Source organism: Aphelocoma coerulescens (assembly GCF_041296385.1).
Source record: "Aphelocoma coerulescens isolate FSJ_1873_10779 chromosome Z unlocalized genomic scaffold, UR_Acoe_1.0 ChrZ, whole genome shotgun sequence".
Taxonomy (NCBI): Eukaryota; Metazoa; Chordata; class Aves; order Passeriformes; family Corvidae; genus Aphelocoma; species Aphelocoma coerulescens.
The window spans coordinates 39,477,183-39,538,130 of NW_027184085.1; the positions used below are offsets into that span (position 1 = coordinate 39,477,183).

The following is a 60,948-nucleotide window of genomic DNA, read 5'->3' on the forward strand; positions in this document are numbered from 1 at the left end:
TTTTTTGTGGCCTTTATTGAAGACCAACTTCAAGGTAACTCAGGCCACCAACACTATGGCATCACACATGGGTGACTATGCACATGCACACACACTGGGAAAAGCAGGGCAATGTAACCATTTTGAGTGTGAAAGAAAGTCAGATCCTTTAAATATTTTGCTTTGTGCACTACACTGTATTTCTGACCCAATTTCTTTTTTCCACAGGTCCAGTGCTCCTCCTTCTATCTCTCTTCTGCTCTGTCATTGCTCCGAAAAACAGGCTAGGTTTAGTTCCTTGCAGAAAAATCAGGAAACAAACCCTCTTTGGGAACAGCTGTAGCTACAGCACACTCTTGGAGGGCCTGTGCCTGTCACTTAATGCTTTTGCAGTGCCATTAGCTGGGTGATTGTCTTACATGGTGATTGTCTTGGATCCCCAACAAAATTGTGGCTCAACATCCGTGGCACCCAGCCCATAAGGAAGATGGCCATGGCCAAAGGCCTTCTTTCATGGAAGTGCCAGATCTGAGGGGAACTGGAACTGATGGTGGTCTTCCTGGTGGCCTACCCCCATTGCAATACAATGGAGTTTTCAAGATATTTTCTAGTGCATGACACTGGTTGGGGCCAAAATCGGCATACTGTATGTAGACAGTTGTTGAAGCAACCCTAAGACACAGAAGATGGCCAAATGGAGTTCTTCTTCTGGCTGAAGAGATCACAAAATTTCCCAGGATCCTGTCACTTGGGACCAGTACAGGTCAGTGATATAGGGAAAGGGATCAAGTGCATCCACAGCAAGTGTGTGGATTGCACCAAGCTGAGGGGTACAGTCCACACACTTGAAGGAAGGGACTCTGACAGGCTTTGGTGGGCAAATGGGAACCTCAAGAAGTGCAACAATGTGGCTGCTACGAAGCACTGGCAGAGGAATTTTCCCATGCAACTTTTCCTTCTCATGAGAGGGCAGCTAGAGAAATCCAGCTTCTCACAGCTTCTCTGTGAAAGCTTTCGCTCTCATGCGAACTGGATGGACAACAGTTTGAGAGAATGTAAACCATTTTTACACCTGCAGGTTGTTATGAGAACTGTGAAAATTATTTTCCTTCTTTAAGAATAATATTTGGAAATGGGCGTCTTACTGCTCAACCTATCACCTTGAGAAGTGGTGGGTCAATAGGCCAATCATGTAATTTCTCTTTTGCCAACCTTGCTATAAAGGTATGGGTGATTAAACGAGGTCGCTTCGGCCATACCTTACAACCTGGACTTACGTCATGATTTGCGTTGTCTCTCTGGGGATAACAGTGACACAACAAGGCCAAGTACAGGGTCCTGTACCTAGGTTTGGGCAATTTCCCGTATAGGGAAGATAAACATATTGAGAACAGCCCTGTGAAGGACTTGGAGATACTAGAAGATAAAAAGAATTACCTATGAGCTGGCAATGTCTTCTTGCATCCCAGAAAGCCAACCATACCCTGGGCAGCATCAAAAGAAGCATGAACAGCAGGGTGAGGGAGGGGATTCTCATGAGAACAGAGGAGTAGTGCACCCAGAGTGCTGCATCCAGCTCTGGAGTCTCCAGCTGGAGAAAGACATGGACCTGTTGGAGCAGGTCCTGAGAAGGGCCATAGTAATAGTCAGAGGGCTGGAGCACGTCTCCTAAGAAGACAGGGTTAGAGAGTTGGGTTGTTCAGTCTGGAGAAAAGAAGGCTTCAGGGAAACCTCATTGTATCCTTCCAATAGATAAAGGACTCTAATAAGAGAGAGACTTTTTATCAGTATCCATAGTGAAAGGACAAAGGGCACTGGTTTTAAACTGAAAGAGGGTAGACTAACATTGTATATAAAGAATAGTTTCTTCACTGTGGGGTTGGTGAAACACTGGAACAGGTTGCCCAGAGAAGCAGTGGATGTCCCAACCCTGAAAGTTTTTCAGGCCGGGCTGGATGGGGTCCCGAGCAACTTATTCTAGTTGAAGGTGCCTCTGTCCATGGCAGAGGTGTTGGAGTAGATGATCTTTGAAGTTTTTTCCGAGTTGAAACCATTCTGTAATTCCCTGATTCAGTGACCCTGGGAAAAGGAGGCATAACCCTCCATTAAGGCATGGATGGCAGCTTTTCATCAGACTCCCAGGTGGAGTCAGGATATAAGCACATAAGCACAACAAAGTTTGGCTCTAGGTGGATACCCATTATTTTTGTTACATAATTTGAAGACACTTTCTGAGGTGTGGGTCTCCTTAGAAGGCACAGGCTCCTTGGAGGATGGGGCTGAGGAGAGGTGAACAACCCTCTGCAGTGCTACAGGCTGGGGACAGAGTGACTGGACTGTGCCCAGGCAGGAAGGGACCTGGGGGTACTGGTCAACAGCCAATTGGACATGAGCCAGGGTGTGCCCAGGTGGCCAAGAAGGCCAACGGCATCCTGGCCTGTATCAGCAATAGTGTGGCCAGCAGGACCAGGGAAGTGATTCTTCCCCTGTACTCAGCACTGGTGAGGCTGCACATTGAGTGCTGTGTCCAGTTCTGGGCCCCCCAGTTTAGGAAGGATGTAGAGATGTTCGAACACATCCAGAGAAGGGCAACAATGGTGGTGAAGGGCTTGGAACACAAACCTGATGAAGAACGTCTGAGGGAGATGGGGTTGTTTAGCCTGGAGAAAAGGAGACTCAGAGGTGACCTTATCACTCTCTACAGCTGCCTGAAAGGTGGTTGTAGTTAGGTGGGGGTCAGCTGCTTCTCCCAGGCAACTACTGATAGAATGTGAGGATACAGTCTTAAGCTGTGCCAAGGGAAGTTGAAGTTAGACATCAGAAGAAATTCTTCACTGAAAGGGTGATTGGGCACTGGAATCATCTGCCCAGGAATGTGGTGGAGCCACCATCCCTGGATGTGTTTAGAAAAGAATGGATGTGGCACTCAGTGCCATGGTTTAGTTGATGAAGAGGTGTTAGGTCATAGGTTGGACTAGATGATCTTAAAGGTCATTTCCAACCTAGTTCATTCTGTGATTCTGTGAACAGTGTTTGTTTTGAGGTGATCCTCCTTCCTCTGGGTGGCTTGGGGCAGGTGGTTTACCCCTCTTCACCTCTTCTTCCCACTCCATAAACAGGGATAATACTGAATCCTTCCACAAAGGGCTGCTGCTCCAGTGTGCAGACATGTTATTAGCAATGTTTTATCACAAAAGAGGAAATCCCATGCTATGGGTTCTATGGGAAAAGCAGAGTGTCTGACTTGCTCGTCTGCTCCTCCACCTTCTCCCTAGGTAGGAAGTACTGGGAAGAACTCCCATTTTCCCTTCTGTTTCCATTTCCCCATCAACCAGGTCCAAGTTTAGCAGCAAGAGAAGATAATATAATTTTTGAGTTGTTTGTTCAGCACTCCGAGAGAACACGTGGCCTACAAAATGAAGAGGAAGGTATGATTGCTCCTCCTCCAAGCTCATATACTCTTGGCTAATCCACTCACTAACTTCTCTGAAAAGTCAGTGGAGGAGAAACCTCTTTTTGAAGACTTAGGTTAATTTATCATTAGAGAGAGCACTTCTAATTTATCATTAGAAGATTGGAAGTCAGCAAGATCTAGCCTAATATTGTGCAAATAGAATTATAGAATCCTAGAATATGCTGAGTTGGACAGGACTGATGAGAATTATTGAGTCCAGCTCCTGGCCCTGCACAGGACACCCCATGAATCACACCATGTGCCTGAGCCAAAAGGTCAAACATAGATGTGTTACAGACTGACCATGAAGGAGCAGCAAATAATAATACCCTTCTGCTCATCAAGAGAAACAAATTGACTCCAAGCTGATTGTTCAGCTCAACAGCCTGCAAGACCCATGCAGAATGCACAACCATAAACCAATGTGGGACAAGAAATATGGAATTGTCATTTGTCACAGATTACAGAACTTGCAAACCTTGGAAACTAAGTCTCTTACTCACTAACCTCTGCCTGTGCCAGTGGTACTTCTGTGATACTAGGTTCCCTGTATGTCAGATAAATATTCGTTTCCAGAGACAAAAAATTGTCATTGCAGGAAGAGTGAAAACATGTCCTTTAACATGAGTTAGGTAACTCATGTGAAAATCAGAGAGAAAATAAGGGGATTTGTAGCTATATGGTTGGGATCGTGATGAACAGCAGGCAAGGGAGTCCTCAGGTTTTTTGCTGCTGTGACTGAATCCCTAAGTGACCCACATTGACTCAAGCAGAGTAGGAGCAGTCACTGCTCTGTAGGGGTTACTTCAGCCTGCAGGGACTGCTAATACATGTAAATCAAACATGCAGAGAGCTGTCTGCCGACAAGGACTCAGTATGTGTTTAGGAGTGGATGAACTGGGAAAGAGACGTACAGCATTTCATGCTGTATCTGAGAACGCATTGACTGAGCCCATACATACATGGTGAAATAGGCACTCCTGCTAATGACAAATACAAACCCTACATTTCACACTTGGGCCTCCTATTCAATGTGTATTTCCCCCAGGAACTTCAACAGCTTTTGGTGTACATGTAATATGTAACATATCTTGTATTCTGTATTTATTTGCTGCACAGCTGCACAAATATCACACTTAGAAGAATATAGTTTAATCACTTGAAAACGTACTCTTTATAGAGTGATGAACAAACCATTTCTATTCCTTGCTTTTCAAACCAGCAATGCTGAAATGCCCAGCAGAGATGTCTCATTTTTATTTCCAGATGTTTTCTACATCGAGTGATAATATTCAAGTAGTAGTTCTACTTCAATTCTGACATGAAAGAGTGTAAGTGTATTAGCAGCTTCATTGAGTTCAATGGCAGAACCAACTCATAGGAGCCCATGTGAGTAAAGTGATTTTTAGTGACTGCTTGCAGATCTGGATCAAATCTTACTATACTGCAGGAAAGATACATATCATTTTATGTATTGCAATTTTCATTTTTTCAGTTCAGAGATCTCAGCTCAATCCTCACTTGTTCTTTTGAGACTTGTAACAACAAGTATAGAAGACATGTGCAGAAACCTGGGATGTAAATGGTGCTATAATACAACTCTATGGTGTGCTGTCCATAGATGTCATTAGCTTCAATGCAGCAGACAGGAACTTCTGGAGGCAGCAGGATACATTTTGTGGTTTCTCTTTCTTCTGTGTGGCAAAGATTACAGAGACCCTCCCCCACATTTGGCAAAAAAATCTCAATAATTTATTAATAAGGTCCTTGCTATCGTCATGCTGTTTTACAAACACTTTTTGAAATGCTGAAGTTAAGTAAACATGCAAAATTAAAAGATACATGAAAATTACTGATTTTTAATGAACAGAAATGCATCTGATTAAATAGCACAGATGAGCCTAGCCTAAGATACAATAGTTCAGGTGGAAAGGACTTACAGAGATAATTTAGTTTAGCTGCCTGACCACTTCAGGGCTGACTAGGAGTTAAGGGCAATTATGAAGGGCTTTGGCCAGATGCACTGACAGGCATGGGGCGTCAACCACCTTTCTAGGAAGTCTGTGAGCGTTTCGTCATTCTCGCAGTAGAGAAATGCTTCCGAATATCCAGACCAGAGAGAAGAGGTGAACACCTCCCTCTGCACATCCCCCCTAAGGAAGCTGTACAGAGCAATGAGGTCACCATTTCAGCTCAGCCTCCTTCTCTCCAAACTAGACAAACCCAGAGCCCTCAGCTGCTCCTCACAGCATCTGCCTTCCAGCCCTTCCACCAGCTCTGCCGTCCTTCTCTGCACCATTTAAGGACCTTCCCGTCCTTCTCAAACTGTGGGGCCCTGCACAGCACACAGGACTCAGGGTGAGGCCGCACCACGGCTGCATCCAGCAGGATGATCCCGATCCCAGCTGGTGCTGCCGTGTCTGATGCAGCCGGGATGGGGTTTACCCTCCTGGCTGCCCGGGCACACACTGCTGGCTCACACTGAGCTGCTGCCCACCAGCACCCCCAGATCCCTTGCTGCAGGGCTGCTCTCCCCACACTCCTCTCCCAGCTTATAGTTGTGCCCAGCTTTCCTGCATCCCAGGGGCAGAATCTGTAATTGTTCTTGGTAACCTTCATGCCACTGATAATTACCCAGTGCTCCAATCTATTTGCATCCCTCTGGAAGGTCTCTTGTCTCTGCAGTCAAAGAGCATCTCCTAGTTTAGTGTTGTCAGTAAACGGTGCATTCCACTCCTGCAGCCAGATCATTGATAAACTTGTGCAACAGAACTGGTCCAGAATGAAGCCCTGAGGAATACCATTGATGACGGCTCACCAGGCAGATGTAGCCTCACACACTACAGCCCCTGGAGCCCTGACATTCAGCCAGTTCTTCTTCCAGCACACTGTGCACCTGCTCATCAGAACTGCTTGTCCAGAAGGACATTGTGAGGGACAGTATTCAAAATCTTACTAAAATCTTACTAAATATTACTAAAATCAAGAAAAGTCACAGCTACCACCTTCCCTTCATCCACTAGGCAAGCAACCTTACTGTAGAACGGTATTAAATTAATTAGGCAGGACTTTCCATTTATGAACCCACAATAACTGCCTGGTGATTGCATTGTCCTTGAAATACCTTTTAATAACACCCAATTTGATTTCACAGGCATCCAGTCAAAATATAGATTCATTCAGCAGTGTAGAATTACTGTGCATCCTTTTCCTATGTTGCTGCTTTTTACATCCCATATCAGATATTGCTGAGTCATTCACAGGCTCTGGATAGAAATACATTTTTTTATCATTATAGACTTCCCAAAGCCCAGTGTGTACTTTACATTCTGGCAGATTTCTTTTTCCTTCTTGCAAATTTCCTTGACTTTTCCGAAGAAACCAAAGACACAAAACACCCACTGAAAGCATGAAAATATACAGTGAACAAGTTGGAAATAAAGCAAATTATTCATAAACATCAAACAAGCGTAATTACTTGTGACCTCCAAGAGTATGTTATAATAGTAATATAAATTTCTTAGAGCCTATATAAGGCTCACAAAAGTCACTGGAATAGCTTTAGCAAATTTTATATTCTTTGGGAAGAGACCGGAATTAATTTACTTAAAAGATTCATTGTATCAAGTCACATTACTTGATAGGTCACTCAAATGGATTTATGGCTCCAACTCATTTGAATCACACATAGAGAGACTCTGTAAAGTGCATCTTGCTGGGTTTTCCCGGAACACATCTTCTGATAAGAATGACTCTGTTAGGGGTTTCTGCACCCATGCCTCAGATAGCCAGTAAATGCATGTAGGACTGCTTCTGGAAGTCTGTCTCTGTGGAATACCATAAAGGAACAAACTGCAGGATACAAACCTTCAGAATAACCAAGCAAAAACACCACAAAGGCAAAAGGTTATAGAAAATTCCCAAAAGAGATTAGCTGACTAAAAGGCCAGAAAGGCCATAGCATTAAATGCAAAAGCTTTTACTTCAGGCTTTCAGTAACTACATTTCTCTTACAGGAAAATGTTAATTCCTCTGTTTTCAGCAAATCTGTTCCCTCCCTTATACTTGCATGTAATGCTTATCATTAACAGCTGCCGTGTATAAATATTTATGTTATTTTGTTAGCATGGTATCCAAGGAAATGATGTTTCTGTGATAGTTACATTCTGGTTTTATGTCCTTCCTCTCCCCCACTAATAACTTTTGAAATTGCTGGCCAATTTTTGTGAAGGAGTAGAGGTCTTGGAAAATTCCTTAACAGGGTCATGAAAACAGGCAGCTGGAGAGAGGGTAAAGACTAACCAGATACCAAACTGAGCTCAGCTCAAGTCTCGTAAGCAGACAAAACTGTCCTGTGCTGTTACCACTACACTATACTTGTGTATTTCTCTCTTCATATTTTACTGGTGCCATATTAGCTTTAACAACCTATTCTCTCTTTCTCATTTGATGTCCAAGGTCTATGAAAACAGAGAGAACAGGCTGAGCACAGACAGACTTGGCTGAAGTCTTTGGAACTCATTTACACACAGCCAAATTCAATGAGAATTTCATGGGCTAAATAGCCAAAAATCTCATCTCCAAAGGTGACATACTCCAGTGATTCAGTAACAAACTCTTCTTCTGTCTTCGTAATAACACCAGAGTTTTGGTACATTGTCATTGGAGCAGAAGCACCATAGGAATCACTACCTAAAATAATAAATAATAATAATAAAAACAGTGTAATGACATCTAATACTTACATAAGGCACTCTGCGGAATCCCACAGCATCTGACACATTTTAACAGATATTTGCAATGGATTAGGGCACTGTGTGGAATAAGTGATAGTACTATGGTGAAATAAGGAAAAAAGCTGCCTAGAGGGAGAAGACAGAACTTTGGCAGAACCACTCAGCAGTTCACTGAGGACAGCTACATGACACAGGTTTAGGCATCTCAAATATTCTTGAAGAATTTGCTAAAATGAAGGCTAATATGGCAAGATACAGCACCACCTGTATGATAATTACTTTTACCTTATACTTTGCTTGTAGTGGTTATAAAAGTGCTTATAAAAGCCTGGAACATAATCAAACCAAGCCAAACAAACCATTAGCATAGGAAACTAAGTACTTTCACTAAATTGTTACAAATAATTAACCAAAGCAAAACCTGAGCCAAAACAAAAGAAACCCCAAAGTTAAATATACCTGAGAATGAAAAAAGACAACACAAGGTAATACTACCAATGTACCATATCATTCTGAAATAATGTTAAGTAAACATTTTTAAGGATCTAAAACTGTCTGGTTTGAATGTAGTTCAAATTTGGAGGAATTTATATTAAAAAGAGAAAAAGGAAATAGAAAACTAAACTTTCTTACCAACAATAGGTCTTTTTTTTTACCAATCTAAACTTTAGCTATGTTCAAGCAAATATTGTTAGAATTTTTCATTTGAAGGAAACCTGAGCCAATCAAGTTGCTTATGGAGTTTTACTCAAAATCATTCATTCCTCATTTTTATAAGTTCCAGGATTCAAGTTCAGAGCAAAATTTTAAGGTGAAATCTGTGAAATCAGGCAACTCACCTCCCACCTACCAGAAATGTTATTCTTCGTTCCATAAGCAAAACCTAGCACTTTTGTGCATCTACATATTAAGTAAACTAGCCAAGGGAGTCTAGTAAAATTCATCACTTCCCAGAATGAGGACAGATTGTGAGCACTGGTGTAATACTATTCAATCAAAGGCAAAAGTATTGCAGGGGTCAGACATATCCTGAGCTGGATTTCATTTACATAGTTTTACAGATTCTTAGTTCTCAGCTAGTGCTAATTTACATTACTTCATTATTTCAGTGGAGCAACATAATTTGTATACTGATCATTTGTTATCCTGATACAATGCTTTGGTAAACACTTAATAGGGATTTCTTCATAAAGCAATGAGAGAGGTTTACCTTAGTAGCTGAGTATATTGTATATAATGGACAAGGGAAATGACTCAGACCAGAGGACAGGTTCAGAATTAGACCTTTCTGTCTGAAATTTAGTTTAAACAGTTACATTCAGTTTACACTTTACAGGATTACAGTAACAGGCTGCATGAGCGGAAAACTCTTTTTTCCTCAGAAGGCATAGCTCTCCTATTATACTATCAATTACACTTTCAAAAGATCCCCTTTTTACAGATTAGCTTGGTCTAGACCAGCTAGGAATAATGTCATAAGTGAAATTTAAATGCCTACAGCAATCACAACCATGGGAACATTGTATATGTAATTGTACCTCTAACAGAGAAAAAATCAGTGTCAGAGGAAAGTTTTTATTCTCCTAAGTAATTGGTAGATCCCCTTTGTGCTTTGGCCAGCACATCCTTTTTCCTGCTCCATGGATCTGTTGTTATAGCTTCCTCATTCACATCTCCCTGTACACATCACTAAAACCCAATGCCTTTAGCAACAACCAGGAAAAAACAAAACAAAGCAAAATAAAAATTAAACAGTAAGAGGTAAATTTTTTGCCAAAACTAAAAGCATGTACTGACCTCTAGAATGCAGTATTTAATAGTGTTTTCTGGAAAATTCATCCAAAGGTCCTAACTTCTAGTTTAAGGATCCCATTAGGGTTAATATACATAACATACATATACCTACATACATACATATACATTTTAATATACATAGTATTAAAAGGAGAACAGGGATCCTTAATTGCATAGATGAATTCGTATCTCTGATTAGTAATATGGGTATTTCTAAAGCTTGAAAAGCATTATTGCAAGTCCAGCTACCACTCTTAGAAGAATAAGATAATACATTCAAATGCTGTTTCTTGCCTGATTAGGCCCATCACATCCCATTTTATTTCTACCACGTTTTTAACTGGACACAGACATATATTTGATGTTTTCTGCCTTGTTCTACAATTGACTGACAGCTTGTGGCAGTTCCTATACATATACTCATACAGCACTAACACCAGTAGAAGAAACCTTACTGATTGATAGACTGTAAAGTCCAGAAGTTAATAATGTAAAAGCATAACTACCACTAAAGATACTGAAGGTAGAAGCTAAAAGCAATTTGATGTTCTAGAAAAAATACCCTGGTTGCTTCTTTTCAAAATTATTTTTGTCACCTTTAAGAAAACTATTTTAAGAATTTTTCCATCCCCCATCTTCCTGATAGCATTTTTCAACCAATTTTATTTTAATCATGAATTTTTCCACTTGATCAAGCCATACACATACAACTCAAATAGCTAAAATATGGCACATTCAACATTTTGGAAAATATTTTAGAAATGCTAGTGGCCTGAAACTCATATGAATTGTCAAAAAATCCCAAAGGTTAGTCTTGTAAGCAGTGAGAGTCTTATGTTTATCCAAAGCTTTTAAACAGTTTCTGAATTTCATCATTCTTCAATATGGAATCATAACTGCAAGGAGAAAGTCAGCTCCACCATGTTCTTTTTGCAGTTTCACTTTTGCCTACAGCTGGATCAGAAATTACAGAAAATCATGAAGAGACATAATTTGTTTTCTGCTACCAGAAAGAGCTTTAGGATCTTTTTTGATGCTATTTTTTTTTTCATTCTTATTTCAGTAATAGATTTAATCATGCATCTGATTTTTAAAGTGAAATTAAATGCATTTTTTTAGGTCAGAAATCTGCTTTTCTTTGTGCCTTTTAAGAGTATTATTGATAGTAAGCCTAAGTACCAAGGAGAAATCAGACTTACATTATGAATCATCTCAGGACAGGAGTGTGACCTAACTTGTACAGGGCAGTAGTGAAAAGTAGTGCAAATTAATGGTGAAATTTAATTGAATACTTGTTATTTCCTGATTGTTTTTCAATAGTGTCATTGTGCTCAGGAGGATAGTAGGAGCAGTGTGGGGTTCACAAAGCATGACAACACCTGTCGGTCACATCAGCTTGGGTGAAGAGGAATTTTGAAATAAAGTGTAAAACATGAGAAAAGGTCCTTCTTTTGCATTGCGGAAAATCCCACTGATGTCTGTGGGAGGCAGGATACCTGGATCTCAGGCATTAAACTGCAAGAAATGGTGAACAGGATCTTAGCAGGAATCCAGACAGGGAGGAGAAAGGAAAACCCAAAAAGATTTAAAGATTATATGGACCTAACCATGAGGAATGCTGGTTAGGAGAATGCCTTCTTCTTTGTAATTTGGAGGAAAGTGAATATTCGTGAAAGACTGAAAAGGATGTGATTGCCGCAGTGGGGAAAGGGATCCCCAGGCACTGCAAAAACAAAAGAGTTTGATTCTGAGGTATGTGTAAGGTGGGAAATGATAAAGAGAAAGACCTTTTGTATCCACACTCTGAGAGGGTACAAAATGGCATATATATATATAATTCAGATATTGCAGATATTTCTGTTCTTTTGACATATAAGTAGAATAAATCCTAGGAGCAGAAATGTCGCAAATCTACTTACAGAATTTTCTTCAATTGATTGCTAATATGTGATTTATTATCTTAAGTCATTAGCAGGAGTAAAAATTTGGGATGTAAATTTTGCTAGCCAGAGAAAGACAAACATCTGCTGTTAATTTTCATGTCATTTTTAGAAAGACATGAAAGGCATGAAAGCCAAGGTTGAGATCTTCTGCTCATGTTCATGTTAACATGCTGCTTGCAAACAGCAGAGCAATACAAATCTTAATCAGAGTTGAAAAGCATGAAATACTAAATGTTCTTGGAAGGGAAGTAGCCAACCAAAATTAGCACCAAGGGGTAACAATACAGAATTGAGAGGCAGTTCCTGGAGGTTCTGTCCTGCATTGATACAAAAACATTTTGGCAGAAGAGAATTGTGACAAAAAATGCAAGTACAGTGCTAAAATTCAAACTGATTTACCTGTCTTGAAAACTTTAATTCTGTAGCAAATCTCTCTGTATACCAAGACAAAAACAATTTGCAAAATGTTAAGCTGTTTCAGCTGTAGTGCAAGGATGGGTTTCATCTGAGAAATTGTGTTAAAAAGTTTCCAGTCAGCTCTGATCAAAATATTTCACAGGCACTAGAAACAGGTGGGTTCCTTAAATTAACCCTGACATTCCTGATGAAAATCACTATCTGCTGATGAACTGAATGAAAATACACAGAAAAGCTAGTTGGTCACTCTAATGTGGGACTGATTTTTTTCCAGTGAAATACATTACAGACCCAGTACGGATGGAAATGTGTCACATACCTACCTGTAATAGAAACAATGTTACAGCTGACAAGGTCCTGCAGGAAGCAACAAAACTGCAAATTCATCCTTAAGTGAGAGTTTGAGGGAAGCAGCCTGCCTGAGGCTCTCTGATTTGGAAGAGATGATGACATAAAAACTGAATGAATTCTGAGACAGGTGCTAGCAAGATACACACTTAGAAATTCCAGCTTTTTCATTGCAAGTGATAGAGGGGTAAATAACTATTAGGTAATGGAGAACTTAATCACACATCTTTAATCCTGTCATCCTATTCAACCTGTGTAAATTAATTCCCCCCACAAAGTAAACTGCGTTTAAATGATGTTTCTTTTTTCTTTCTTTTTCTTCTTTTTTTTTTTTTTAATTCGATTTGTTTGTTTGTTTCCACATATTTAAGCAATGGTGTCCCAAAGAAAATAAGTTTTAATAATACTAACAAGAACCCAGTATTTTCAGCTGTGGCTGTGAATAGACTAGCCCCATTACACTACAAGCCAGCAGGGAGTCAGGGGGGTCTACTAATCCCTGTTACAACCAGGCCAGATGTACTCTCCCCTCTATCACTGGATGCTTCCTGCAGTTTAACTGAAATCTACCATTCTTTTTCTCTTTCAAGCTCTTCCAAGCATTAAAACCAAATCAAAATATGCTTCTTCAGGCCCAGTTCATTTCCAACCCAACTGAACAGTTAATACTTGATTGTAGCAGGGGCAAAATCTGTGCCCTGTTCAATGAATTACAATTCCTCGTTGTTATATTAGATGTTGAAATCCACAGAATAATCTTACCTCTTCTATGTCTTGCCCATTAAGGAAACGACATGGAAGAGGATTATGAAGCATTCCAACATTGTTAACTAGTCAGGGAAAATACAATGTTAAGAACCAAATCTAGACAAAGTGCATAGTTCATCTAGTAAAACAAATTGCTTCTCCTCACAACCCAGAAGATTTTGAGCTGCATGTGAGGAGAAACACTATTTAGCATCAAGTCTTGTTCTCACTGAAGTCACCAATACTGATGAGTGCTGACTCTGGGGAACAGAAAAATAGACTGTTGCTAAGGTTGGTTGTGTTTTGTTGCTGTAGTTTCATTTGTTTCACTATTAAAAGGATGATTTTCTTTAAAAATAAAAAAACCTTCCAAAACCCCACCTTTTCACTGTTGCTTCATGAACAATACCAGACAATGAGCCACAGGCTCACTATGTATGCTTGGTTTAAAGCATTGGCTAATAAGTTGTTATGACACATCATTTTTACAATGGTCTGTTTAATATATTACAGCCATAAAATACTTGTCAATTAACAGACCTTAATGACTGACCCAAAACACCAATATCCAAGTCTTTCAGATCTTTTTCAATGTTCTTGTACACTGAATTTTTAGCAAAATCAGTTTGCATAACCTTCACCTTTTCATCTGTGGCCAGCTCTGTAACTAACAAAAACCCCAAAACCAAAGACAAACCAGCCAAGAAAACCTGTTTGTACCTACCAAGAAAGAGGGAGAGCTGTAATAAGTAATGAGAGAAATAACCAGTCGTCTTGCTAAGCAATGTCCACTATACAGTAAGCAATTGTTTCAACTTTCTTACTCTAAGAAATAATGCAGCACAGGCATAATATTCTCAGTCTACCTGATGGTTTTCAGGGAAATGGTCTGGCAAATATAGGATGAATTTATGCCCTGAAATCAATGGAATTTTTCTTATAAAATCTAAACAACATTTAGTCCTTCAGCAAGGTAAAACAAAACAAATTCAGAAATAAGCCACACAGGACTTCTTTCCCCAGTTATCATAATATTTATAGATGAACACTGTCAGCATACATTACATAAATGACTGTGGATGACAGATCCTGTATGTAAGCACAGCTCTGCAGAATGGTTTAAAAGACTTTTATGGATAAGATGAGCACTCTAACAAGTGGAACTTATCTTTTTACACAGGAGGAGGGGGAAGCAAGGCTGGATGTGATGCAGCATTTTCTGCATTATTTTCAAAAAATTCCTTGCCTGTTTTGACATTTACATTTCCATAGACTGAACCTTCTTTGGGATTTTGCAGCACTAACAGGCATTTTAGAGAGGCTATAGCTTAAATTTTACAAGGTCAATTAGAAGGGAAAGGGAAATGTATGTGATTTTTCCAATGTCATTGCTATGCAGGAGTGAAGCCCAGCTGTACATTTCCATTTTTCTCAGCAGTTGATTTATTGCTGTTCATATTTTCAATGAAGTTTCATGAGGAAAAGAAGTAGAAACTCTTATTTACTCATTTTTAAAGGCAAGGCTCCCCTTTAAAGGGGCCCAGTAAGGTCTCCTCTAACTAGATGTTCACATTGTAAATTTTTGCTACTAAACCTGCTTTCATGTTTTATGGGCAACCTGAAATCCAGATGAAGTTTGCTGAAAAAGTGACAGGCAAACTTGGAAATGTCAATAGAATATCGGATTGCAGGCTCTGTGCAAGCGGCAGGAATTCAGGTGCACGCACATGGCAAAAAGTGCTTATGGCTTTCGGGAAAATGTCTCTGCTGGTTTGGATTCTGATTTTATCATACAGAAGATGGAGAACATTGCCTTGAATAGGAATCAGACTTGCTGAATTATTACCCAGAAATTTTGTCTCATCCCTTGGTGCTCACTCGGTAAGAAGAGGCCTTGTGCCAGCCCCTGCAGGAGAGCAAGGATGCAGAACGATGGCTTTGGGTCCAGCAGGACAATTTGCAACAAATCAGAACCTTTGTTGGAGGATGAGACAAAGTTGTTCCTCTTTGCCCCTCAAAGCTCTTTGCAAACTGCAAGTCTTGACCATCCTGCACTACTCAAGTAATGCAGTTTGAGGAAACAGCAAGCACTCTGACTGCAGATCTGAGATGTGGGTTGCCTCTTGAGTGCAGTTTTAGAGGACATCTGTCTCCATGACAGAAGAAAGGAGGAAGGAGTGCCCTTTTTCTTGCCCTCTTTCTAAGCTGCCGTTCTGTGTATGAAAGGGACAAAACATCCTTTGAACCTTCAACCTATAAAAGCAACTCTAGTGGCAAATGACCCCGTCATGGTCCCAGGCTGGGCGAATGGTGAAACTATAAATAAAAGGACATTGTGAGTGTAAATGCAGTGAGTGGGAAAGAACAGAGCAACAGCTGGAGCAGACACCTACAGTGACCTTCTGATTGAAGAGTTCTATAAACAAAATGAGATGGTCTTAAAAAGTGTAGTGATGTTGCAGCCATCATTCTCGCGGGCAATCAGAAGGGCAGCCAAAACTAGAGCAACATGAAAATGAGGATCAAACAAGCCATTTGGACTTTCTCTGCAACTCCTTGTCTGTACAGAACTGTACTGCTGCAAACAGCACTGTCAACCAACAAACAAGTACTCCAGATGGCTTTCCTCTGTCTCTTTTATGAATAAACCAGTATCTTAAAAAACAATAAAACTCTCATGCTGACAAATGAATTATCCAGGCATAGCTCTTCAGAAAATTATAACAATTCTGCAAAGGAGAGAGCCAAAAAAAATTTCCAATGTTTCGTATGTCTCTCCCTCTCTGTGACAAAGATTTATGTTTGTCTTTGAAGACACAAGCCATTACATCTCTGTTTAAAGTCCTAAGTGTGCCAGAAGCAAAAATCCTAGCTTTTCAAACACCGGGACAGGTTATTGTCTTTTCTTCCCTCCTTTTTAAATAATGGAGTAAAAACTAATTCAAGGAAAATTAAAAGTGGAAAATTAAAAGTTGATTAATTCAATGTGTTATAAGATGTATCGCTAAGGTTTATACATCTAACTCCTTCTGACCTCAAACCACTTCGGAATCCACTTGTCAGATAGGTTAATGTGCTGCTTTTTGAAATTTACCAAAAAGATAATAAATCAGAATGAAGCATGAAGTTGTTTAGGATACAGTTGTTTAGCATTCCAGAATCACTCCCCTTCTAGAGAGTTTACAGAGCTACAAAAATGTTCTGAAAATCCAGGCAGCAGAATGAATGCCTGATTGGCACAAGAACTGATCTTTGCAGAGAGTCCCTTTTGAAGTACTACAGTAACATTTGAATATGAAGAGAGAAGCACTCATCATATTCCATGGAAATTGGCAGATAAGAGAGCAAATTGAGGAGTTTACCTTAAGGGATCAACAAGACACAACAGACATTTTTAACAGCCTTTTAGACTGCAGAAAGGATGTGCAAAATGAGTTGTTTTATGCTAGTAAGTGAACTCACTTTGTTACCTGCTTATTTCTTGGAGCAGGCAGGACAAGAGGCAGAGGACACAGCACATTGGAAACTCAGCCTACGGCAGGGAGGACAGCTGAATGAATTAGCACCTTCACAGGTCTTTGTGGGAGCAAGGTATATTCTGTTCCAGGCTGTGTGGGTTCCTTTTTTTATTCACTACTTTATTCTATGTTAGCAGGCATAATTTCTGCAGTTTCCTGCATCACCAAATCCAAATTCATTAACTGTATGCTCCACTAATTAAACTGATACAACTGTAATTTTATTGTATCTGAGGATCACACACCTTATTTTTCATTAAATAAAGATTTGTTTCTACAAAAAAAAAAAAACCAAACCCCACCAAAAAGAAAAAAAACCACCAAACAAACCACAAACCAACCCCAAAACAACCAATCAAAACAAATAAACAATAAAAATCACTATCAAACCCTACAAACCCCAACCACACTTGTGATGAGGAATTTTTTATCTTGCAGAAGTGGCTTTTATGTTTGTTTGTCTATTTGGCTTTAACAACAAAATGGTACAGATCCTGGTCATATAAATACATACTAAGGTATCATTTTGCAAACAGGACCTAGCTCTGCCTGTACAGCTTGCTTAGGAAATTTGAGCAGAAGAAATGAAACTGGACTGCAGTTAGTAGCATTCCATCATTTCTAATCCCCTGGTATTGTTGTTTGATCAATGTTTCACAACCAGAGTACTAAATGTATTAAATTAGCAGTGTACCTGGGGTAATGGTTCTGTTTGCCCGCTGTAACACCTACTTTGGTATCTTTTATCTCATTTTAAAAGAGCTTTCCAGTCTGAACGAATGGAAATCTGGTTTTCAATTCCAGTGTGTTCTTAGAGAAATGTTTTTCTTACTGCGGATTTCTGCCAGCTCCAGCTCTTAGTGCTGCTCTCAGGCACACCTGTGGCCCACAGAACTTGGAAAGCCAAACACTGAGATCTCTGTAATTACCCACAGCTTAGACTCTTTTAATTTATAGTATTCAGTATCCAAACAGATGTGGCAGTATAATTAAGCAAATAATACAATCAGTTTGAAAATGGAGCAAGTCTTTTCAATATAATGTCCAATAGACTGCAAAAAATGTGTGGTGTAAATGTTAAAAAATAAAAGGAAACAACAGTAATGTATAGAGGGCTCCCTGCTGATTTTAGTGCCTCCACATCAGATACGCTATGCTTTTCATTGCTGTATTTTTCTCTCTTTCCTTTTGTTTGTGCCATCTACTTATTGTTAGATATTCATTTCCAACCTGACACAATAAATAACAGATGACTCACTCTGGACTTCAGCCAAAACCAGCTGAAAACAATAGAAAGATCTCACTGGGATTTGCCACCAATGTCAGCAAGCTGTGAGAAAGGCTATGCCCACAACCGGGTAGAACAGTGTCAAAACCTCATCAGTGCAGCCTGACTGCTGGGGTCACACCACACACCTCCCTGCACCTTGGATTACATGGATAACACTGCTGCTGCAAGAGAAGCTTCCTCACAAGTGCAAAGCCATGGGTCTGTGCAGAAGGTGTAGGACTGTTTGCAGAGTAGGCTATCTCAGCAGTACCTTCGGAACAGGCAAGGCCTTCATTACCCTCAGCCAGGAAGGTGTCCAGTGGATGGCCTTGTAATCAGTCACAGTGTGGAGGCTTTTTTACAGCTTTCCTCATCAGACATCCCTTGGTTTCCAAGAGAAAACAAGTCTATTCAGCCCCACAAGAAAAAAGAGAGGCATGTTGGATAGAAAATGTCTGGGCCCAGTCCTTGATTTTGGCAGCTGCATGTTGAAAATTTGCAGACTTTTTCACTCAAGTCTGCCACATCCCTGATAGATGTGCTGCTCTCTCAGGTGAATATCCTGGACCTGATGTGCTGTTGGAGTCAGCTGCTAAGCCTCCTTAAAGGCAAGTTTTTCCAACTGAGGTGCAGTCTTGGAGTGACACATACTTTTAAACATGTAAATCAAGGAATCTGCTGGATAGAAGCCATGTATAGAAAAAGAGACAGTGGAAAGAATTATTTTCATTATAGCAATCTGTAAAGTTAATGGAGGATAAAAACTCATTTGACTCCTAAATAAATTCTAACTGTCAATCTTAAAGTATTTATACAAGACATTCACCAGGATTAATGGCTAATTTCCTTTGAAGAAAAGAAAGGGGACATTAATTCTAAAGGCACTCTATTTAACTGTTTCATCAAGAGCCAAATGTAAGTTGAAAACCTTAAAAAACCAGCCAACCAACCAACCAACCAACCAACAAACAAACCTGGCACTTGGATTTCATTTTTAGTCCTCCTTTGCTGTGTTCCACAAACTACTTTACAGGTAAGCTAGTTATTTGTATTTACAGATTTTAAGGGCAGATAAAGGTGGTAAAGAGCATACATTCACTTTTTTTCTAGGCCATTACACTCTTTGAAAGAAAGCATATACTTTTAGAGGGATCCATGCCTAGAAGGGCTCAAGAGACACAGTAATATAAAAAAGTTTTTAGTATTGGAGCAAGACCTGCAGGTACAGCTGGTAGCAATATCCAGCCCTCTGCTGTGCTAGATACTGTACCAAGGGAAAAGACCTGCAGATCCCTGTAAATGGGAGGAAAAGTTTTAGACAAACACCAAATTAATTTTTTCAAAAGTTCTCCTTATCATCACTATAGTTAATCCACTTCTTGCCAGATACAAGAGAGGAATATAAAAGTTGTCAGGAAACAGTAAGGTGACAAGAATCTTCCCGTTTTTTACAGTTTTTCAAAAACAGCAATAATGAATTTTTACAATTCTTTTCATTCACTTGTCACTTGCCTAATGGATAAACAAGAGATATTAAAACCAGGCCAAAAAATAATCAGTCTTCTACAGACGTCCAAAATATTTCCTTCACTCTATAATCTTGGACCCTTACAGGAAAAATATACTGGACAACAATTAAATCCCAATAATATGAACAAATATAAATAATTGGAGTCAACTTCAAATGAATGAGTGTCTTCAGGGACTGAAAACCACATGACATTTCCCAGAAACACATTTTTATTTTTATCTTTACCTTTACCTTTATTTTTATCTTTATCTTTATTTTGGAGCCTGGACTCGTTTCTGACTTTCCAGTCATTTTACAACACCACCTTCCATCATCACTTTTTTTTTTTCCTGAGGAAGTACATTAAGGCTATTGAATTGAAGGCCCAAAATCTAGAAAGCATTTGGACTTTATTAACTTTTATTTAATAAAAATAAAATCTGATGCAGGGTAGATGGAAAAATTTTAACTGGGTTTTTTTTTCATATTTTTTTAAGTAGATGCAAACTTAAAAGGTAAAAAAATAAAGAAATCAAAGAAAAAAGGTGAATTACATGCATAAATACTCAAAATAGACACACAAATATATATCCACAAAGATGTTGGCAATAGCTGGAATTTTATAGCTGCAAAAACTATTAAACAACAATCCATTTATGGTCAGTTTGGTATTACCATCTGCAGAACAAATGAAGAACAAATAGAGAATGGTTTTCTCCTGTTTTTCTGAGGCCTCCCATGCCCATCAGATTTTTAGGCAAAGCCAGAGAAAGGAACACACCCTCAGTTTTGAAATGAGGTTATCAACAAGTGGTAGCTGAGCTGAGTTGCATGTATAAAGAAAGATAAAACTAGAACTAGAAAAATGCCCATGAGAGAAAAGAGAAAGAGAGCTAAATTAGCTATCACAGAACATAAAGCTCATGTCATCTGAAAGAACCAGATTTGCTTAGAAGAAATAACTGGCAAAGGCCACCCATGGAAGATCCATTCATTTCCATAGCTGACTTTCTTCTTAAAACTATTTGAGGAAACAGTTTGTCCTGTTGGGTTCTCATGAAACAACACACAGAATGTTAAGAAATTAGGATCTTCTTTCAAAAATTTTCTCCATCAAGAGCACAAGGGGATGACTTCCTGCTAAAGGCATCAGCATCAACCATTTGCACTTTCAGCTTTTCTCACAATTCTGTACTTCTGGAGATCCTCTAACATAATTGATCAGTGCTCCAGAGATAGCTGCACAGACTTGGGTGCTTTGGGGTTTCAAAAGTCTGCTTTAAGTACTCCACTTAAAGCTCTCAAGAGGAGAACTATAGCTGCCTACATATTGGTAGACTTTCCTTTTTCTTCCAGGAGTTTGACCCAAGGCATTTTCAATCAGATATGGTCTCTGTTTCCAGGGTCACTTGCTCCTTTCTGTCATTTGGGGGTGTTTGGATAGGGATTGTTTCAATTTTTGCACCTTCAGACCCAAAAAAGTTCTGCTTCACTGGGCTTCTCAGTATCATATCAGCTTTGTCTCTGTCTTTCATTTGACAGAAAACCCCCTCCTAAAACCTAACTAAAATAGGATTCTAACCGCTAAGGTTGCATTGTATTTCAGCTAAAAGCACATGTTTAGGGCAATCTTATAAAATTGTTGCCTATCAGGTGAGAGGAATCTCTCTTGCTGCTGTGCACCAGACTAACCAGAAATATAAGGCATTTCTCAAGGCAAAGGAGGCCATACACCTGACTAGTCTGTTTTGCTTCCTCACCCACGTAGAAAAGGTGCACGCTTTTCAGAAATAGGGTTTGTAGGACATTGTAGATACCAGAAGATACAAACAGACCCTCAAGCAAACAAAAAGAACTGTGCTCAGAATTCCCTAGCCACCTGCAGGAAAGGTCAAATCTGGCCTAATATTTCAAACTACGGTAATTTTTAGTGTAGATGTCTTTAGCACAAAGAATTTTCCTAATATACAAAGACTTTGATGTTAAAGAATGGTGTTTCCCTTCACAGTAAGGAATAAGTAAGCACTGCCTCCCAGCACTGCCTAAGGTGGAGCTGCATATGTTAGGAAATCCTGACTCCCAGTGGCAAAGGACTAAAATGCTCCTTAGACTCAGTCTGCCAAAATGTAAGATCATTACTACCAACTCCAGCCATAACGAATCACGACAACCAAACATTTAGAAATACAGCTAATGATGAGGAAATTTCAAGCAGAATCAGCACTCTGGAATCCCAAAAATACATGATTAAAAAGTTTAAAACTACATTAAACGAGTATTAACTCCCTCTGCATTTTCTAGCATGTTTTTACAGCTCAGTCTGAGTTGACTTTTTAAACAATAAAGCTTCATGAAAGGCAAGCTAGGTTTTAAATTCAAACCATGCATATGACTGCTACATTTACCTTGACAAATTCATTATATTCTACATGGGTCATTAGATGTAATAATTTAAAATCCTTAATAATGCTTTGTGGAATCTGTAGCTCTCTACTGTAATTTCCTACCTCCTAGAAAAGAGATCATTCTCTCTTCTCTAGGACTGTACAGACATGGTCTGTGTGTCATGTTTTGTCTTTCTGTAACTGGGATTTGGAACGGTAGGGTCACTATGAATCAAAGACTCATTCATTTTAAGTATGATTCAAATATTTCAACCCTGGTTTTGGTCCAGCAGACCAGAACTGACATGGCAGGGCAGAATGATCTTGCAATCTTTCTGCTAGCTCTGCATGTTCTGGACACAATGCAAGGACAATAGCAGTATTTCCAGGAATAAATCCAAGATAAAGTGGAGAAAATAGAATACTTTGCAACCAGAGCAGGAAAACTCAGATCATATTTAACAGGTATTATACTGCTGTCAATAATACACAATTTCAGGAAAAGAGACAAATATTTAAGACTCGAGGAGCTGTCAAATTAACAAATGAATGAAGTCTTAAATGAATGAAGCCTGTCTCAAAATGGTCTCCTGAAACACTGCTTGAACACAAGCACTGGCCTGACTTGTAAGAGAGTGATGAACCATTAACAGTAACAAGAATGGTGACCACGTGAGCCACAACACCCTGCTTTTGCCCAGACATCACATGAGAAGAGTGAAGAGGCCAAACTATAAATCTCAGAGTATGCCATGGCCTTGTCCATAAACCCAGTATGTCTGAGGTGCTATGTCAGTAGCAGATGATAAAACACAACTGTAGTTACTACACCATAAAAGCGGAACAAACAAGACTACATCAGTACCTGAAATGCTAATCTTTGAGTAGAGATGTGACAGACTAGCAGCAGGCTCACAGATGACTTGCTTTTCTTTCTTCTTATAAGTCTGATGAGTTTAAACCCTATCAGCCCAAGAACTCACAGACCATGTAACAGAAGGGTAACAAGTGTAACAGAAGCCTGGCTTTTCAAATAAGTATAGCAAACTAGATCCAAAGTACCAGCACTCTGACATCACAACAGTCAATTAAAAGGTCAGAGTCTTCATCCTCAAGAAGGTCAGTCATTCAAAATCACTCATCTACACAAAATACAGGTAGAGCCTTCAGGGAAGCTTGGATATTCATTCAGAAGAGGATAAGCTCAAGTTCTACATGTGCTTGCCTCTCAACACAAGCTTGGGAAACTAAAGATCTGTGTCCCAGCATCAACTAAGTAGTGTTCTGAGACCTCACAGCTGCCAGGTTCTTCACACAGCTGCAGGCAGCTTTTGAGCTTAAGAGACTTCGCAGAGTCCTGCATCTAGTGATAAACCTTGGAAACAAGAGTAGTGAACCTGTAGATACTGCAATCTCTCTCTGGACCTCAGTCTGCTGAGTTTTACCCAATGAACCACCTACTGGGATCTCCACATAAAACATTAACATAGGAAACTGCATTCCACTAGCCTCCCAAAACACAAAAACTGCTCTCCTTAGAATCCTGTAGCATATGCTACGAAGTGTGGACTCCTTAAATTAGTTGTGACTCATTATCAGCCCATGACTGAGCTCAGGACATCAGAAAGAAATTCATCATGTGACCTCAGAACTAATATTCTAGAAGACTGTGCCCTCCAAACAAGGCTTGCTTTCACACCAGCACATAACACCAGAGGAACCTACACCAGAAGAACATCTGAGAATTTTGTACCCTGACATCAGAGCAGCAAGACAGCGGTGTTGAGCCAGAAATTCTGAAGGCACACAAATATTAAAACAGCAGGATCAGATTTATTTATCCACAAGCCACACACAAGTGCGTGCTTCAACCTCAGCCAGCAAGATGATGTGCCACGCTATGAGCTCATGTGGTGTGGTCTTGGGATCTGTCCCACAGAGCAGTAGCTGAGCACAGCTTCAATCAAAGGGACCACCTGGAGAGGATGGTACATCTCAGCATGGAGAAAGATGACTCTCAGTCATCCCACAAATGCCAAAAATAATGAACAAATGTTCCACAAAATCTAGCCAACTCCAGCCAAGTTTAAAAAAAAAAGGACAGTAGTTGGTTTACTCTTTTTTATGGTATAATGCAGCCATTCACGTGTTATAGCTGGCCTTTTAATGGGATTTGCTCTTGCATAACCCATATAGCACAAAGGAAGCAGGACAACGACAGAGGGTCCAATCTAGACTTTCACAGGTTCTTGCAGCCTTCACATGGATAAAATATCACCAGATGCTCACACAGAAAATTAGTTCAGCAAGCTGCATAAACAGGGGACTTTCACCCAGAGACATGGTAATAATGTTTACGCATTTCTGATGACTGCTTTCCCTGTATTGATCCCATCCCATTCCCCCTGAGCTACGTATTCATCAGACCCTTCCCATTTGCTTATTACTACAGCAAGTCAGTGAGTAGACGGGAGGTAGCATTTTCCTTTCTCTCCCACGGGATTTTTATCACAACTAGGCCAAATCTTAAACTCTAATACATGGTATTGGTCTTTGAGCTTCCTACATTCAACGTTCTTTCAAAAGTAGTTGTTGTATTGCCATTCCCAGTAATGGAAGACATAAGTTAGGTAGGTGTTTAAACAATGCACAATGAAAAGACTAGTGCAAAAAATCCTGTAAACCAATTAAAAATCAATTTGTTTTCTTCTCCTGTGAAATGTATTTTATAATCTATAAGAAGGCATCCCATCTAAACTCTTGCGTACAGGCTCTTGTAACTCTTGTTACAGGCTGTTCTTTGTTAGCCGGTCACCTCAGCTCTGAAGACAGCAACTCATGATTCATTGCTGTTTAGCTTCTAGAAAGGAATGCAGTTTAGAAAGAAGAAACTGGGGAGAAAATGTACTGCTCAGTCACAATCAGCAATAGCAAGGCTGGTACAACACAGTACAAGGCCAGCCTGCCCTGAGTGCTGACCAGCATGGGTGAATAGGAAGGTACTGCTGTAGCGACTGCATAGCAGTGCCTACAGGGACAGCACAGAGATCTTCTTTCTCCTGCAGCCTCCTAGAGGAGGCTCCTGATTTTGAATTAAACCATTAGGATTCTTTATACTTTCCATAACTTGCATCTTATATTAATTTATACAAGATTCTGCCTTTTTGGTTATTTCAGATATAACTTTCAAAATGTGTTCGCAAGTGTAAGGGCTAGAAAATTAGATTTTGTGTTTTAATACTGGACCAGCTCACTGCAGATTAGCCGTGAAACTGGGAAAAAAAGGGACAATTTAGGAGACTTCCTTCTCTGGACAGACAATAGGCCCTCTTTTGAATCACTCATTTTAGTCCCCTAGTTTGCTGAGACCACTGAGGCCTGAATGAGTTTCCTCTGAAATGCAGCACTGGGTTCCTTCCAGAATCTGATTAATGTTATTCTGGCTATACAGGAGAGAAGGATTAGCACCATGTTTGTCACACTTTGAATTCTAGAATAATTTTACTAACTTTAGGACACTGATGGAGGGATAGCAATTGCCATTTTGCTAAGATAAAATGAAGGGCAGGTGATCTATTTTGCCTGAAGGAATATGTTTTTCCCATACATCCTGCTCCTGTGAAAAAGCAAAAAGGATAGGGATTACATTTGGAGCTCTGGTTTAGCTTATTCTCTCTGAATTGTTTAATCTTCATCACCTGCATTTCTTGAATAACGCAACCTAAATATCTCCATTGAAGAATAGAATCAATCTTCTAAATTTTTTTTGCCTTGTGACCTATGAATTTCAGTTCATTCAGCACTTTCTGTCTTCAAAGCAAATCTCTCCCCAAGGTTGCCCATGTGGTACAGGAGGTAGTTATTACTCTCATTTTCAGCAGTGTCAACAACCAGCAACAAGTCAATTGTCTAAGAGCTGGCAGAATTTTCTTCCATATATGTATTTTCACAAATTCTGTTTTGCAAGATTTGTACTTATATGCTGGGGGCAGAATGGTAGGAGATAAAGACTGGTGACTGAAGCTGATAAAACAATTTCTCACACAAGATTTCTGTCTGTAAGGAAAGATCACAGCAAACTTGCCACCATCTATAAAATGCTCTTCCTTCAGAGCTGTACTACACAGTTTACTTTTGGATTTAGTCTTACTGGGAAAATAAACAAGTCCTGGCATTTGTCAAGCACTGTGAACTTTAAACACTGTGCATATAAATACCAAAGAGGAACTATAGAAAGAAAAATCCTTATCACCTTAGAAATACAGAAGAAATAAAGTAGCAAAGCACCAAAGCAGTTCCAAGGTAAACCTGGTAAGTTTTAGAGCAAATGAAAAATTAGTCATTATTAAAAAAATGTGGATTAAGGACTTCTGCATTGCCAGAGGCACAGAAAGCAAGGTGTTTTTGAACAGTTAGGTGTTGCCAACAGAAGAGCAATTACTCTCTCATTTCACAGGGAAATGAGATCCCAGTGAAGCTGCGGTGGATATTCAGCTTCCTAGCAGACCTGTAGATGAAAAGCAAAGAGTCTGCTGGGAAACAAGCTTCCACATGCCAGCTTTAATTTTCATGATTCTCAGCATCACATGACACAGAAAATTATCTGAACCTTACGAATTTTAGTGGGGCCAGAAGACTTTGTTCATAAAAACACAGCATAAAGGTCCATTAAAGGAAACAAGTGTTCCAATCTTAAGTGGAAAGAAAGATTTTACACACAAAGTTCCACATGCTGCTCCTTATCTCATACACAGTAGGGAGGTCCTTGCCTCACTTAAATCAAAATGAGACCTATGCACTGCCTTGGAAGTATCTGGTATTCAGGCAGGTCTTCGACACATGAATTGATTTAATTTATTAATCTACTATAAGATGTGGTAATTAAACATATATTTAATATTTAATTATGTTTTAATATATTTTAGAGATTTAATAAACTAATATATTTTGTCACATCAAGTCTAATGCAGGAAAAAGGAATCAAGCATAGGTCTAATATTCAGGTCACTTCTTAGCAAGAAACTGCCACCAGCATCCAAGGAACCCAGGAACAGCAGCACCTGTTCATTCCTGCTTTATACTGATCATCTAACAAGTTTAAGAAAAATATCAATGATCAATAGGAAGAAAAAGGTGCTTATTAAACTTTCTGTTATTTTATGAGAATGTATACTATCTTTAAAAAAGCACTGCCAACTTGCAGCCTTTGAAGATTTTAGATTAAAGTACATTTAGTTCATTAACGATATCATTAAGGATAGGTCAGCAATTTGGAAAAAAACACATTGGAGCAACATCACCAGGAACAAGAAAAGTTGCTTTGAAAGCTGGAGAACATATGCTAGACATAAACTAGCAGCTTCACATACCAGGAAACTGAGGATCTAGGCAATGCTATTAAAATGAAAACATTTGCAGCAGAGAGAAAAACATCAGAAGTAGCAACAGGGAGAGATTCACATCTATACACCGGGGTGTGAGCTGTTACCAGTCTGACTAGTTTTCTGTTCTCCCCAAGTACACAAAACCTTCAGGCTCCAAAGTTTTAGGAGAAAAATAAAAGGAATCAAGCAAACCATATGTAGTGGACACTGTTTCATCCTGAAGGAACAGGGTAAAGAAATGCAAGGAAAACCATTCCCAATTAGTAATTTAACAATCCACCACTCAATTACAAGTAGAAGATGAAGCAGTTTCCTTTACCTGCCCATTCTCCCACTGACCAAAAGAAAGCCTAAGGCAAAGAATTCCAGATACATGGGGAAAGGTATTTCATAAATCTGATGCATTTTACTAGAATCCAGAAACACATCAGGCCCCCAACAAGACTGAGTAGCTGATGCTGGAACACTTCCATGGCAAGTGAAGGTAGTGAGCCTGTAAGAATCAGACACTCTCTGCCTGGAAAATGCCTCTTTACAGCACACTGCTACTCTCTGAGCCTTGGCAGAGAAGTGAGAAGATTAATCAAATCACATGATTTCATTCTTCCAGGAAATGTCCAGGACTTAGATTAAAATAACATCACTACATTACACCCAGATTTGTAAACTATTGAGAAAATCCAAACTAAACAATGATTTCTGATGTTGGCCTGAGAAGAAATGTTTCACTCCTTTTCTGGAAACTACACAAATCCAAAATTGTAATTGTTTACCATTCATAGAGACCAAAGATAGGTTTAAACCAAATCTTTGAAAAAGAATACTCCAAACAGACATCAACACTACTTCTTACAGTGAAGAGTTAAATTATAGCCCAGACATTTCCAGGACAAATTCATACTGAAACCAGAAAAAAATATTTATTATGTCACATTACTGACACCTTCAGACAGAAACCCACAATTGTGCTGCTGCTTGACAAGCAAAGACAATGTCTGAATCACAAGAAAGGTAACACTAGCTTATCTGTAACAAGAAGATAAAAAATCATTACTGTTTTAGCTTAAGAACCCAGTTTCCTCACACTAAAGCTGTCTTAATTTTCCCTTTTTGCTTTACCTCATAAGTAAGCCCGGTCAAATGAAAAAAAAGGTGTAAATATTACATTTATGAAAGTATTTACAAACACTCACAAACAACCCAAAGAATCACCCACTATTCAAGGAATACTTTAAATTTGTAAAAATAATGCTCAATAGCTCCTTAAATTAATGCCCCTAAAATTTTAAAAAATCCCTTCTATTTGATGATGGAATCAAAACACAAACTTCCACAGCTGCCAGTGTTCTCTTCTGCACTTCCATGTTCTGTTTCCATTTTCTTTTCCTGTGGTTGGTAATAAATCTCAGATATGTCTACAGAACTTCAAGGGCGTAGTATGAGTAAATTAGACCAAGATTATGGGAAGAAAAATTTTAAAAATCTTAAGAATGTGAAGAATTCTTCACTGAGCCCAGTCTAAGTTTTTTTTCTGGGGTAAGTTTTTTTGCCTCTCTGACTTCCACAGGAATCACTGCAAGAACTTTACACAGTGAATGGGTAGAAAGTTCCTTGGGTGACCACATTTTCTCACTTAATCTCACTTCCCTACAGCCAGGTCACTGCTAAAAAATCCCCATAAAATTTAGAGCATGAACAGTTCAATGTACAGGACAATATTGTTTTCTGGTCCAGTAATTATTTTTCGTTGTATGTTTCCTTGTAAATACACCCCGACACCTGTAATGGTACGAATGCAATTTTTAAAACCTTAATTTCACTAATATAAAATCTGTATAAAACTAAGCAGCTGCAGCCTAACAAAAATCAGTTTTAAGTTCCTATCTTATTAACTGAAAGACACAACTACTGAGGTTCTGGATGAAACAGCCATGCAATTTCCTAAATTCTAGCATGACAGTTGTGCCTGGTTGAGCCCATATTTCCAGAGTTTTAATCAGCAAATTTAGTGGAATCAACAGCATCTCAGTAATATAGTAAGTGACTGAAGCTGAGTTTATTTGTCAAAGTATGCAAGCACTTGCAATTACTTCTAGGTAGTACTTATTTTTTGTTATTCCTGAATTTATTTTTTAAATGATTCTGAGCAACACTGTCACAAAGACTATGACTATCAGGTCTGTGTTTCAGATGAGAAACCTAAGTCTGAAGCACTTCAAAAACATTACATGAAAAATAAAGTAAATAAAATCACTTCTACTATGGTACAGAATGAACTAAAGAAACTACTTTCTTTAAAAATCTACAGCAGTTAATAATACAAAAAGCAAATATTTGTGTTGTGCATGTGCTTGGGACAATTATATGTGTCTGTCCACAGAAAAAACAACCCAAACAAAAAACCTGTTAAAACTGTAATCTGCATCTTTTTATTTATAAAAAGTACAGCAAAATATTAATGAATTTATGCATACATTAGGTGTTCCTTTGTGGGAACTACATCTTATTTAGCAGGTGCCATTGTGTGTTCATCAGAATTGCAATCAAATGACACTCATACTAATTTCATAATTAATGAAAACCTTCCAATACCTTGTCTCATGGCAGAGAGTCAAGGTTCAGTAATTTGAATTGTGGAGGTAGAGATGATCTGAAGAAAGAGGAGTCTTATAAAGGAATACACTCAAAAATATTGAAGGTTTTTTAAGCATAAAGGAAATCTTTAAAAACAGAAGATTACTCAAAAATATTTGCAGCAACACTTTCCCTCCACAGGTCTTCAGAAGATAGGAAACGAAAGTCGCATTCATAGCCAGCTGTGAGAAAATGGATAGCTCAGATTTCTCTTCTCACTTTGACTGTGCCTTTAAATGCCACTTCTAGTATTTGCAGTCACTGCTCCTCTTGCAATTCAAATCCATGCAGGCAGTGGGAAGCTCACTCACTCCCTGAAGCTTCTGGTGTGAGTTACCCAAGTGTTTCTTAGATGTAATCCAGACTGGTCATTCAGGTGCTACACACAGAGTAATGCTTTTCAGATTTTCTTAGCTGTATTTTTATTCAAGTGGGGATCAAACAAGTCATTAGACCACCCTACTTCCATGTCAAAGTCTTTCAAAATCTTCTTTTGATTTGATTATTTTCAAAAATCTTGGCTCATGCTTGCAGGGAATTGAGAACTTCAACAAGATTAATTACTCTGCTGTCTTCCATCACTTCAATGCTTCTGTCATGTTTTCAAAGGTTAACACTATCCTCAGAGATACAGGTAAGCATTATCAAGTATTTTCAAAGAAAGAAATATAGATACAGGGCATTATTGTCCCAGATGATAAGTCAGACTGTCACAATCTGGGCCTCTTAACCACTGTACCAGCTGTGCCTACTGTAGTAATCCCCAGGTTCGTTATGATTCTTTACTTAGAATTTAAAGCATAAACTAGTACCAGATAAGCTTTTACTGTATATATGACACAACAGGACACTAACCATTTCTCCTCATTTAAACACAAGTCGGTCTTCCATCTATCTATGTTTCCCTTCCCTACTATGTTTGTACATAGTAGCACCACTTCTCTTTAGCAAGGTAGTTGCAGGCAAAATGTCAGGAGGGACTGTGATATAAAAAGAAAAATGTACCTAAACAAAAATAGATTTACCTTTGTTGGCACTGGCTCACAGACACACACACACACACAAAATCCTTAAATATTCAAAAATCCCCTGTCACTTCCCTACTCTCCTTGATCTGCTGCAAAGTTATGAGGGTTCACTTTTAACTACAGTGCCAATTGCAGCAGAACACCATGGTGTGATTGAGGATGAGAAAAAACATAGAGAGAGGATGCCTACACAATATACACTGAACACACATGGACATAGCCTGACTTTTTTAGATTACACTTACACAGGGAACAATCTGGGGCCACATATTCTCTTTGTCCCACATGTTCTACATCACCTACCCAAGAGCAAATACACGTGTGAAATCAATCTGAACTGCTAGGATCTTTCATCTCTTCACTGATATCAAGGATTGCATATGGCATAAGGCAAAGGTGAATCAAGCCTCATGATCTTTACATGGAGTTTTGCCTCAAGAAACTACAGGCAGTCACTGAAACAGAACTCACAGATCTTGTTGAAACAGCACCAAGTACTGGTAAATGCAGAAATTTACAACTTGAGATTTGCTCACAGCATTCCTTCCTATAAAATGGCTTGCAGTGTAAAAAAAAAAAAAAAAGCTGGAATCAAACTAGTTTACATGTAAAGAACATGATGTGCAAGAATATTTCTGTGTCAGTGAATTGTGTGCATGTCTGTGACAAATGAGGTAGATATTTTTTGTTGTTCCAAATAAGTTCCAGCATATACTTATTTAAGGTCTTGGCCATGCTAAACAAACTTGTATCTTCAGTCTCTTTCAAGGCAGGCATTTTGTCTAACTCTTGGACACTGGAAGTGCATTCTCTTCATCCCCAGGTTGTGCAGGCTTGCTGTTTCCTCTTAATGTTAAAAATGAGTATCTCAGTCCTCCTGCCATACTAAAGAAAATGAACAGTGGTGTCACAGATAGCTGATGTCACATATGCCACTTAATAGGTATGCACCTTTTCTTCCAAAGGGCTAAAGAACACTAGCTATCATAAACTAGGAGTGCCTCAGAGCTATGCAATCCATCTGAGAAAGCAGCTCCGAGCAAAGATCAATTACCAAGATTCACACACATGGATGTAACAGATCATCCAAGCACAGAAAGTAACAACTCACAAGTTAGAACTTATATTCAATGGGTACAACTCATTCAGTCAGTGTTCTCACTTCCCACACCACACTTGGCTTTTACTTGGAAGCCTTGCAGCTCAGAAATGCTGCTCATAACAAAAGAAAAAAGAACCAATTCAATTCCACCCAGTATAACTGCAGGCATATTTCCACAATTAGGCCCTACCACAGTAGGAGTTAATACCTGAAAACAGACATGAAAAGACATAACTAACGTCGTAACTGTAATGAACTTTACATCCTGAGGCAGTGCTTCTTCAGGCCAGTAGTTTCAAAATAGCATCACCCAAAGGAGTCAAATCAATGAAACATAAAACTAGAGCTCTCTAAGAAATTGTCAGCTTTAATAAATAAAGGCTATTCAAGTTTCACTTACCAAATATTTAGCCCTACAAAGTTTAACATGGAGAATATGTAATCTCCACCAATCAACATTCCGATGTAAGCAATAGATATATTCTGAAAGGAAAGAAAAGTCATGCATTTATTTAACTCAGACTTCATCTCCATGAATACAAGTGATACCAACTAATTCACTTTTCTAAGGAAATAGCTATACTGTGTTGCTGACCACTCTAAAATCAGCATTTAAATTCATTTCATGGGATGTCAGCCTTATGGATAAAACAACAATGAAAAGAATAATAAAATCAGTATGTTTTCTAAATGCATACAATGCACTGAGAGTGATGAGTGAATTTCTGGGGAAAAAAATTAGCTATTTGATATTAGGTAAAATGAAGCTAAGGCCACCTTTTAAAACTTATTTCTTTATCATCTTCGGAATTCAGATCCCATTCCTTAAACTGAGGTTTGGGCTCTCCAGCATAAAAAGGATGCCTTAAAGTTACAGTAAAATTACTTCATTATTACCTTAAAAGGGTTATCTGCTTACTTTTCCAACTAAATATGCACTGAAATCACTTGGTACAGGTTCAAGACAGGAACAGTTTAAAGATTCTACCTCTCCCCCTCCCGAATCAAGTTTTGGAAAAATGGTCCCCTACAGACAGACAGAAAGCTGCAGAAGTGTGTAAAAGTTTACCAACACTTTGTTGCTTTCAAATGTTTTAGCAGCTAGCCTGGACAATGACATCAGTCTCTGCTTTCTCTACTGGAAACTGCTGCATCATAAACTGCTTGTCAACTTTAAAGCTGCTCAGAGCGTGTCAAAGACTATTACAGCTTAGAAAGTAGAAATAGTCTTGCTCTGACTTAATGGTTTGATGCAGACATATAAAATTTAAAAGAACACTTTCAGGGCCACAGAATGAAAACTAGATTAATCTTGCAGTTTTCAAAAAATTAGAAAGAGAAGTACCATGCTTCTTTTGCAGATTTTGTTATGCTAAAGGCATTGTTTTCCTTAGTCACGGAAGGGAGCACTTTCAGGACTGTTATTCCTGTGCCTAAGCTGGTTTGAATTCTGAAAGTGTTTTGCCCACAGCTGCATAAGTTTTATCTTTTACTAAAGCTCTTTCAGCTTTACAGCTCTGTGTTTCTCTCCAAACTGGCCTACAAAAAAGGTGCGTGAGCAGTAAGGGATGTTCCCAGACATGCAGTCCTCATCAATACAAAGCAAGATGCACGGTTTTAGATTAAACTGGGTTAAAGAAAACAGACTGCAAGAACACAGGGTTCAGTTTTTAAGACATGCATGTTTTGGTGTTGATCAAATTGACCAGAATTTGTACAAACCAAAATGAAACAGTCCATTCAGCTAGAACACAAGTTCTCAAACAGAGGCTGAGGCACTTAACCATAAAGCACACTCTGTACTTCAGCTTAGTCGTTATTCTGTACCTATGAAAGCCCTGTGTATCAGCTGCAAGGGAAATTAGTTCAGCCCAAAGTAAAGTTTGTTAGTCCCTATCAGTTCACCTGGATTTGCATCAGGACATCTTGACTAACACACAATAACCTAATAAACAGAGGCGGGGGATAGTACCTGATGAGATGTGGCTAAATGTACATCTTTTAATTAAAGTGGTTCGAGTTTCTCTTGTAGGAGAAATAAAAATAGATCAATACAAAGAATGCTTTCTAGAGCATACCTGACCTTCAGTGCAAGAGAACAGGGTCACTTTGCAGTGTGACCTTGGTTGGTACAAGCAGTGTCTGAGTATTAGCCCTCATTTTGAGTTTCCATCTCAAAGTACAATCAAGATTGCTGCTAAGCCAATGATCTTCCCTGTCTATCTGAGCATTTTTATTTCCCTCTTCTACTCCATAACTCACCTTGATGGCACCAACTACTGTTGTTGTGAGCGCAGAGTTGTAATGACTGCACAGGACAGTAGAATACATCAAGAGAAACCTAAATAAAGGAGAAAAGTTTATAAATTCCTCCCAGGGAGCCCAGAAGTTTAGCAACACTTTGAGATGTTCAACATTTTCTGGATCAATACTTTCCTGGGATCTATAATCCCACCTGTTTCAAACCCTAAAAAAATAATTTCTGTGAATCTCTATTTTAAGTTAATGATGAGCACATAGAGGATATTCAAAATATATGTTAAAATGTGCTACTTGAGCTCTAGCAGAGTCATCCCTTTTCTCTGTGCTTTTTATATGTCAGTATTTGAAGTTTGTTTGACCCCTTGGTTGTGATATGTGGAAGATAAGAACACGATGCAACTCATTCTTCCTTTGTCTCTGCAGTTTCAACAGGAAAGAAGCATTGTTTCATTACTTTTAAGTGTCCCACATTTTTCCAGCTGCTTTAAAGGATAAACACACTGAAACAGTTCCTATACTCAAGGACTTACATGCTATTAACTGCAAAAAAGTTAGATGATCAGAAGAGACAGTACAGAAAACACAAAGCTAAATGTCATGTTGTTCAGCACTGTACTGTGAGGTCAAAAACACAAATAGCACTGAATGGTTATTTACACCATTAGAAATAATTAAAAGTCAAGACATAACCCTGGGGGAAAACCATTTTCTTTGAACTTTAACATAACTTACTAGTGAGTCTTACATTTGAGATTTGCAATTTGAAACACTGTCATGAAAACATCCTGCTTGATTTCCCTGTGTCCTTACCCCAACAAGCAGGAAAGAATAAATTGAAAGACAAATAAAAAATTTGTCCAGTGCTGGAAATGTGTTGCCTATTAAAAAAAAGAGAGAAAGAGAATTATGTGCTATATAATCAACTGTAAACACATATAAAATATACTTAATATGAAAATATGTAAATTCACAAAATACGTTTAATTCTTACCAAAATTATGAACCATTTATATTACTACTGGAAAGAGTTTAATACATCTAACTTGAGAGACAAAAGGATGATAGCACCCATGATACCTAGACACATGTAACATGTAGAGCAGTGCAGATACACAAGTGCATGCTGCAAGCAATGAACATAAATGCAACACAGAAAACTGGTTTGGTATTTACTGACAGATACTAACACTATGAATAATAACACATAATAAATAGTGTTGATATGAGACAGACAGAAACAGCAAATACATAAATAATTTCCTCTAAATCTATTCTACACCACAGATATGTTCATGAGCTGCTTTCAAGGCCCAAGCCTGCATTTTTGAGCATTACTAAGGTCTCTCCACAACACAGGTCAATGAAAAGGCTCAATCATGACTTTGAAGTCTCCTCCCTAGGGAAGTGCAGCAAACAAACACACAGCGCCACACAAACAGTCACTAAGATATATGTCACAAATTATTTTACATCTCTAGTAACTCCCGGATATGCCTCATTTTAATCTGGTTACTTCACACTCACTACATAAGCACTAAATTCAGCTAAGGCTGAACACATCCCTGAGAAACAGAATAAAGGCCACAGAATAACAGAATAATAGTCCATGCTGAGCCTGAACCATGTGAGGTAATAGGTAAGAGGGAACTTGAGCAGCTCTGCTCTGCTATAATTGTGCTAGCATGCAACAAAAACCTGCAGAATATAACAGAGAGCCATTCTGGGGCTTCATTCCTCTTACATGGCATCATGCTTTTCTGTCCTCACAGTGAACCAGCTGGTGAAGGAGGAATCCCAGGAGTAAGTGGGACATTCACTTACAAACGGCAATCTCTACAAGATTACAGAAGTAGCTAGGGGAGCAGAAGCATGTCCCTATCACACAGACTTGGTACTGATGTTTTGACTTCACAGCAAAAGACATGCTGTGATGGGTCAAGGCAAGACGCTCTGCCAGGATAAAAACTGGTCTGAAAATGTGCTAAGTACAAGGGTTATCTACAATCATTTGCTGACTCATCATTGGTATTTTTCCATTTTCTCTGTTTTCTCTGTGATTTGATTTCTGTGTGTCACACTGACACTAGTTATCTGCATCATTTAATAGGACTTCTATTGTTAAGTGACCAAACCAGCGTGATGCACAGCGAGCACAACGTATTTCTCTAATAAATACTTATTCTTTTCAGGTAATTGAGCATTAAGTTGTTTGCAGCAAATCAGCCAGTGAGCACAACACACTCTTTATTTTTCCCATGAACTAAACCTAGCAACAAGGTAAACTTCTCTGACCAAGTCTCCCAAAATGTCTCCCTCTGCGTTGGAAAAGCAGTTGAAACCTTACAGATACACAAACTTGGGCCCCTTTTCCAATATGGGCAGCTGCTGCATTTTCCTAAACTGGCACAAGGTCATGCTGGACTGATGTCATAAAGAGATTTCACATTCACACCAGACCTGTTTCCACCACTTTCAGGGAATCATAATTTTTCTGCTTAAAGCAGAATTCTAAGAACAAAATGACAAAATCATGTGAGTTCAAGGCACAACAACATACAACAAAGAACACTGCAATGATTTATTACATCCTGCAAAGAATTTTCAGTGGCAAATGCCACGCATTTCTAGAAAGGAATATGAGTGACTATTAAGAAAAAGGCACCTCAGTAAGTATGTGAGGGAGCCAGGAAAACCTTCTGGTCTGATACTTTATGTATCAGGACATACTGCCAACGACACTGTATTAGGATTACCTGGGGTGAATCTTGCTCTCACTCTATGAGGATACAAAATGAAGGTTACCAAACTAGACTGAGACTAAACAGAAATCTGTCCTGGACATCAGAATGAGAGAAGGACTGCAAGTTGTCTGTATACTTGCAATCTCATTTTAGAGCATGTGGCAAATCACACAGAGCAGCTGGATTCTCAACCAATTATTCTAGCAGGGGGCCCCCAGACATACGTTAGCTCATAGACAAAGAGTCAAATAAGGACTGTCACACAAATTCAGCTTCCCCTTAAGTGAATAATCACAAGCTCTTACCTGTGAAGGGCAAGTCCAACTCACACTTTTCAAATACTCATGACTAACATGGAGGTAGGATTACCTCTTTAGATACAAACAAGAAGCCCAACCCACTGACCAAATGAAACCTTAACAAAATAACATTATTAGTCTGAGATATGCACTATTGCTACTTACCTGCTGAAAGTCTCCAGTAGAAAAGCTAATAATAACTGTTGGAATCACCATGAAACAAGCATTATAGAACAGGACACCGTATTTTCCCAACTCCTGTGAGAAATGAAACATGATGTTTGGCATTAAAAGCCATTTGGGAGAAAAATAGTACATATTACTCTGGCAATTCTCCTGACATTATTGTCAGTGAGTAAACAGAATATAATACATCTCAGTTTAAATACAACCTTGCAATCCTTGGATTCAGTATTTCATACTAAGCTGAATTTCCATTTCAATCACTTTGTGTGTGCACACAACAGAGTATTACTACTCTGTTACACCTTGGACACTTTCTATACAACACCAGGAACTTCCAGAAGCACTGGTCTAAAAGTGCTTTGTGTTGACTTCACATAAGTCTCTGCCTGGCCAAGGAATCACCCAGTCCTTCTACTGCAAATCAATCATGAAAATACATAACAGCAAAAAGAATTTTTCCCCTGGCTCTTCTGTATCAAGAATGCATATATCAACTGAAATGTGAAAGTAAACAAAGTTATTTATTAGTTCATAATGGTAAGTATATAAAAGTCATACAATAAGTAGTCCACTGTTATCATATTGTCATAATGCTAAATTCAATGTAATCACTCTTCAGTTACCTTTGGATCAATTTTCTGCTTTGTATAAACTCCATTTGCTGCTGTGAAGATATCGTTTAGCAACACAAAGATATAGCCCTCCAGATTGAAAGACAGATCAGACCTGGGAAAGAAATACTATATTGCAAATAAGCAAAAAATATGCAATGCATTGCATTACCTTTCTTACCTAGATGAATATTGCAAATGAGGATATGCAAATCCTGTGAACTCCAGCCAGTCACAGGTTCTGCTTCAAGCTTTCTTTGTAAGTCAAAGTACTTTACATTTCTCAGTCACAGGACCATCACAAATTAGACATCAGAGAGTTCCTAGTACTCAGTGTGAAAGTGGCAGGAAATGTTCAGTTTTCATTCAGAGAAGAATTCCACCCATTGCAACCCTGACAACCAGTCCAATTATAACTGAGTACACTTACCTATTTCTTTTAATACAAAAAGTACCTAGGGAATAAAATCTAAGTGTTTTTTACAGTCAGACCAGACATATTCTCATCCTTTCTGTTTTGACTAGTTACCTCATAGATACAGACTAATTCATTTAATAGGACATGGCTCTATCAGGGTCACATCACACTGAAATTATTTTCCCTTGTTCATAGCAAACCCAGGAAACAAACAAACAAAACATTACCTTTCCAGTTAGGTAAAGGAATGTTCAAACAGAAAACAGAGGACAACAGCATACGAGTACTTTGTGAACCTTATCTCACAATGGAACTTATTAAAAAAAAAAAGTGTCTTTTTTTGTGATTAAAAAAGAAAACAATGCCTAACTCCATATTTGACAATCAAAAATATACTTTTCAAAGATTATTAAAATACACTTTTACCATGAAATAAAAGCAACATTCCTCACCCAGTTTTAACTTGCTTCACTCACTATCCTGCAAACATGGAAAACCTAGAGGTGGAAAAAGACACACCCAAAGACTGCCAGCATGATTGGATTTTTTCCTTTGTATACCTGCACCTCCCAGTGATGTCACTACAGAGATTTTCCAAATCAACTTTATCCAGAGTAACTGATCTCACCTTAGGTTTACTTGGAACTAAACAAGGAAAAAATCCTCCTGCTGTCCCTCCCCTTATAATACAGCTTTGTATAGAAAATTAAAACCTTACCCAGCAGCTATGAAAGCCCCAAGAATGATGGCAAATACGCTGACTATAATATTCAGTGGATACCGCTTCCTGCAGGCAAAAATTAAACAGTTCAAATTTTCATTATTTGAAGGGGAGATTAAATGGCTGTCTGCCTGAAAAGTTTCAAAGCAATTAATAATCACAGAACATTTAATAGGAGGGCAAAGTCTTGATAACCTTACAGAAACAACGTGATTGCCCACGTGCCACACTGTCAGACATTGGCCCTGAGATTGAAAAAGCACTGGGAGCATTCTGTTACTAGACAATTATAAAAGTAAAGATCAAAGGTTTAAAGTAACAGCACTGAACCAAACTAATTTAATGTGTCTTGATATACATGATAGACATAATTCAGTGTCTTCCAGCAGTCCAATAAAGGAAAATCACTGTACATCTCTCACGCAGTTTTTCATATCACCTTTGTTGAAGAAGATGCCACACAGTACACTGTCTGGATTATTTTCAAATAGATACTTATTTTGAACTCAGACTGAAACTTTGTACTTGAAAAGGAAAACATGGTGCTTATAACACTCCTCACTACTACATCAGTGTTGCCACAGAGTAGTGACAAGCATACTGTAAAACTATCCTGGTTTTTATATCTACATTACTTTACTTGGAAGTATCTTAAGTACTCATTTTTTGCACCATACTGCAATATGCCTTACAGATATTCCCCTGGTCCTTATTCTGTCAAGATAGACTGAGATAGAAGATCCATCAAAACAAAATGCACAGCGCTCTTCAAGAAATGCTCTTGGAGAAATCGTGTGTGTAAAGGAGCACATCTGTGGACCACTGTCCCAACAATAAAGAACTGAGCAGACTCTACATAAATTAGGCTTTAATCATAATGACTTTCAAGAGTAACAATCCAAACCTTAACTGTTTGGAAAATCCTGACATAAGCCTGCACAGACTCTCTAGAGTCCTTCCATTTTCAGCCCTGAGAAAATACACTGTGTCAGTCTGTACCAATACAGCATTCCGCTCCCAAGCTTTCCTTTGGTTAGGACGTTGCTTGCACTCATAGCCCACAGTGCTGCTCTCCAGCTGAGCACGTATGATAATCTCACAGACACATTTTTTTTTTCACTTGCCTGTGGGAGTCTTCAGGCCAACAGAAGACAGCTAGTTTTGCTTTCACTGGGAGAACTTAAAATTACAAAATAATTCCAGAGCATCCCCTAATATGAATCACATTGATCAACTAAATGCTGCTTCAGCCAAAAGGAGATGACAGTTTACTTGGGGGTTTTTGAAACCTTTCCCCTGACCATCACTCTTGTATTGCCTGGGTTCAGCTTTAGCAAGCTGGTTTTCTCCTTGTGAGTTCATCTTGTCCAGTACCAGCCATGTGGATAGAACTGTGAAGTTCTAGACAAAGTATGATGTATTTGTACTCCTGTTCCTCCAACTCAGTACAGTTGAAACGAGAGACCCTGAGCAGCTATCATATCCTTCTTACTTTCTCATGAAAAATAACACGGGTGTCTGTAAGTAAGGAATTCTCTGATTTAACAACTGGTAGATACTCTTTTGCTTCATTAACTTGTTATGTTTTCAGACTTGACCCAGGCAGCTACTCTACATAAGCAGATTGCCATGCTATCAGCACTGTTTGGAGACATAAGGATCTGTCTGTTTAAAGCCGTTTGTAGTTTCAAAGCCTCCAAGACAAGACACAAACATAACCACTGAAAGTGTCTGAGTTGTGTCTGCTGACCTGAAACCTGTGCAACAGTCTAGAGAATGAATTTTTCTAGTGAAAATGAAGTCAGGCTGATATTTTTCCTTTTCACTAAAATGTATATATCTATGCCTTCAAAAAAGCTACATAAAATCACTTTGCTTTTCTCTATTTGTAAGTAAAAATCACTCATTCAATATTCCAATGAGATGACACAAGTAACCCATTTGATATGACCTAAAATAAAGGTATCTTAAATGAAAAAAAAGAAAAAAAAAACAAACAAAAAAGATCACCCAAGTATGATGATTTCCAGCAGTAAAGTAAGTGGAATGGTAAACTTCCTGAGCACTGTAAACATCGGCAAACTGTCAAAAAAACAAAATAAAATCCAAGCAGAGTATCAGATTAACAGCATTCTTATATTCTAATTCTTATTTTACTAACCAGGGGATGGAACATTTAGTCCATCAATAAGAAACCAAACCAAATACCAAGTCACTTAGCACATATATAAAATTGTCAGTCTGACATTAGATGCACATTAGACAACCAAATCATTGAAGGATAACAAGCTTTGCCAATTTGTAAACCAGTGCATCTGGCTATGTTCTGAAGGTCACTCTGCTTTACTGAAATGGAATATAATAGGTATTTTCTACCTAGCATAACCTCGATGAAATAATTCTTCCTGCAAAATCCCCAGGCAGAGTTAAATAAAAATTATTTCTATTGTAAACTTAAGAGGCAATAAACCTGTCTCTGAAAACATGTAACAGAAACAAAATACAAAGAAAACATGCTTAGTAAACAAGCTGTACTTTGAAAAAAGTAAAATTAATCCATGACCAAAAAATTAGAGGAAACACAAGAAACATGAAAGGTGGGACCAGCTGCAATTACCAAACAAAGTGCTACTTTTGAGCAACATGTTGTTGATCTTCATGAAGTAATGCAGTTGGAAACCTTTCTAGGTGAGAAAACACTTTCATCTGACACTTTGGAAATGTGACAGCACGGCCATATGGACCAATTAATCCCCTGCTTAAGATAGCTATTAGCAATTGCATTAATAAATAATACAATTTCTAACAAAATGTTTAATAACTTTACAACAGACATTTTGAATTTATGCATAGGATCATCTACACCTTCCAGACAACCCAAACAAGGTGGAGAATTACATAATGTAAACAAGTATCATATATTTTAACAAAATGCAATGTAACAAAATGCTAGTGGTAGAAACACTGCAGGCATTTTTAAGCTTCTGTTATAAAAATTAGTTTCAACTAGTAAATCTAAAAGAGGTACACCAGCCACAGGAGAGGGAGAAGGTTCATTTATATACCCTACAAAACATTTAAATTTACAGTCAGAGAAAAGGGAAAGAAAAAGCCAACTTTCACAGTTTTGAAATTATTTTCATATTCACAATAACTGAAGTGCTACTATGGAGAGTACTGCCTAAATCTTTATGTCTGTTTCAGTGGAAATACTGAACACATTCAACAAAGAGTTGCAGAATCAGGCATCTAGTGTTCATAGCTAGAGAACATAAATTCTATAAATAAAAAGAAAGGTAAACAAATTAAAAGTAATACATTGGGGGACTGCATCACTCATCATTCTCTACAACTCCCTGAAAGAAGGGTGTAGTGAGGTGAGGGCAGGTCTCTTCTATTGTGCTGCAGTGAGAGCACCAGAGCAAATGGCCTTCAGCTGAGACAGGGGAGATTCAGACTAGATATTAGGAAAAAATTTTCACTGTTAGGGTGGTCAGGCATTAGACTGGGCTGTCCATAGAGGTGGTGGAGTCACCATCCCTGAGGGTGTTTGGATCTGGCACTGGGTGATGAGGTTACTGGTCTAGGGTTACAGTGGTAATGCTGGGTTGATGGTGGGACTAGATGATTTTAAAGGTGTTTTCCAACCTTGTCAATTCTATGATTCTGTTATTCTATTTTCTTTCCTAGCATCTGTCTCATAGTTATGAAATGCACACAAATCTGCAAAATTCTGTTTTGGTTTAGCTTAGTACCAAACCCTCAGGAACCTGAAATGGCATGAAAAAACCACCACAACAATAGGGCTGTATCCTCCAGTGCTGGTGCAGCCATCATGCTTCTGTGCTCCTCTTTCACAGAAAATACAGTAATTCATTCTATTACAGCACGCCTACGTTACTTACACCTTTGTAGCACTGGCATGGAAACAACTCTTATGGGTCTACGTTTACAGGCACACGGGAGTCAAGGCACCGTTCAGCAGTTCTCCCTGACAACCTGCTTTTGGCGCTCAGCAGGGCTCAGCCACCACCACCACCCCACTACACAGAAGTTTTTTAATCTCTTGGTGATTCCTAAATACCTGCCATGATATTGTGGTACAAATATTTTCCTTGTACTCCTTCCTTCAGAAACATCTTACAGTTTTCCAACTCTCTGGTTAGGACACCCAGGAAAAGCTGGATGCTTAGGCATGAAGCACAAGTGAAAGCACTTTCATGGCCACCTAGGAGTATAGTGATTTTATGTCAGTACAGCCCTGGCTAAGCTCTCCTTAAAGGAAGCAGACAACTTGTAAACAGATCAAATGTTTAGGTAAAAATTTCATAACAGTACCAGGGGTTTAGATAGACAGGCAGACAGACACCACATGATTTTAAGACTCTAGATAATGACCTTCTGTAGTGTTTCTTCTTTATCCCACAAGAGAAAAGGGTAAAATCCAAACAGTCTACTTATAACTTCTATTTACTGTACCTGAGTTTGCTGGTACTTGATAATCCACTTAAGTGGTTTCCAACATAAATCAGAGGCAGAGGAAACAACTGTGATAAAATTAAAAGCACAACTCAGATTATTATGCTTAGAAGTACTTTTGAAAAACTTTACTTGACAGAATTTGATACCTGTAATATCAGATGTACTTTTAGCAAGAAAGAGGGTTTTTTTAAGAGGAAAATAATGTAACTATGCTGCTAACTCATATGCAGCTCCCATTTATGTGACCGGTCATGACCACAGCTTCACTGATGTAATTAAAAGAGTTGCAATCTACCACTAATGAGACTTAGAATCCATTTAGAGTAAATGTTAATCAGTTTTATTATAGTTACTATAATCCTCAGATTAATACCCATTTTAACATTTAATTTTAGGTACAAAAGTAATATTAGTAACAGTAGCTAAATAAGCAAGTGAAGAGATGGAATAAAAAAATTAATAAACTGTATGCTGTGCTTCTCTACGTACTCTATATATATTAGTATAGCCGGAAATCGCAACATTTTAGATCGAACAAAAAAAATTATGTGAGATACTAGAAAGGAAAGGTAAGTATTTATGAGTAAATTAAACTTTGCTTCTAGAAAAGAGACTGGCTTGCACAGAAGCATATGGTCCATAACACAATACAGAGAAACAATAACAGAAATTCAGAGCCTTAAGAAAATGTATGAGAAGCCATGGATCCCTACAATAATCAGCTGCAATTCAAAGCCATTAATTTTCCTCTGACAGAAAAAATTTCAGTATCACAGAATGGGTAAGGTTGGAATTTGTAGAAGATTTAAACCAACCGAAGTAATCAATGGGGACAAAGGCAGTGTGTACATTTGGTCCCACTCACTATCAGTCAAGACGGGCTGAAACAGCAGAAGACATAACAGAACCTCTATCCTAATGTGTAATAGTTGCTCTTGTTCCTACACAGGGACACTTCAGGGGACACTGTGTTTGTCGAAGGCTATGCATTCTTAAAACTTTGTCTGCTAGACAAGCATAGAGAGGAATGGGGTGTTTTATCCATGTTAAAAATTCTGCATTTTTTTACAGCAAGAGAGAAGAAAGGTGAAATGAAAGCTAACTGATAGTCAACTGAAGTTAACTTTTAAGTGAAAATCACAGTAAAAGTAAACAGGACTTGTAGTGGTTTGGTCCAAAATACTCATTACTGTTTACTTCTTATAAATCATTATCACCGAGCACAGCAAGATAGAAATCCTGATTCATCTCCCTTCTCTGTAAAATTTACGTATCAGGGACAAGACTGAAGCAAGTTGTGGATAGGCAAACAACCTTAGGGACCAAAAAAACACCAGTACCTCAATGAAGCCTAAGGACCAGAAAGACATGAGTACATCAAGCCAGAGAGACATTATGAACTCAACCAGCATGGTGACTACTTTACCCCAACACAGAATAAGTAAATTCAAACCGAATTGTAATTACTACAGGTTTTTTCACTTTCCTTCAAGCCACGCAGTTGGGCGCCACTAAATTTGTACCGGTTTGGCCAAATTTAGAAAGAAAGAAAGCAGGAGTATAAGTAACAATAAATATTCAGACTGTCAACATAAGTTTGCAAAAATTTTGTAATGCACTGTCTCATCTACAGGTTTTTATTTAGAACATTTTGATTCATTTAATCTATAGACTGAAAACAGCAGGAATTATATTACCTTTCCTCTGAGATTTGTTCCATTGTAAGGACAAAATTACAACATCCAGCACAACAGCAGAGATCAGTGAATCATTTACTTAAAAAGGGTCAGGAACTTCAAAGCTTCATCACTAAAATAAGCATTTCACTACTTTAAAACTCTAGCTGAAAGCACTGAAGACATAAACCAGTTCAGGAGTGAAAAGTAATGATTATCTTAGTGTCAAAGCAAAAGTTGACAAAAGGATATGGGGTCGACCTAAGGGTTCCTTAAAAAGTAGGGAAATCAACAATGAGTAATCCAGCTGATTCACTGTGACTAGTTAAACTCAGCACTACAAGCAATATGCAAGTCCTGGGTGCTAAAATGATGACTGCTCCCAGCCTATCTAGTGAAGTCTTCCAAATAACAGATATTATTAGGATAAAGAAAATGGGTGCTGTATTTTTTTAATGACTTTGTACTTAAGTTAAAGTGAAGACAACAGCAGAAAGGGAGCACAGTTGGACTGGGGAGGATGGAAGGAAGAAACTTCTCAAGGTCTCAGTAAGTTGCTTATAAGTTGAACTCCAAGCTACCCACTGGGAAACCTTTCTTATTCTGGAATAAAGAAGGATTGTCCATTTTATGAATGATACCACAGATTTTCCTCCAAGACTTGTACATGTAGAAATGCCAATGATTTCAACAGGCATTAAGAATAAGCACGTCTCTGAGACATCCATTGTAAACCTCACACTGATATTAAGACATGATTCTGCAGTAAGGACGCTGGCCTGAAAAGCTGTAATATCTGAGCCCTGCAGCAGGGCTGGGAACTCTCTGTGTGTCCTGGAGCAAACATGACCAATACCCTGCAACAAGACATAAACACACAGGCTAATGCATCAAAGAGACACTCCAGCAACATTGTATAGATGCAAAAATCTTCAAGGATCATTGCTGTAGTCATTTCACATCAGAGTTCACAAACTGAGGTAAGAGGAGACCCTCTCACATTTGCTCTGTCCTGCCTCTTTAGACCAGACACATTTAAGGTCTGTATGATGCAGTTAGTCACTACCTACAGCATTTTCAAGTGGGCATTATTTTAGCCCCTATGGAACGTAAATCTTATACAGGGAGTCAACCATTGTTTCAGTTTCTCATCTATCATTATTATTTTTCTATTATTTTATTACATGCTCCCTTCATATTTCTAAGCAGCCTTTCTCCCTTCATGCGTGTTCCAAAGTCTTTCACAAACATATCTCCCATTGATCCCACAGAGAGCTATATCCAGAAAAAACACTTCAGGAACACGAAAGAGTTCATCCAGCTGTATGAATGTAAAGCACCCTTTCCATGTGCTGCATAACAAAATGGCACCAGATTTCTCTGCAAACAGTTTATCTCTACAGCCCAAACACACTAGAATACTGGAGAGAAATTAAAATTATCAAATCCAATTTTAAATGAAACAATGATACAAATAATCCCATTTGGAAAAGAAATGCATATATTTTTCTTGCCTCCATAAGAAAGAATGGTACTATAAGAAGTTACTCTTTCCTGTTAATACCAGGACATATGTCATCCTTACCTTCACAGGTATACTTTTGTCAAAATCAGGAAAGTGAACAATCTTATTTAGTTTTGACACATACAAGATAAGTATAGTGGCTGCCATCTAAACAAAAAGAAAAAAACAAGAAGTCATGTAAGAGCAAAATTGTAATGTATGAATGAAAAAACTGCTTCAAAGAAAAAAATCTTTATATGAATTTGACAAATGCTAGGTTTTATGTATTTCTCTAAAAGAACAGCACAGAATGTGATTAACAAATTGAAGTAATTTTACTCTTGTCAATTTTGCCAGCTATTTATTTAAAAGTAAAATACACACTAATACCTTACTATCCTGAAGAAAACTAGTGGCAGTCTGTGAAACAATGCATGCTGAGAAGGAGCTGAGAAAATAAAATAGGACACAATCCCAGAAAAACTGGGAAATTTTTACTCAGAGAGTTTTTGTTTAGTCTGCAGAATCACTCCTAAAGCATTTTTTTGGTAAAGCAAGATGGAGGTTGGACATTGATCAGTCTGTTGACAACATGAGGAAGAAACAGTAAAGATGCAGACAGAATTAAGGAGAATACCTGAGCAATCATACACCACAGATGTTAATGCTGTCCCCAGGGAGTCAAAAAAAGAGTCAAATTTTCCTAATACAAAAATACAGTAATTGACTACCTAGAGAATGGAGTCATGTTCTGCAGACTAAATTATACTATATCATATGTACTTTATAAAGTGATCAGCGAAATCTCAGAAAGATCAGTCAACAAAAAAAAATAGAAATGCAATTAAATCTTAGGTTCTGCAAAGAAAATGGTGCAAAATCACGTGAATTATTGCCACATTTTCTAGTCTTTCACTGAAACATGATCTGTGGTTCCATGAGCTGTACGGATGTGTAGAGCTCTCTCTACAAGAGAATAAAATGTCTTTACAAGACATTTTACTCTCTCTAGCACCCAACAGCAGAGACGCCAGACTTGTGGTACCCTGCTTTCCATTCTTCCTCACTACCCCCTGGCATGCAACCTTGGCAGAAAGCAAATTCTCTGTAAAATGTATTTGCCTAAACAACATCTGCCTCAAGGCTCAATCTTTATCAGTGATCCCTCTGCAGTGACGCATTCCTCTTTATGGACCCAGTCCACAAGCATTTGAACTTTGGTTTTACTATGATGCCTCCTAACAACAAAAATAATAAAAAACATTTCTGCTGCAATACTGCAACTTACCCACGGGCAAATAAAGCAACAAAGAATCAAAATTTTGCACTGGTCCTACTGGAATACTGCTAGGAAATGAGAGATTTATGAGGAAATACATGGTTTGGCTACAAACAGGGGCAGTGTCTCTGCATATAGGCCACAAGTGCTCAAGGACCCTCATAGAATGCATGCACTTGCTAGAACAAAGCTGGACAGTTTTGAAGGCCAGATCTCTTAATTACTGAACTTTACAAGGAGAAATAAATAGCATTCCAGTCTTTTACATGACTCTCCAGGCAATAATTTTGATTCAAACTCAAAGTTGCCTGTTTCCAATGAAACAAATTACAGATCCTTATAGTGTATCTAATCCAGAAAGCAAGCAGTTCACTATAACTGATCTTGCCCCCTAAAATCTACCTCTATTATCATTAGTTTAACTTACAAAATAATGAATACTTTTATTATGCTTTACTTGTGAACATACCTGTCCAATTCCAAGAAACATTGGTGATGGAAAGCTGAAAAGCATGAACAAATATTTAGTACTGAGGAATGGAAAAAAAAATAGGAAAAATAAAAATGTTAAAGTTTAATACCAAAGTCAATAATTAAACACGAGGATGACTGGCCTGTGTTTTGGAAGAGCTCACGACTACACTAATTGTAGTAGTAGTATTTTATTTCTGCAGCCCAAATAATACAGCCCATGCACAGTTGATCAGTTCTGAACTGCTAGTTGTTTGTAAGTGAAGGTAACACACTTAGAGAACTCTTAATGCATCATTTCTTAAGTAGCCTCACATATACTTCATGCATCCTGAGATGGGATAGTAACTTAAACCTCTTGCACTTGCTCTAACTTGGAAGCTTATCTCTGCAGTCTAAACATACTAGCAATTTGTTTTTGTGAAAATCCAATTCTTAGGTAAATTTTGTAGAAATGTCTATTGTCTACTAAACCAGCTACATTCCTACCATAACCCTTCAGTTAGCTTTAGCTGAAAGCGTAGATAGAATCATAGAATAGTTTAGGTTGGAAGGGACCTTTAAAGATCATCTAGTTCCAAACCCCCTATCATGTGCAGGAACACCTTCCACTACTCCAGGTTGCTCAAAGCCCTATCCAGACTGGTTTTGAGCATCTCCAGGGATGGGGAGTCCACAGTCTGTCTGGGCAACTTACTCTGGTGCCTTACCACTCCCACAGTAAAGAATTTCTTCCTAATATCAATCTAGACCTGTCCTCTCTCAGCTTAAGGCCATTTCCCTTTGTCCCATCACTACATGGCCTTGTGAAAAATCCTTCTCAAGCTCTTCCCTTTAGGTATTGGAAGGCCACAAAAAGGTCTTCCTGGAATCTTCTCCAGGCTGAACAACCTTGTCTCTCTCAGCCTGTCTTCACAGGAGAGGTGCTGCAGTCCTGTGATCAGCTTAGTGGCCTCCTCTGGACTAGTTCCAGTAGGTCCATGTCTTCTTTGTTTTGGAGGGCCCAAGACCTGGATGCAGTATTCCAGGTGGGATCTCACCAGAGCAGAGGGGCAGAATCCCCTCCCTTGACCTGCTGGCCACATCTCTTCTAATGCAACCCAGGTAGTTGGCTTTCTGACCTGCAAGCACACAGTGCTGGTTCATATTCAGCTTTTTGTCCACAAACACCCCAGGTCTTTCTCCCCAGGGCTGGTCTCAACCCATTCTCCATTCAGACTATATTTGTGCCTGGGATTGGCTCAATCCAGGTACAGGACCTCGTACTTGGCCTTGTTGAAGTTCATGACATTTGCAGAAACTGCTGTACTCCTACTTGGTGTGGTGAGAAATGTACATCTCAAATGAACACAGCTGGGATGGGAACAAAGCATTGGCGAAAGAAACAAACACACTGAATCACACCAGGAAAGCCATAAGAGCATTACAGTCCTAACACAGTTAGGAGCAACCCACAGCAAGAGATTCAGGGAAACAGAGGTACCAGGGGCAGGAAAGACATAAGAAATAACAGGACTTCTATTTATAATCATGTGACACCTAAACTGTCTTCTTTAGTACTTACAGCTACTCCATATAAAGATGGAGATTTCACCCATCTGTATTACACAGATTTCTCCAGACGTTTGTGATTTGTAGAGGCCTAAATATTTCCAGCAATGCTGTAAGGTCTTTATACAAAACTTAGGCTTATCAATGGACATACTGTCCTTGATTATCTCACACAGATGTGCCAGATGTATGCCAGGGACTTGCAGGGAGCTGCAGTTTGTAGGATAAAACCTACTATAAACCAAAATCTCGACTTGCACCATGTATAATTTATGAGACAAATGCAGCTTCTACAGCAGTTCAAATAACACTGAATGTTAGAAAATGACAGCAAGTTTGGCTTTTAAACTTTCTTTTCATTTTGTTTTTTTTCTTATTTTGATTCAAGATGAGCTAAACCACAGAGCAAAGATTTTAAGTAAAACATATCAATGGTGAGAAAAATGGCAGTCACAGGGCAATCACAGAATCATAGAATCTCCTGAGTCAGAAGAGACCCACCCCCAAGGACCATCGAAGTCCAACAAGTACAAATCTAGATCAGAAGAGTATGAATTGGAGATGAATGCTCAAGTTCCTCTATTTCCCACAGCTGCAAGACTAAGAGTAAAACGCAAAGTGTAAGAGGTCTGCAGTTAATGCAGTTGCTTTACACAATGGTAGAGGATGCTAATGATTCCATATGGGTACTGGCACCATCAAGTCAGAGATGGACTCTTTCAGTGTTTTTATGATTAAGCCATCTTAGGAGGTTCACTTTTCATTTCTGGCTACCTCAGAAAAGAAAGGTGCTGGAAGGAAGATACTGTTCAGCAGGAACAGTTAGGGAATACGCTGTTTCTCTCACGGGTGCCTGAGGTAGTGTGATCCCCTGGGAATAGCGAAAAGCCCCCGAGAAAAGACCGGCGTTGTCGGAACTCTGCCTGCCGTCGGGCGGTGCTGCAGAATTGGTACACACGGGGCACATACTGGGTACCTACTGGAGACACCGGCCCGGCTTCCAGCACGTTACCCACCAGCGCGCTGCCCGGGATTCGAGCTGCACGGGTGCCATGGGTGACGCCAGCGGGAAGGGGAGCAGGAGCGGGAACGCTTCCCCGCCGGGCAGGGGCAGCCTGGCACCGCCTGGCACCGCTGTCCCACCGCCCCGCCGCCCGCTCTGCCGCCGGCGCTCACCTGTAGGCGCTGAGGAGCGCCTTGTTGACCAGCACGATGAGGAAGGAGCACGTCCCGTAGAAGAGCGCCGAGAGTACCCTGGGCAGTGCCGGCGACGCGGCGGCGGCGCCCGCCTCCTCCCCCGCGGCCTGCCCGGCGCTCATGGCGGCGAAGAGCGGCGGTAAGCAGGGCCGTACCGCGGGCGGCACCAGGGCGGCCGTGGGGCCGCCGCTCCTCCTCCTCCTCGCCGGCCCGTCCCCGAGCGGCGGCGGCGGCGACACCAGATCCCGGGCGCGGCGGCCCCGCGGGCGGGTCTGGAGCGGCGCCGCGCCTCGCCTTGCCTGCGGGGGGCGCTGCCGCCGCCAGGGCCGGGGCGCCCCGGCAGCGCGGCCTGCGCGGGCCGGCGGCGGGGCAGGCACCGCGCGGAGAGCCCCGCGGCCCGGGCCCCTGCTCAGCAGCTCCCGGCCTCCTACCCGGTCCCCGCCAGCACCCGGCACCACCCTGCCGCGGTGTTAAACCAGTCCGGTGGCAAAGCAAGGCCTCTGGGGCTCGCCCGCGGAAGGGAGACGTCCGCAAGTTCCTCAAACTGTAAAAAACTCTCTATGGAATTTGCCTCGGGTGGTTTAACTTGTGTCAAATTTCAAGGGACAGGGAAAATAAGCGCCTTCAACCTTCTCTTCAACAAGTCGGGTTGTTAGAAACAAGGAAGAGGCTGAGTATTAATAATTACCAAACAGCACACATTAAACCTGAAAATTAAATCAAGTTTTTATTCAAAGCATCTATTAGAATGACAGCACATCAACTCTTCTGCTTTTAACTCATGCCAAACTACAACTTAAATCTTTCAAAGCACTGAACAATTTCTTGTATGTAATCACTTAATAAAACAAAAAGCAGTCTTCCACATCCCGTCTTTGCTTTTTTTTTACTTGGTATTTTACCCAAAACTTGTCATGATCCAAAACTGCTTCAGCTGTCTGAATTTTGTCTATGGCAAAGTACAATCCAGTGTACTTGTCATACTTAAAAGACCTGAGGAAATATTCTGGCTGACTGAAAAAAAATTTAAAAAAACTCAAACCAAACAACAAAGAAACCCACCAAAAAAACTCACAACCAATCCTAATGAAGTAAGATTCCAGTCTGCAAGTGGCTGGTAATTACAGAGTCTCCTGCCCTGTGAAATACTACTCAGAAGCAATTCTGAGTTATGATTGAGAATTACAACAGATAAATGTTCAGGGCTCATTTTGGGATCAGACTATTCACACGAAACCAGATGAACAGTCAAAAGCATGTAATTTTTTTTAGAAACCCAAAACCTACATACCTGAATGAATTACCAGTTTTACATAGGCTAAGAAGCCTAGTATGACTAGTGTTTCCTGTTTTTTTCAGAAGCTGAAGCAGAAGTTAAACCGTATAACTGGTGCAAAATTATTTACATTCAATGAAAGAGACTTTTCTTTTAAATTATTCTATTACTTTTTAGTTAAGTGCATCAACACAAGATTTAAACAAACTGGGTTAATGAGATTTTCAACCACAACAGGTTATCAAAGAACATACTTCAACAGCTGCAGTTTCTGATGTAAAACCATGCTACTTTTCTGAAACAGCTGTATGCATCTGGTCAGCCCATATCAAGTGATCAATAAAATGTTTTCCTCCTTTTCAGTTTAAGTGAGAGGGAAAGAGGCTTTCCCTTCTCATCTGAATTTCCTGACTTCCAATGAGAGGAAGAAGTTAAAGCAAGCAGGTCAGTAAATACACATTATTAATATCCCCTTAAGCAGTAGCTTAACAACAACAACAACCAACAACAAAACCATAAACAAAACCACACACAAAAAGTCCAATCTGAAAACAAAGTTTTGTTAGCATATTAGGAATCTCTGGCTGCCTTCAAAGCAAAATATGGAAAAAGATCACCATGAGGCAATGCTACTGAAAGTATACAACCTTCACAAAGTGACAAGATACCCTGTTAAACACTTTATATCAGCATCTGAGTACTAGGCAGCGTTCCGTAACTTCATTTATTTGGGAAATATATGAAATCACACTGTTAACACACTTGTATCTACCTTTGGAAGCCTATTTTCTAATTGTATAGTGAATACTTTTCTGCAGTGTTTAATTTATAGCTGTGCTATGGTTAGTGAACAAAAAATCGGCATGTTATCCTGGAGTAAAGCAGTAAGGTGGCTTTATGCACGGTAAGTATGGAGGCTTCTATTTGCTAATCATTATATAAAAGCAATACTTTAAAACTTAGTGTTTGCTAATAGAAGACCTAGCATAGTTTACTACAAATTCATACCACCCTGTAAATAACCCCTTTGTTAACAAAATCAAGTGCCAAATCACTACAGGGTCCAAAAACACCTGAAAAAATATTACCAATTGTTTACCTTTTTCTAGACTTTGCAAGACTAATCATTTTCAGATAAAACAATGTGCAAAACTTCCCAACTACACATGTTAGGAATAACAAGTGCTACCAAGAGATTCTGCTGAAATCAAATCAAAAAAACATGAAGCAGCAAAGTCAAGCCTCATACCTTGAGCAGTCACAGTGAAGATATTCCCTGCAATGAAGCATTTTCTTTCCCTGTACAAGTTGAGATAACTAACCTTTGCCCTTCGCCTTGGAGATGCTAGGTAAAGATATACTGACATTAGAAAAACATGGTTTCATTGCTGTTTAACAATATCCCCAGACCCATCACTTTCTTAAATAGTCAGATAAATACTTTTTTGTCAGCCTTCTTTGGCCACATGTACCATCCTGCTAATCATGAACACTTTGCTTAGAAAGTGTTTCCTGTGAAATCTGCTTCAAATAAATGAGTTAACCTTGCAAAATCTAGCTTCCCACAACACATAAATTTGTCAACCCTGCCTTACGCAGTCCCATATTTACAAAATACTTAGAAATTTTACATCTGTCTTCTACCTTATCAAAAGTGCAATTCTCTCACCCCATGTTATGGGGCAACAACATTCTTCATAAATTCTACAGAATAGCAGCCTATTATAAGCAAATAAGGTGCTTAGCTTATGCTTGGGATCTAACTGGTTAAGTAATACCAGAAAGTACATTTTTTATGGGCAGAGACTGCTCCTCCTATCTACTGTCGCAGGGGTGCCACAGCTAAGTTTGCCAGCTCAATGAGTGCCAGCGCGCCATGCATGCGTTCACGCTGCTCCTGGAGGCGGCGGTGGCGGGCAGCTGAATGAGCACTGTTTTTCTCTTCATCATCCTCTTCGTCAGACTGAAGATACTCCACTGGGTCCTGCTGTTCCTGATCCGTTTTCTGGATTGCTTTGGTCTTCAAAGCAGGGGCACGCTGCTCTCTAGTCTCCCAGTATCTATAACATCAAATGTGAGGAATACTTGTAAAATACTGACTTGCACACCAACAATTCAAAATGGGCAAAAACCTCCCTAGCACTAGCTTGCATCCAGCTGGGCACTGCATTTGGCTTTATCTTTCAGCCCTGATATAGTAGTACTTAAGCTGTCAGAAACCTTCTTTATTCAGTATTTTAAGTGTAAAGTGCCCAAGTGAACATCTGTGACAGATTTTGTGTCTCCATGGTGTTCGCAGCAGGCATTTCTCCCATGGCATACACAGCCCCTCCTAAAAATGCAAATTCAGCAAAACTGTAGCACTAGCTAATGAAGTATTAGCAGGTGTTGATCAAGCAAAGAGAAGTATTTAAGCAGAGAGCAAACACAAAACAAAAGCAAAACAGTAAGAAAAAGATTTCATGAGGAACTTTGTCTTGACGAGGAGTTCGTAATTCTTCAAGGAGATGCAAAGCTGTGCTGATGTGTACTGGAAGAACATCTAGTTTTGGTTTCTTGTGGTTTTACTATCCTGAAGAATAAATGCTGTGTCAGACCACCCTTTTAAGTATTTTGAGAGAAGTGACACCATGAGGGAACTTACTTTGCTAGCCACTCAGCCACAGCTTTATTGTCAGCCGTCTGCTTCTTACTCAGCCTGTCCGTGAGCTCTTCCCTCTTCAGTCGGGCGTATGGATGTTTGGGACAATGACGGTTTGCATGTGTGAACCTGCTTAAACAGCCTTAAAAAAACACAAAGTGACAATGAAAAATGTGTTACAGAAAGCAGGCAACCAAAGAAAGTGTAACATCTGTGGGACGGAATCCAACCTTCCCATTCCCAAAAACCCTAGGTCTCATTGAAAACTGAGTGATCTAGTTGCAGTTCATAACATGCTCCATCATTTTATACATTAGTATCGATACACTGACAGAGAATGTATGCAATCCTTCGATACATACTTGCAGAAGAATTAGGCATATTCTGCATGGCTCTTCCCTGCCCTAAAAGTTCCACCAAAATTAGACTCCGAAGCTTTTGTCAAGGACATACATTTCCAATATTAGTCTGACTCCAGAAAGTAGCAAATTGTTCTCTGATAACTCACCATTCTCTGAGCAGACAAAAGGTTTCTCTCCTGTGTGGAGTCGCTGGTGAGTTTTGAGCTGCCCACTCTGTACAAAGGCTTTCCCACAATCTGGGTAGTCACATAAATAAGGCCTTTCACCTTAAAAATAGTAAAGAAGAGATTTGTGAAAGATAATCAGAAGGGCCATAGTATCCAGTGGTGGTCCGTGGCTTGAAACTTGCATAAGCAAGCTCTCATTTTACCCACTCAGAAACTTACACCTACTTAAAAAGTCCTGGTGTACTTTGAAATGCATGCTCTATGCCACTGGACAATATACTTATCTCCAAAGAGGAGAAAAATAAACTGTATTTTTCCTTGTCATATTTTCTGATTTAAGACTCTTAGATAGCACTACATAAGCTTTGTCCCGTGAAACTGTGCACCTGTAGAGCAAGAAATATATGAAGTAAATGGACAAGTAATGTAATTCAAGTTGTAACCACAACTTGTAATATCAAGTTGCAATAAATTTTATCCTTACCAAAGCCTGAATTAGTGTAAAATATCTGAGGTCAACATTTCTATGAGGTTGTAGAAATATCTCATTAGGAGAAATATCTCACATTTGAGAAAAGTTACAATGATGGAGGCTGCACAAGAAAACTTATACCAGATTTAACTTTTCTTAGGACAGTCATCAAGGAAGATTTCTCCATGCAAAATGCAACCAGAAGAACAAAGAGAGCAGGTGTCTCCTTCCTCAAGCAGATCTGACTGAACATGCTACACAAAGGCATGCCATGCCACCAACCTCAGGAAGGCAACAAAATGAGGGTGAGTCTGGTCACTAATTCAGAGGAATGACACCAGGGTAAGCTCTACTCAGTTAAGTAGCTCTTACAAGTTCAACACACTGTACGACCAAGTGAAATAACATCTTTTGACCAAAAAACATGAGGAAACTGCTGTTTAATATCACTATCTAGATTAGTCATAGTGACTTGAGTCAGAAGGAAATGGTGAGAGCCAAGGCTTTTGTGGGATTTTGTTTGGCTGGTTTTCAGGCAGTGCTGGTGGTTGTGTCTGTATTGTGAGCCACATTTGTTCATATTTTACTGCAAATATGGAGAGCTGTTGAAGAAAAAAATGGATTTGCTTGGTTTAAAGAAACCCCAAACAGTGTCTTCAGTTCAAGCTCAGCTGAGTATTGAGTGAGTTCATCATATATTTTAACTTAACTGCAACTTTCTTTCTCAATACAGTTCAGTAAATTAGGATGATCACCTCCACCCTAGAAAATGAATTTTAGGTGATGGGGAAAAAACGACTGGGTGGTGATTTTAAGCATGTGAACTCTTCTCTCAATATTTAAGCACACTTCTTAAGATTTTACAGTTCTGAAGTTGCCAGCCACTTCTTAAGTTACTGTAACCTCTTACAGCAAAACTTCAATTGTAATGTGAAAAACACATCAGCAACAAGGAAACAAATCACAAAAAAGAGGCAATCAGGATAAAAAGTGCTTCCAAGCTCAAGTACAAAGCACCGAGCTCAAGACTAGTTCTCTCTCTTATGAAATAAGCCCGTGACATCAATAGATAAAATGTTTACACAAAATGCCTGCTATTATAGCCCAAATCGCTGCTACACTTCCCCACGACAAACATGGTTACAAAGACTTTGATTCACTAACAACCACGGGGAGAAAAGTATGATTAATTTAGCAGTTACAATAAAATCCTAACAGGTCAAGTTCTTTGGGGTTCCTTTATGCTTGTTTGGGAGGGTTTTAATTCCTTCCCAGGGGCTTCCTAAGTGGCTCACCCCAGCTATTCACACCTTCCTTTTACTTACCGGTGTGAGTTCGTTTATGGGCTTGCAGTGACTTCTCTCGTGGAAAAACCCTGTTGCAAATATTGCAGCGTATCCTGCTGGAAGAGTGCTCTCCTTCACTGATCAGGTCTCGGACGGTGTCTGCTCTTGGACGGCCACGTCTTATTCCATCCTGGGTGTAAATAACGAGGGAACTAAACTCAGGCACTTCCTCCCCCCTGCAGTTTGGCCAATGGGCACAGCATCCCCTAGAGCGACAGCACGACCAAGGATGGTGTGACAGCACAGAGCCACACCAGACTGTGCTCAGCCCATTTCTAACTCACTCCTAAAGGCTGTGCTGTGGCTGGTACAGGAGGGGAGACGACAGGCACCACCATGTGCTCAGGAACACGGGAAAACTGACAGCAGGATCACAGAATGGGTCAGGTTGGAAGGGACCACAGAGGGTCATCTGCTCCAAACTCCCTGCTCAAGCAGAGTCATTCCAGAGCACATGGCACAGGATTGTGTCCAGGCAGTTCTCGAGTATCTCCAGTGAGGGAGACTCCAAAACCTTTCTAGGCAACTTGTGCCAGTGCTCAGTCACCAACAAGGTAAAGAAATTCCTGCTCATATTGAGGTGGAACTTCCCGTGCATCAGTTTCTGACTACCGCCTTTTTTTCTGTAGCTTCTCACAACCAAGCAGAGCCTGGCTCCATCCTCTTGGTACCCTTGTTAGAATTTATATACATTAATAAGGTCCCCTCTCCGTCGTCTTTTCTCGAGGCTGAACAGGTCCAGCTCCCTCAGCCCTTCCTCATAAGAGAAATGCTCCAGTCCCTTAACCATCTTTGTTGTCCTACACTGGACCCACTCCAGGAGCTCCATGTCCCTTGTACCGAGGAGCCCAGAACGGGACAAAGCATTCCAGATGCGAGGAGAGAGATGACAAGGGGTTTTTTTGATGGTGAGGGTGCTTTTTTTAAGTTTTTTCTTTTACTTTTAAAAGGGGGGGGGGTGGAGGACGGGCAGCTGCTCCGTCCCCTGCCTTTCCCCGGGGCGCGCGCGCCACTGCCGGAAGTGACTTCACTTTAAATGCCCGGGCGGAAGCGCGGGAGGGGCGCGCGCCGCGGAGTCACCCTGGAAGCGCGCGGCCGCCCGCCCCCGCCCGCCGCGCACTCACCTTCAGGTGCCGGTGCCGGCCGCCGCTCCCCGGGCTCCCCGCCTGCTCCTCGTCCCCGGCGGGGACTCTGCCCGCTCCCCCGCGGGGCGGCGGGAGGGCTGAGGGGCCGGCGGTGCTGTCGCCGCCGCCGGGGCTGAGGGTCACGTTGTGCGCGTTCTCGCCCCAGCGCCACGGGTAGACCATGAAGTCGCTGAAGCCGGGGCTGGTGGGGACGGGCGGCACGGGCATCGGCTCCTCGCCCCCGCTCCCCCCCGAGGAGGGTTTGATCGGGGTGGTTTTGATAACGGAGACCAGGACGCGCTTCGGGGAGTCCTGGCAAAAAATCACCGGGGGGTGGCCCGGCGGGAGCCGCTCCGCCATCGCCGACCCCTCGCGGAGAGCGGCGAAGGGAGTGCGGAGAGAGAGAGAAAGGAGGGCGCTCCGCGGCGGCACGGCCCCGGTGTCCGCGCCCGTGTCCCGGGATGGACCGTGCAGCTGCACGGATGTCCCGCGGCCGTCGCCACCTGTCGCCGTCCGGGCCCGCCTCAGCCGCTCATCACTGAGGACGGCGGCTCCCTGTGGTCTCGGTGCCTTGCCCTCCGCCTCCGCGGCCACCCCGAGCGGATCCACCAAGTCAGCGGCGGCCCCCCGCCATGGCAGCGGCTGGAGCGAAGCAGTCACAGAGTCCCCGCACCTTTCCGAAGCGAAGCCGGCCCCGCTGGTAGCCCCGGTCCCGGCGATGCCCGAGCAGGAGCCGCCGCCGCCGCCACGGTACCTCCGCGCTCGCCGCCCGGGCCGAGCCCCAGGTTTTCCCGCGTTACGTTTCGCGCCCGAGCGCAGCCAATCATCCGGCCCGGCGCGAGTGTCACGGGGAGTCTGTTCCCGCCGGCCAACCGCTGGGCGGGAAAGTCGGCGGCCGCGCCTCTAGGGGCGGGGCCCGAGGGCGAGGCCGTGCGGCTGCTGCCATCCTATTGGGCAGCCGTCGGGCTCACGGCGCCGGGAGAGGCGCTGATTGGACCGCCGCAGCGGGGGCGGGGGGAGGCAGGGTGGCGCGCCCGGGCAGGTTTGGCGCGCTGTGGCTGTGGGCGGGCTGCGCGGGCCAATCCGTGGCAGCGCAGCGGAGTTGGCGCGCCCGGTGGGTTAAAGGGGCCGCCTGGCGGTGGGACAGGGGTCGTGGCTTCGCTTCCCTGGGGGGGTAGGGAGCCCTTTCCTTTCCCCTGCCGGGACCCTGCCCTCAGCGGCCGACAGAACTGGAAGCGAACTTGCCGGCTGGGAGGGTGCCCCGTGAGCCGCCTCCGCGGGGGTCGTAGGGCGGGCGGGCGCGGTCTGGACGGCGCGGCCGTTATGGCGCTGGCGGGGCCGCCAGGGGAGACGCCCCGTCCAGCAGCGGTGCCCGTGGCAATAAGGCACCCGTAGCTGCACCGCTACATGCACCCGGCGGTGTGAGAAGGGGGCAGGAGACGTTGTCACGGGGCTCGACTCGGGAATTTTAGGAGGTTCTTAAGGCAGATAGTATTTTATGAGGATGGTGCCAGACTCTATTCAGTGGTGCCCAGCGATAGGACGAGGAGCAGTGGCCCTGAACTAAAACACAAGTACTTTCACCTCAACATGAGGAAGAGCTGCTTTACACTGAGTGTGGTAGAGAACTAAAACACAACAAGTTTCACCTCAACGTGAGGCTGCTTCAGCCTGAGAACATACCTTGCATTTCTTACATTAGTAGCTAAATTTTGAGGCCAGCACCAGGAGCACAGAGAAGCCATAGAGCTGTAAAAATGGTGAGGTTTTTTTTCTGCAGATCTATTTTGTTTGCAGTTCGTATGCTGCAGACTGCTGCCTTATAAGTGTTAGCAAACATCACTGCTGGCAGGAATAGAAAAGTGCAGGGAAGAGCAGGTTTGCAGCATACAACTATTAACTAATGCCCCTTTG

At 40.3% G+C, this 60,948-nt stretch overlaps 3 protein-coding genes across 3 annotated transcripts; all 3 read right to left on the minus strand.

Annotated features, from left to right (window-relative positions):
* Positions 1 to 6,749: 6,749 nt before the first annotated feature.
* On the minus strand, positions 6,750 to 27,972 carry HSD17B3 (hydroxysteroid 17-beta dehydrogenase 3). The gene is given in 15 exon segments (XM_069001102.1): positions 6,750 to 7,270; positions 7,273 to 7,300; positions 7,962 to 8,121; positions 8,429 to 8,476; positions 8,478 to 8,497; positions 9,380 to 9,475; positions 10,539 to 10,570; positions 12,647 to 12,680; positions 13,434 to 13,501; positions 13,972 to 14,079; positions 17,476 to 17,485; positions 19,527 to 19,594; positions 25,684 to 25,713; positions 25,951 to 25,965; positions 27,804 to 27,972. Coding segments are annotated over 15 exon segments (951 nt in total). The 5' UTR covers positions 27,958 to 27,972; the 3' UTR covers positions 6,750 to 7,190.
* Positions 27,973 to 29,617: 1,645 nt separating this feature from the next.
* SLC35D2 (solute carrier family 35 member D2) lies at positions 29,618 to 51,891 on the minus strand. The gene is made up of 12 exons (XM_069001101.1): positions 51,626 to 51,891; positions 48,897 to 48,930; positions 47,230 to 47,316; positions 43,966 to 44,033; positions 41,497 to 41,568; positions 39,484 to 39,552; positions 38,360 to 38,462; positions 37,716 to 37,808; positions 35,321 to 35,388; positions 34,511 to 34,589; positions 32,649 to 32,731; positions 29,618 to 32,031 (listed from the first exon to the last, which is right to left on the minus strand). The coding sequence occupies exons 1-12, from the start codon at positions 51,766 to 51,768 to the stop codon at positions 31,929 to 31,931; spliced, it is 1,002 nt and encodes a 333-aa protein (XP_068857202.1). The 5' UTR covers positions 51,769 to 51,891; the 3' UTR covers positions 29,618 to 31,928.
* Positions 51,892 to 52,354: 463 nt separating this feature from the next.
* ZNF367 (zinc finger protein 367) lies at positions 52,355 to 59,868 on the minus strand. Its single transcript, XM_069002214.1, has 5 exons — positions 59,035 to 59,868; positions 57,890 to 58,040; positions 56,072 to 56,191; positions 55,567 to 55,705; positions 52,355 to 54,982 (listed from the first exon to the last, which is right to left on the minus strand). The coding sequence occupies exons 1-5, from the start codon at positions 59,392 to 59,394 to the stop codon at positions 54,742 to 54,744; spliced, it is 1,011 nt and encodes a 336-aa protein (XP_068858315.1). The 5' UTR covers positions 59,395 to 59,868; the 3' UTR covers positions 52,355 to 54,741.
* Positions 59,869 to 60,948: the final 1,080 nt, after the last annotated feature.

Excerpts from the sequence above, each read along its gene's own strand:
- SLC35D2 (XM_069001101.1), bottom strand. The coding sequence starts at position 51,768 with ATGAGCGCCGGGCAGGCCGCGGGGGAGGAGGCGGGCGCCGCCGCCGCG. Across the intron at positions 38,463-39,483 it reads GGGGCTTTCATAGCTGCTGG|GTCTGATCTGTCTTTCAATC; the intron begins GTAAGGTTTTAA and ends TTTCTTTCCCAG. Across the intron at positions 32,032-32,648 it reads TTTGTAGGGCTAAATATTTG|TATGGCAGGAGGACTGAGAT; the intron begins GTAAGTGAAACT and ends CATTTTCTTTAG.
- ZNF367 (XM_069002214.1), bottom strand. The coding sequence starts at position 59,394 with ATGGCGGAGCGGCTCCCGCCGGGCCACCCCCCGGTGATTTTTTGCCAG. Across the intron at positions 58,041-59,034 it reads GCCGGCACCGGCACCTGAAG|GATGGAATAAGACGTGGCCG; the intron begins GTGAGTGCGCGG and ends ATTTACACCCAG. Across the intron at positions 54,983-55,566 it reads GTGGCTGAGTGGCTAGCAAA|ATACTGGGAGACTAGAGAGC; the intron begins GTAAGTTCCCTC and ends TTGATGTTATAG.